The sequence below is a fragment of the Pristiophorus japonicus genome, chromosome 12, assembly GCF_044704955.1.
Source record: "Pristiophorus japonicus isolate sPriJap1 chromosome 12, sPriJap1.hap1, whole genome shotgun sequence".
In the NCBI taxonomy this organism is placed as follows: Eukaryota; Metazoa; Chordata; class Chondrichthyes; family Pristiophoridae; genus Pristiophorus; species Pristiophorus japonicus.
The window spans coordinates 49,928,724-50,000,812 of record NC_091988.1 but is presented as its reverse complement, the minus strand read 5'-3'; the positions used below and the strand labels follow the sequence as shown (position 1 = coordinate 50,000,812).

Sequence of the window (72,089 nt, the reverse complement as noted above, 5' to 3'; positions counted from 1 at the left end):
GGTCCCAGATTTGCAGCAGAGTGGGTCCAGATCCCCAAACACAATTAACCGGATTTACACAAGGGCGAGATGGGGGGAGGCTCTCCTCTGCGCCGCGTCCTGCTCCCAAATGCAAGTGGACATGAAGATGGGAACGGGAGCAACCTCAAATAGGGTTGGTGGGGGGTGCCGGGGGGGGGGGCGGGGGAGATATTGTTTTTTTAAAGCGGATAAGAGTTGCTTCGGGAAGAACTTGCTTTTTGTTTTTGATATATATATATAACCTGGATTTGCATTCAACCGTTACTCCAGAAAACAGGAAAATCAGGGATTTCCTCCCGCCGTATCAGAGCGGGGCAGATGTTCGGAAATCCGTCCGCTTCTCGGCTGACATTGGAAATAATAATGTCAGGGATTGGGAGTTTGCTCCCGCTCTGTCCAGTTGTCACCCCTCGGTCTCCTGGTGTCTGCCAGTCGCTCACATCAGCTTTCTGCTCTCTTCCAATCTGTGCACACCGATCAGCCCAGAGTGTCCCAAACACAGCGACACTTCACGTACCGGCTCCAGAACCGTCCCTTAATATCATTTTACAGGTCGACGAAGAGCGGCTCTTCCCCACCACCCTCCCCAGGCACACACACAAAAATAACATTCAGAAAGCAAACTTTCGGAGCAAAATAATCCCATATGGTGCGGCGGACCTCTCACATTGTATTTAGATCAGTGGTAGCAGGCTGCACTTTCTAACCCCCAGTAATACATTCCATCTTCACTTCCTTAATGAAACCAACAGGAAAACAACTGCGTTTGCACATTTCTGGTCTGCAGCAACTCGCGGCTTAATGAAGCTTTCTACTCCAAACTAAGGACATATTTGCACCCGTTAGCACATTTTCTCTGTTGTCTCTCAGGAAGTAGCCTGGTTATAAACATTACGATCTGTGGGTCATAAAATATTCCCAAGAGGGGTGTCTCTTTTTTGTTGTTGATTGGACTAATCTGGAAAGTTTAATATAGTTTCAGTTGCAACTTCAGTTGTTGGACACAGCACCGGCGATAATGTATTTCCCTTTTCTCCTCTGCACTTTGTCTTTCCCTTCACTGGTATGTTTAATAATTGGCCCGGTTCGCCCTGAGTGGCTTATTCACTGTCTGAGCAATGGGAATCCAGGCAGTACCGTGACAAGACGCCACAATGCTGCTTTTGGTAACTCTCTTGATTTTAAATGATATAAAATTATTAGAATTAGGTGGTATTCAAAATACATCCATATACACCTTCGAAAAAGGTTCATTTCCCTCCTGGCTCAGCATCCCAGTCCATGTTGAATCAGAAAGGTATGTTTTGAATACTTCAGTGGACTCTATATTCACTGTTGTAGAGGATAGTCTATTCCACTTGAGTCCATATTCACTGTTGTAGATGATAGTTTATTCCAACTGAATCAATATTCACTGTGGTAGAGGATAGTCTATTTCACCCAGTTCCCATTCAATATATCAGGTGCCAAGCTATGCCAGCCCAGTCTCTATTCAATGCGTTATGTAGCTATGCCAACACAATCCCCATTCAATGTCCTAGGTAGTTATGCCAACCCAGTATTACATTCAATGGACTAAGTAGTGATGCCAACATTCAATGGACTGGGTAGCTATGCCAACCCAAGCCATATTCAACGTACTAGGTGGCAGTTTTCCATAAGTTAACAATTTTAAGCATGAAGTGCTCTCTTAGTTCCATTTAGATTAAAGTTTGCTTAATTTATAATCATGTTCGTTTGTTATCTTCTCCTGATTTAACACAAATAACTTTTCAGGACCACCAATTTCCTTCATAGTGATTTTTAAATCATGAATTATGTTCCTACATTCCTTTTTTCACCAAGAACAAATTCTCATCATTCTTCACCCTGTCTTTTTTTGTCTTTTTTAATCCTTCTGAACATCTTTTGTCAGCGGCATCTCAGTGGGTAGCACTCTCACATGAGTCAGAAGACTGTGATTTCACGTCTCACTCCAGAGACTTAAGCACAAATTCTAGGCTCCAGTGCAGTACTGAGGGAGTGCTGCACTGTCAGAGGTGCCGTCCTTCGGATGAGATGTTAAACTGAGGCCCCATCTGCCCTCTCAGGTGCATGTAAAAGATCCCATGGCACTATTTCGAAGAAAAGCAGGGAAGTTATCCCCGGTGTCCTGGCCAATATTTATCCTCAGCCAACATCACTAAAACAGATTATCTAGTCATTATTACATAGCTATTTGTGGGACACTGCTGTGTGTAAATTGGCTGCCGCACTTCCTACATTGCAATATTGACTACACTTCAAATGCACTTCGAGTTCCGGAGAAACTTCTTTACCCAGAAAGCGGTTAGAATGTGGAACTCGCTACCACAAGGAGTAGTTGAGGTGAATACCACAGATACAATTAAAGGGAACCTAGATAAGGACACGAGGAAGAAAGTATTGATGGGGTTAGATGAAGAAGGGGCTCGTGTGGAGCATATCTACCAACATGGATCTGCTGGGCCGAATGGCCTGTTTCTGTGCTGTAAATACTTTGTAATACTTAATTGGCAGTGAAGCACTATAGGACACCCGGAGATCATGAAAAGTGCTATACAAATGCAAGTTCTTCTTTCTTCATGTTTTTTCCTGTGCAGTGTCCAGATCAGTATACAAGACTCCAGGTGTCACCTCATTAGTACTTTATAGAGTGTCATTTGAACTTTTTTGTACTTACCAATCTGCTTACACATCCTAACAATCTATTTTCCTTGGTAATGCTGCCCTATTGCAGAACGACGCTAATTGTTTGCCCAGTGGGCACACCCAAATCCTTCTTCCTGCTGAACTCAATGACGTAACTTTAATTGTTTAACTATTTTACACTTTCAGCACCAATATCTTTACTTTTCATTTCTTGCAATCAAGTGTTATTTGCCATTTGTCTGCTTAGTTGCTAAGTAGCTGTGCATCCCTTTGAGTATTATTCATTGTCCTGAAACATCCTGTATTTCTACATAACTGTCTGTCTTTCACAAATCCTTAATCACCATACTTTTGTCATAATAATTAATATACACCATGAAAAATTATTATTAAGACCCTTGATCCGCAAACAGTACTTTCAAAAAAATAGATCACATCCAACAAACTTTATAGGGCCCATTTGCAGAAATACCTTCTGTATTTAGTGCCCCCCACCCGGATGTAATTACTCTTGAATGCGTAATTTTACAAATGTGCTCTCTCAGCGCAGATCTTTGCTCAGCGGAAGCACATGTTGGGAATTCTGATATGCACCCCTGTTGAACAAGCCTCTGCACTGGGAGTACAAAATAGCAAAATGACCCTTTTAATTCCCGAATACTAAAACTAACTAATCTAGAAAATGCTTTCTTCATACTGGAGAGATATTTTATTATGGGTAATATTTTAACATTTCAGTGAATTGTGCGGGTATTTTAAAAATTACGATTTATAAACTTTCAAAATGCAACTCAGCTATCAATAAGTGGATGCAAATAAAGAGTTATTTTTGGAAGTTAACTTGCATGCAAGTTCCAAAAGACATTGAGGGGGTGAAATTGGGTATCGACCTGTTTGGGGCGTTAACTTTTAAACATTTGAAGAATTAGCGCCCGGTGCTAATCATTTCAAACTTTTAAAAAATTCGGCATTGGCGCTCCAAGAGGAAGTGAAGCACTAAATCTGTTGGCGAAATTGAGTGCCACCCCCTGTGGCAGCACCGGGCGAAAACACCGACAGCTGAAGCTTTTTTCGCGGGTTCCTGACCGCAATCGATCAGCCCCTCGTTGAGAAGGTAAGTTTGCTTTCCTTTGCAGATCTTGCAGTGATGGCCCTTCCCTTTAAGGGACAGAAAGAGCCTTTCAACGTGGCAGCGCTGCACGGCCTAGTGTGTAGCACTGCTGAACTCACCACCCTACCTGCTGCTGAGTGGCACTCCAGGATGGAAGTGGAGTGCTTGATTTAGCGCTCCACTTACTTCTTGGAGTGCAAACACCAAATTAGCCTGGCACTAATTCTTCAAACTTTTAAAAGTTAACGCCCCAAATGGGGCGATACACAATTTCACCCCCATTGTCTTTCCAATGACCCTACCCATTCACAAAGATCTAGGCTGACAATCCAGTGCAATGCTGAAGATGTGCTGCACTGTCGGAGGTGCCATCTTTTGGGTGAGACATTAAATCGAGGCCCTGTCTGCTCCCTCAGGTGGACGTAAAAGTTCCCATCGCACTATTTTGAAGAAGAGCAGGGAGTTATCCCTGGTGTCCTGGCCAATATTTATCCCTCAATCAACTTAACAAAAACAGTTTATCTGGTCATTATCACATTGCTTTGTGGGAGATTGCTGTGCGCAAATCGGCTGTCGCGTTTCCTACTTACAACAGTGATTACATTTCAAAAGTACTTAATTGGCTGTAAAGCGCTTTGGGATGTCCAGTGGTCGTGAAAAGTGCTATACAAGTGCAAGTCTTTTTAACAGGCACATCTGTGTTATGGGTACATTTTCAACCTCAGCATAAATTTCAAAATTAACAACTTGATACCTGATATAATTCATTTTTATCACAGGGGAACTTTTAGCTACATTTTCAGTTATCCTAATCTTGGGCCCAAGTTTCCACATGATTTGCGCCTGATTTTTAGGAGCAACTGGTGGAGAACGGACTATCTTAGAATTTGCAATTCTCCACATTTTTTTTTCTGCAGTTCTAGTCAGGTAGAACAGTTCTACTTTGGAACAGAATTTTTTCTTCAAAAGGGGGCGTGTCCGACCACTGACGCCTGATTTGAAAGTTTCCACAGTGAAAACGTACTCCAAACTAAAGTAGAATGGAGCAAGTGAAGATTTTTGTAGAACTGAAAAAACCTGTTTTACACATTAAAAAATCAGGCGCAGGTTACAAATCAGGCGTCCAGAACGAGGTGGGGGGGGAGGGGTGGGAGAAGGGAACTCATTAAATTCTACAATAAATCCTTATTTATACTTATACAAATATTATACAAATAAATCCAACCTGAATAAACATTTATAAGCAAAGAAAAGATTAAATAAACCATCTTCCTACCTGTGTGAAAGTGCTTCAGCCAGGAAGAATGGTGCAGCAAGCCTCACAAAACGAGGGAGCCAACCGAATGCGGGCGGGGGGGGGGGGGGGCGGAGGAGGGAGCCGACCGAACACGGGCCGGGGGGGGGGGGGAGGAGGGAGCCGACCGAACGCGGGCCGGGCGGGGGGGGGGAGGAGGGAGCCGACCGAACGCGGGCCGGGGAGGAGGAGGGAGCCGACCGAATGCGGGCGGGGGGGAGGGGGGGAAGGGAAGGGAGCTGACGAACGCGGGGGGGGGGGGGAGGGAAGGGAGCCAACGAACGCGGGGGGGGGGGGGGGGAGGGAATGGAGCCGTTCCAGACGGCTGGCGGGAAAGAGAGAAGGCTGCAGGAAGCCTCAGAAATTGAGGAGCCATTTCCTGACGGCAAAAGGGGGAGGTCGTCGGGAAATGGCTGCCTCAACTTTCTGAGGCTTCCTGCAGCCTTCTCACTGCTACAAGAAGCCTCTGTGCTGATGGCAATGTACTTTTATTAAAAAATGTTCAAAAACTAAACAGCTACAAAGAACTACAAAGAACTACAAAAATGGTCGAGTGCCAATGTTTTTTTTCACACTGAGCATGCGCGAACGCTCCAACGCGCACGCGCAGCGTTGCCGGCAGGAAAAAAACTAATTTAAATAGTACCCGCCCCCTCCCACTTACAAAATCGGTGCGAGTGTAGGCTCCGCCCCCCTGGGCGCCGCGCCAAACAGACAAGGAGCTGCAGAATGCTCCAGAATCGCTCGTTTTTTTTCCGGCGCCGTTTTAGGCGCGAAAAACGGGCGCCCAGCTCGGAGGGGTGCCCGTTTTTTATCATGTGGAAACTTGGGCCCATAATGTCAGTTTGTATAGTCGATTATGACAAGGATTGATCACTAGTGTTGGATTGTTAGTGTACCTGGTCACATTTGTCTGGCACCTGTAAAGGAGAGTGAAAAATAATCACAATGTTAGAGCCACTAGAGGGCAGCAGAGTATTCACATGATATCAGAGAAGACTAAAACTATTTCAATAAAACAAAACAGATTGTCTCCCCCCCACCCTGAAAATAACTTCACTCTTTAATAATGAGACAGCTGTGCATTACTGAGTGAGATCACATCCGTTAATGGTTGCAATTAAAATTGGCAGAAAAAAAGTTCTCAGCTGTACAATTCTTAAGTGTTTAAACATTCATACAGAGCATTTATTGGGAATTAATAATACCCTTTCCTAACGGCAAGTTGATTTGAAGTTTAATACACAGAACACAACAACACTACTGTTCATTTATGATTAAATCAAATAAAGTCTACTCTGGGATCAGGCGCCGGGGAAGGTGGGGACGATTTGCTCTGGTCAGTACGCCCCCTCCTGCCAGGAGGCCCAATCCATTTTGAGGAGACTGAGCGCCGCTGGCCTGCTGCGAAATCATGTGACCCAGCCGTGCTCTGGGCCAGAGGAAGGTGGGTACTGGGGTGGGTGGTGCCCTGATCTGTGGAGCAGGGGTTGGGGGGATGGGGTAGGGGAAGAGTAGGAGTCAGCAGCCCAGTCTGGTTTTGTGGAGACTGGTGAAGCACTCCTGCTCCTCCCAGCTTCACAAAAATGAAGAGGAATTCACCTCTCAGGTCCCCTTTGGCCCAGCCAGCTGCTAGTGTGGTAGGTGCTGACTCTCTGCATGAGGAAGCTGGGCTAATTCTCCACTGAGGCAGAGATTACATCATATAGCAGATACGTGTCTTTATAGATAAGGCTTGGTCTGTATGATTTCCAGGACTGGTTTTGATAACCCGAGGGGTCGGATAGGAATTTTCCAGTGTATTTTGTTCCCTTATTGACCCTGGGTTATTTCTCTGGCTTTTTACCTTTCCCTTGGCTTCACGAAAGGCAAGTGTCTAGTCCTGATGCTTTGGCCATCATGGTATCTGGGGCAGGCTTGATGGACCAGCTGGTCCTTTCCTGCCCGTCTATCTCGTGGCAACCCCAACCTGCGAGAGAGCACCGTCAACAGGTCGGGGCTGTAAGAGCTGGAGCCAACCTCTGCAGGAAGCAGCGCGAGCCATTCCAGGAGGGCGACGCATTCGAGGAGGGCGACTGGATTGACGTCACCAAAATCCAGGTCGCCGATTGGACCATCCGTGGGGTCGGGGCCCAGGTGCAGGAAGCGAAGCGGCGAACAGCAGAGGAGCGGCGAAAGGTCGGGGCGGAGGAGTGGCGAGAGATCATGGCAGAGGAGCAGTGAGAGATCGGGCTCCAGGAGCGGCGAGAGATCAGGGCCCAGGAGCTGCATGATCGGGGCCCAGGAGAGGCGAGAATTCGTGGCCCAGGAGAGGCGAGGTTGGAGTTGAGAAGCGGCAAGGTTGGAGGTGAGGTCGGAGTCGAGGAGCGGTGGAGTTGGAGTCGAGGTGTGGCAAGGTTGGAGGTGAGGTCGGAGTCGAGGAGCGGTGGAGTTGGAGTCGAGGTGTGGCAAGGTTGGAGGTGAGGTTGGAATTGAGGAGCGGCGAAGTCATGACCCAGAAGTGGCGAGGTCGGAGTTGAGGAGTGGCGGGGTAGTGGCCCTGGAATGGCGAGGTCGGAGTCGAGGAGCCCAGCAGTGAGGCAAAGGCCCAGGAGTGGCACAGCATATAACAACAGCAGGGTCAGGGCCCAGGGAAGGTGCAGCACAGACCAGCCCACACTGCGGTCTATGGACAGTAGGAGTATGTGTGTGTACTAGGTCTGTGCAGCAGAGCTTGGTCTCCAGTCACCTTAGTTAACCCTTGCCACTGGACCAAGACCTAGCTCTGTCAAGCCCGTGTGGTGGCTGGTGTGCAACAGCCACTTCATGTTAAAAGAGTTCACGCACAGGCATCTTCCACCCTTCAACATGTAGTTCGGGACCTAGAATGTCAGGCCCCTCATTGAAACACCTGTGAACTCATTCCTTTTTGGTGTGGAAGCAAGTCATCCTCGACACGAGGGACTGCCTAATACTAATATTACTATCTCGTATGTTTGTACACTGCTCAGAACATGCACGGCTGGTACAGTCCAAAGGTGGCATCTGGGTCCTATTGACGTCATAGGATGCTCATTTAAATATTTCAATCAACTGGCCGCTCAGAGGCCAGCAAAATGGCAACAGAAACTGCGACGGCAATGATGAGACAGTTAGTTCTTGTGCTCCATTTTAAGGGCACTATCGTTCCGTTTCCGACAGTCAGGAGGCCTGAAAATTCCGTCCCTTCTTTTATTTTGATTTACAATTGCTTCGAAATAGAAAACAGAAAATCTTCTTGTTACATGTATGACACCACTGTCGTCATTGGGTTTTCCACTCTTTCCCTCACCTGACATGATAGTCCAGCCATGAAAAAAAAGGTGGAAAATTACAGGCCCGAAAAATGCAGTTGCGGGAAACGCTGGCTACAGTAAGCAGCGGAATTCTTCTCCTGCGTGTCAGCAGTTTTGGTCAATCAGAGCTGAATTGCTCTTTTGGTATCGACAGAATAAATACTGTGCACTTGCTAACATACTGTGTTACATGCCGATTAAATAAGAAATTGCACCCATTGGAGAATTCCTGAACTGTGCAGAACCACCAGGGAATATGTATTTTCCGGGAAAGAAGGTAGAAAAACTTGTGGGATCATATATCTGAGCCGCTCTCTTCCCACCTAGCTCATGAGCAGCACATGTAGAGGTGTGGAAAAGTGGTCCTTGGGGAACCCAACGGGTATGGTAGCATAGTGGTTATGTTACTGGACTAGTAATCCAGAGGACTGGTTTCGAAGAACAATCCAGTTAGTCCCACTCCCCGCTCTTTCCTCATATCCCTGCAATTTTTTCTCCTTCAAGTATTTATCCAATTCTCTTTTGAAGGCTACTATTGAATCGGTATCCACCACCCTATCAGGCAGTGTGTATAAAATATATAAAATGAATGTGTATAAAATATATTAATATTATGGTATAGCACCATCAAACATTCAAACATTGGAAATCTAATTACTTGCGTATTTGTAAAAGAATATTGCATAATACAATGTACAGGTGATATTGATTATTAGTGTATAAAATCACTGTAGAAGCAATGCACTCCATTGTGGGAGTAACTCTGGTCCAAAGGTACACTGCTTTAATGAAGCACAGCTGTATTACTGAGAGGATGCCTTTAGGCCAGGAAGTGCTACACGAGGAGTTGGTCCTAAGCTAGACCCCGTCCTCCAATACTTTCTTTCAGAACCTCCTAAGAATTTCATGTGGGCTCCATTTCATTCTTTACTTCACAACCTCAGACACTATGAAAAGGTATACCGTACAGATTGAATTCTTCTAAGCTAATCTGGCCACAAAGGAAAATCCTATAATTATGCAAGACTGCTTGTTGAAACTTTCCAAGAAAAAAAAAATTAACCATTTTTTTTTTCTTTTTCTGAATTGTGCATTCATCCAAAAGTCAAGGAAACACTTTCCATTTCAGCGCACTTGATATCAACATCAAACACTCCCTGGTTAGGTGTAGCATTGTTATATGTAGATCTGCCTCAATGTGTCTCAACCCCAATCTCAGAAGAAGGCTTCCAACTACATGAGTGGGACATTTTCTTCCTCTCCCACAACGTCACCGAGTGAGATTGCCGATTAATGCTGAGAAGAGATAGTTTTATTGCTATTGGCACATCTCCCCTGAAAAGCAGATTGTGACTTTAAAAAAAATTCATTCATTGGCAAGGCCAGCATTTATTGTCCGTCCCGTTTGAGGGAAGGGAATGAAAGAAATGACGAGAAATGACATAGGGAGTGCACAAAGGGAAAATAACAATGAGCCTGCTTGTAATCTGTGTTATACCTGACCTGGTGGTGTGTATTACAGATTCCAGGCACAGGGCTTGCCAAGGTCCTGTGCTACTGATGGGGCGTTGCATACAGCAAATTAATCAGTGGATGGAAAATCACACCCATGATTTCCCCATAAGTTGCCTGCTGGATGTGAGGTCCCACCAAGGATTGATGTGGTGCAGGGCACATTGACCCAGTGATGGAGAAAGCAGTTAACTTTCCATTCCACTGTACTAACATCTGCTGCTTGATGAGCACAAAATTCACAAAAGAATGGCAAATTCTTTTGATATCTTGGGAACATCAACAAACAGGATTGAGTGGCATATGACCTTCTCCGTAACAATCCAGCAGGTTCTTTAAGACAGCAGAATCCTCGATGTATTGTACCACGGTAACCTTCCTGTTTTCTATTTGTAGAAAAATCTAAACATAAAGAACATTTACAAATAGCAGATGAAGAAACAGACTCAGAAATGTTTCATTTAATCAGACAAAATGCTGACCAGCACTCACGCAGCACGTGGGTTGGTTCTTTCATCCGTGCCCAGTTTAATGAGCACCACCTGTAATTACTTATTTTAAGTGGGCACATACACGAGGTACTGGAGCAGTAAACGATTAAAGATTATAATCTCTGTATAAAATTGGTCACCCTCTTGAGGCTGTTTATTGAGAAGTAATTTCTATTCATTACAGGAATCTCTTCCTCTTCAGTTTTAAAATGAAAGGTTATTTTATTTCAAAACAATTTCTACCCTGCTGGAAACAGATCTCTAGATATTTAACAAACTTTGATTTATGAAATCCGTCACACAACAGAAACCATCCGATACAACACCCTCTCGATAATTGTGGACAGTGACTGACACTCAGTTTGGCTTCATGACTTGCATTGACCGAGTCTAAAACCCGTTCACATCTCACTTAATGGCAACAGAATGTTAAACCCTAAATAGTATTGCTTTCCCTACTTGTAATGTTTAAAAAGGGCACAAATAATTGAATTATAGTTCAATTTCTTGCAATTATATTCAAGGCAGAGATCGATAGATTTTTGAATACTAAGGCAATCAAGGGATTTGGGGATTGTGCGGGAAGGTGGAGTTAAGGTAGAACAGCCATGATCTTATTGAATGGTGGAGCAAGCTCGAAGAGCCGAATGGCCTTCTGCTGCTCCTATTTCTTATATTCTTATGTTCTTAAAGGAGCATGAAGCAGCCTTAGTGCCAGCACACTCAGAGAGTACACATTGGGTAATAGTGGAACACCCAGCTTATTTCACAACTGAGGAAAATCACATAACCTACAGTTATGGGTATTGATATAATGGCCTTTTACAAGGTGGAATTAACAAGACGACCGCTATTACACTGTGTACTCTATTTCTAACAAATATTATAGAAAACACATCATTTTTGTTTTTATTCTGCAACCCATTTGCTCATGCAAACCTTAAAACAGCGTAGGATAGTTTTAGGAGTCACTTAAGGTCTTGTGATCCAGCCCCACCCTTCCCACACAAGCTGTCAGCCTTGGTATGGTGAGATATCAGCTGACTGAGGCAATGTGTATCTTACAAATAAGTTAAAGTTGCACTGTTTTAATGAAAGCACATATTTGTCAGCCAGCTTTTGCCAGGGGAGGAAGAAGAGCCAGGAGAGTTGGGCAATATTTTTGTTCACAATCTCATCTCGTCCAATTATTGCAATATTGTATTTTGTCTTGATTCACATCAACATGTTGTGTGATTGTAATAAATAAAAGAACATTGTTGGCAAGCGCATTTTTTTGAATAGCGCACCCTTTAAAAGGGCTCCAAACATTCAACTTTATTCTTAGTCGCTTAGAATTTTGAAAATATTTCTGGTTCAGAAATGAATGACTGGAGCTGGAGGCCAGATAGACACCACAGGCATTCTGTTATATTCCATCCGGCAGAAGGATGTTCATTGAGGGAACACTGTCAGTGGAGTCTGCTTTTGTCATTCTGACTTCCTCCAGCTGGATTATGACTGTCCTGCCTCAGGCTTCAATTCCATCTCTATGGCATGAGAGTACTGCATCATCAAGACTTTTGTCCAATCATGTACATAACTTCAACCTCACAACAGTGCAGCATGGAGCAGTACTTATAGTGCCTCATCCAAATGAGTAATGTATGGTTCCTGCGATGCACGGTGTTCAAATCCATTTTCATGTTAATTGGTGTGAAATGGAGCTTTCGTGCTCTGGCTGGAGCTGATTGCCAAAAGATGAGAGAATGAATGAAAGAAACATCATAAGATCATAAGAATTAGGAGCAGAAGTAGAACTTACGGCCCCCTCAGGCCTACTTCGACATTCAATAAGATCATGGCTGATCTTCAACCTCAACTCCCCTTTCCTGGCCTATCCCCACATCCCTTAATTCCTCTGGAGTCCAAAAATCTATCTATTTCAGCCTTGAATATACTCAACGTTTTAGCATTCACAGCCCATTGGGGCAGAGAATTCCAAAGATTCACAACCTGCTGAGTGAAGAAATTCCTCCTCATCTCAGTCTTAAAAGGCCAGCACCTTATCCTGAGAATATGCCCACTAGTTCTAGATTCTCCTTCCAGTCAAAACAATCTCTAAGCATTGACCCTGTCAATGCCCCTCAGAATCCTATATGTTTCAATGAGATTGCCTCTCATTCTGCTAAACTCCAGAGAGTATAGGCCCAATCTACTCAATCTCTCCTCATAGGACAACCCACTCATCCCAGGGATCAATCTAGTGACCATTTGTTGCATCGCCTCTAAGGCAAGTATATCTTTCCTTAAATTAGGAGACCAAAACTGTGCACAGTACTCCAGGTGTGGTCTCACCAGAGCCCTGTACTATTGTAGCAAGACTTCCTACTCTTCTACTTCAACGCTCTAGCAACAAAGGCCAATGTACCATTTGCCTTCCTAATTGTTTGCTGTACCTGCAAGTTAACTCTCTGGGCGCAATTTTGCACAAACCCGTTTTTTGGCGTATTGCCAGAGTTACACCCATTTTTCTAGGACAGAACTGCACCAAAAATAAATGTGCCAAGTTTCCCCGCTCTATTTTTCAAAATTGGCGCCATGCAGCCTGTCCTGTAGCTTCGGGTGGCGGAGTCTAATCTCTGCGCTGAAAAAACGATGCCGCCCCTTCTGTGCATGCGCGACGTGATTCCTATGGACGCGCATGCGCAGTACACCTCCCGGTCTGCAATCAGCCATTTTTAAAGAGCTGGTTGCGTGTGAGAACTTTAATTCTCATTGGAAAATTTGGAGCTGCAATACAAGATGCAACTTAACACAAGGACCAAGAATTTCTTACAGGATGAAGTGGAGGCACTGGTAACTGAACACCAGCAGAGGTCACATAATAGTTCCACTAAAAGAAATAAAGAAACGCTGGAACCAACTTGCAGAACATTACTGTGCAATGTGACAACCCTGAGATCTGGAGGCCAGTGCAAAAAGAAGTGGCAGGACCTTGGTCAAGTAGTTAGTGTAAGTAATATTTTCATTTTTCAATGGAATTGCAATTATAAATGTGACCATCTGTATATGTCCCACCCAGCAGAAAGGCACCCTCTCTAAAAAGTTATATTTTAATCTTTACAGAGGAAAGTGGCACACAACAAATGAGAAAGAACTCGAACAGGAGGAGGCCCGGCATATCTGCACCCACTGACGCCCTTGGAAGAGAGGGTCATTGCTTTGATGGGTCCTGCCTGGACAAAAACAACCCACCACTGCACAAGCTGGGCCCACACTCGAGGGAGAGGGTAAGTCCTGCAAATTCCACAGTCTAGCTTTGCTAAATGTTAAGTACTGAGAGGGCTAGCCATCTTCGGTTCATGGGGATATCTCCCTCAGCTACGCTTCGGTTGATGCAATGTGCTATCATTCATCGTGGTCCTTGAAAATAGCCTGCTGCCAGCGCTGTGTGAGCCTACTCATGCCACCCACCCTGCCCCCTCCTCTGCTGCTAACCATTTGTTCTGTTATATTTTGCAGAACTTGAGGCCATCTCTAACGATGCAGAAGAAGATTCAGATGAGCCTGAAGAGGAGAACATCTTCCAATCCCACCTTCCAGACCAAGAGCAAGGGGAGGGGATGGATGTAGCCCCCACTGTTGTATTCACTTAGGAGGAGGTGCAGGTGCCGCCCATTAGCCCCTTCCCTGAGTAGTGGTTTGAGTGTTGGTGGGACATTCCATGGTTTCCCACTGTCCGAGGCTGGGGATTCCAATGAGATGCAGAAAAGCACACCCAGGGCCCCACCGTCTGAGGCCGCGGGTCCCACTGGGATGCTGCGAGCCACACCCAGGGCGAGGAGGGGAAGGAGAGCTCGACAGCACTCTCCTGAAGTGCAGGATCTAACAGATGTGGTTTAGATGATGGCAATGAGTGCGGAGAGCATTGACCTTACGCAATCACTCCTGGACACCATCAGTGGGGTGGGTGATGAGGTAGCGGGACTGTCGGGAGAAGCAACGTCACTCTCACAAGAAATGGGAACGCTGTCTGGGAACATGAGGGAGGGAATATCTCAGTCAGCTGAAACCATGTCAGTGCACATGAGGGAGGGAATGTCGCAGGTAGCTCAAACACTCTCAGTGAACATGAGGAAGGGAATGTTGCAGGTGGTTGAGACACTGATGGCGAACATGAGCGAGGGAATGTTGGAGGTAGTTGAGACACTGTCAGGGCGCATGAGGGAGGGAATTTTGGAATTAGCTGCTGCAATAAGGGAACACTCCCAGACCGCGCCCACTGACAGAATCTACTGCCACTCCCACTCCAATCCCCAGACCAGTCTCTGAAGAGGCCCAAGCCGGGCCGTCCACATTACCACCTGACCCCCCCTCCCCCCCCCCCCCATCAAGAAGTGCGCATTACCCGAGAAAGAATAAGCTTGGTACCAACCCGAGAAACGCTGCGCCACCCCCTGTGGGCAGGGGTGGTGGAGTCACCAAGAACAAGCGCAGCGGGCGGCCTTAGAATGGAGGAGAGATGGGTGCAGCCTTTCTTTGCTGCTGCTATTGTTGTTATTATTGTTACTGTTGTAACTGTTCTCAACTTAAAAGTTTTTTTAAAGTTATGTAAATTTATAAGTTTAAAAATTAGTAAGTGACCGTAAAGTTTTTAAGTGATCTTAGAGTTTGTAAGTGATGTTAAAGTTTGTAAGTGATCTTAAATGAATCCAAAAAAAGCGGCGCGCGCCCAAAAAAAACGGCACAAATCAATGGGGAAAATTGAGTCCCTTGTGTTTCTAAAATCTCTCTGAACACTGACATTTAATCGTTTCCTCAGCATTTAAAAAGTATTCTGCTTTTCTATTCTTCCTACCAAAGTGAATCACCTCACATTTCCCCACATTATACTCCATCTGCCACCTTATTGCCCACTCACTTAATCTGTTTATATCCCTTTGCAGACTCTTTGCATCCTCCTCACATCTTACTTTTCCACCTAGCTTTGTATTGTCAGCAAACATGGATATATTGCACTCAGTCCCTTCATCTAAGTCATTAATATAGATTGTAAATAGCTGAGGCCCCAGCACTGATCTTTGTGGCACCCCACTAAGCCTACCAATCTGAAAATGACCCATTTATCCCTACTCTCTGTTTTCTGTCTGTTAACCAATCCTCTATCCATGCTAATACCTTACCCCCAACCCCATGTGCCCTTGCTTAATAACCTTTTATGTGACACCTTATCAAATGCCTTTTGGAAATCCAAATATACTACATCCACTGGTTTCCCTTTATCTACTCTGCCGTTACATCCTCAAAAAACTCTAATAAATTTGTCAAATGTGATTTATCTTTCATAAAAACATGTTGGGCTCAATTGTCAGCACAGCTTTACATACGCAAATATGAATGTACTGAAGTGACCTGTATAAATTTATGCTCTAGCATCAGCTGTGGCTCAGTGGGTAGCACCCTCTGAGTCAGAAGGTTCTGGGTTCAAGCCCCATTCCAGAGAGACTTGAGCACAAATATCTAGGCTGACGCTCCAGTGCAGTACCAAGGGAGCGGTGCACTGTCGGAGGTGCAGTCCTTCGGCTCTCTCAGGTGGACGTAAAAGATTCCATTGCACTATTTCGAAGAAGAGAGAAGAGTTCTTATTGGTGTCCTGGCCAAAAATTTATCTCTTAATGTCACTAAAACAGATTATCTGGTCATTATCACATTGCTGTTTGTGGGAGCTTGCTGTGCGCAAATTGGCTGCCGCGTTTCCTACATTACAACAGTGACTATACTGCAAGCAGTACTTCAGTGGCTGTAAAGCACTTTGGCGCTATAAAAATGCAATCTCTTTTAAATTAATAAACTACACAAGGAATGGTCACGAACTCCTCTGCTCTTCTTCAAAATAGTGCAATGGAATCTTTTACGTCCACCTGAGAGAGGCGAAGGACTGCACCTCCGACACTAAATTGGCCCTAATGGATGGGAGTTTTCTGCTGACCTGTCACACAGCAGTGAATTAAAGTCTAAATATGGATGACATTACTGGATGTTCTGAGCCTCCCCAGCTCAGTTTCATGCATTCCTTTGCCTTCTGGACTTGAAAAGATAAAAGATAAAAGCAAAAAAGTCGATGTCAAGCAAAGAATGAGAACAAATTAAGTTCTAAAAAGAGATTATCGAGAATGCAGGCCTGGTTTATGCTATTGGAAAATATGTACTTGCACATTACTGAAAAACTGTGGTTTTAAATTGAACAAAACAAGAAAAAAAATCCTGTTTGTATAATTTGGAAATTAAACCACTTGAAGGCAGCCTGATAGAATTACACTCTCACAGTGAGTAAGAGCATCTAACGATGTAGTAATAGTAAGCTGCCAATCACTAGGGGTTAATTAACACACTCGCCTGGAAATTCCGCGGGGATTCTCTAGCAGGAGAATGGCAGAATCCTCAGAAATATGGGGCAAATGGTTAAAACGTGGCTGTCTCCACCATTTCTCAGTGGCTTCACTTTGCGACAGGAGATTAGGAGAATCCCGCTGAAATTCAGGCCATTTACCTTTAGTGTTGCTGTGATGTGGATCCCACTTTGCAGCAATACTAAACATGAAGTGAAAGTGGGTGAAGGGGCAAATCGAAGCGATCTCCAGACCTGACTATCGGGCTCAGTACCCGCTGGTTTCAAATCCCGATTGCAGATCTCAAAATGTAGGCCAAACGCGGCTTTCTATGCTTCAGCTTCCAAAAGGCAAAGTTTAGCGGTGTCAAGAACATTTTCTTCAAATGTCAAAAATCATCCCCCAGTCTGTTGTACCCGCCAAGGATAAAGGTGAAAATAAATGTAAAAGTTAAGAGAATGATGAACTAAATTGTTTTGTTCACGGACATTGTTCCATCACATCACCACCAAGAGAATCCCCACTTGATCAGGTTGGTCCGAGTGCCTGTGTGAATGGAGCCTCCAAACGAGAAGAACATTCAGAATCAATGCTGGAAAATGACTGCATTGATAATGTTGTCATGCTCATCAGATTTTTCTCAGAATTTTTCTTGTCAAATTAATGTGACTTAATCCAAAAATGCCGTACAATAACGGAATCAAAAAACAATTGGCCTAGATATTGGGACAATTTTACCCAAAATTAATTGGAAACCAAGCCGAGATAGCCTCCCTCCTTTCCTCTCTCAGCCTCTGCACCCGAGTGACTTCTCATCCTCGGTGACTTCAACCTCCATCTCAACTCAACTTACCCTTGCTCCTCTGACTTCACTGCCATCCTGTCCTCCCTTAATCTCTCCCTCCATATAAACTCTCCTACCTATATTCACAGCTAACCCCTCGAGTTTGCCATCTCATGTGGCCTCTCTATTCCCTTCTTACCTTCTTAGGTGGTCCCTCATATCGAGGATGACATTCTTCCATGCCAAAAAGGGATGAGTTCACAGGTGTTTCAATGAGGGACCTGATATTCTAGGGCCAAAACTACACAGTGAAGGATGGAGGATGCCTGTGCGTGGATGTTTTTAACGTGTGGTGGCTGTTGCACACCAGCCACCACGCGGGCTTGACAGAGCTAGGTCTTGGTCCAGTGTCAAGGGTTATCCAAGACGACTGGAGACCAGCTTTATATAGCACCTTTCATGACCACTGGATGTCTCAAAGTGCTTTACAGCCAATTAAGTACTTTTGAAGTGTAGTCACTGTTGTAATGTGGGAAACGTAGCAGCCAATTTACAAACAGCAAGCTCCTACAAACAGCAATGTGATAATGACCAGATAATCTGTTTTAATGACATTGAGAGATACATTTTTGGCCAGGACACCAGGGAGAACTCCCCTGCTCTTCTTCGAAATAGTGCAATGGGATCTTTTACGTTCACCTGAGAGAGCCAAAAGACAGCACCTCTGGCAGTGCACCGCTCCCTTGGTACCCTACTGGGTTGTCAGCCTAGATATTTGTGCTCAAGTCTCTCTGGAATGGGACTTGAACCCAGAACCTTCTGACTTAGAGGTGAGGGTGCTTCCCACTGAGCCACAGCAGACACTGCCATGGCAGAGCACAATTTCAAAATTTGCAGATGACACATATCTTGGAAGTATAGTGAACAGTGAGGAGGATAGTGATAGACTTCAAGAGGACATAGACAGGTTGGTGGAACGGTCAGACACATGGCAGGTGAAAATTAATGCAGAAAAGTGTGGTGATGCATTTTGGTAGGAAGAACGAGGAGAGGCTACATAAACTAAAGTGTACAATCCTAAGGGAAGTGCATGAACAGAGAAACCTGGGAGTGTATGTGCACAAACCGTTGAAGGTGGCAGGGCAGGAAGTTATGATGAACCGGTATAAAACACTGGGTAGGCTGCAACTGGAGTATTTTGTCCAGTTCTGGGCACCACACTTTAGGACAGATGTGAATGCCTCAGAAAGGGTGCAGAAAAGATTCCAGGAATGGGGAACTTCAATTACATGGATAGACTGGAGAAGCTAGGATTGTTCTTTAAAGTAGAGAACGTTGAGAAGAGATTTGATAGAGGTGTTCAAAATCACAATGGGTCTAGACAGAGTAGAGAGAGTGAAACTGTTCCAATTGGCGGAAGGGTCGAGAACCAGGGAACACAGATTTAATGTGACTGGCAGAAGAACCGAAGGCGACATCAGGAAAAACATTTTTACACAGCGTGTGGTTAGGATCTGGAATGCACTGCCTGAATGGGTGGCGGAGGCAGATTCAATCATGGCTTTCAAAAGGGAATTGGATAAGTACCTGAAATAACTTTTTTTTGCAGGGCTACAGGGAAAGGACGAGGAAGTGCGACTAGCTGAGGTGCTCTTGCAGAGAGCCAGCTTGGGTTCGATGGGCTAAATGACTTTGTTCTGTGCTGTAACTATTCTATAAGCTGCAGACTGCCTTTAAGAAGTGCAGGCTTGCTTTAGCTGCTTCTAGCCCCCTGCTGAACATGCAGCCACTCAGCAGCACATTTACCGCTGGGCTGCACGCCACACTCATGTTATTCAGCAGGCAGCACAGAACTTGCGAGCTGCCTGCTTTACTTTGAATGGGTGTGGGTTGATACTACATTGCGATCCTCGCGGTGATTTCTGGGGGCAAGCGAATTTCTAACTGAGTAGGTCTAAACTACACACGCAGCCTGTGACCGGTCCATTTCAGGACACAGATGATATAAAAATAAGGCCACATCAGTCCCAAGAGGTTCATAATGACATTGAGCAGCCATCCACTTCACTCACCTCAGGCACTCATGGGGCACACAGAAGAAGCACAAAGTTAGAAGCAGGTAGAAGAGTACTTAGAGGCACCAAGGGGAAGCACTCTGGTAGTTAGAACAGATTATGAACATTTATGTTTTCTTAATGAAGTGCTAATGAATTCCCCACCTGATTCATGCTTCATGTATTACCGATGGTTGTAGTGATATGTGGGTCCTGATTGGTGCAGGTGGACTTTTTTTCACAGGGAGCAGCGGAGACAAGATTAAATTATGACTTGGATGGAAAGGCTTATGAAATCTTATTAACTATTTAAGCGGCCTTGGATATGGATCAGATGAAGTCGTCCCATATAAGGTTGCTCTTTTGGTTTTGCCTAATAAGAGGATTGTCATCATCCTTCTGGAGGAGCATCTTCTTCTTCATGTCCTATTTGGCTGCTTGTCAGGTTGCTGCAGGTGGACCTCTCAGGCTAGAGCGAAATTATGCAGCACAGGACCAAAACTTGGGAGGTAAGTCCAGAAGCATATTACAAGGCCCCGCTGGATCTATCACAGCGTCAGAATCAGGATTTCAGCATGCCAACAATATGCTCAATGATGACTCTTTGCATGCACATGCCTTTTGTAGAATTCCTCGATGGGCCATCAGCCACAATTTAGGATAGTGTGACTAGATCCCAGGATGCAGCTGCTCACTCACTCTTGCTCTGAAAGATGGCAGTTATGCATGACTGCCTTAGAACAGAGGATTCATGGCAGCACCCTAGACACCTGGTACTAACATACTATATTCTTTGTAGGTGGTCACACAGAGCTGGAGATCGTTCCAATCACAGGCAATGCCATCTCTAGTCAATTTCGTGAATACCTCACCACTCACATCCCCCTTCAAGCCCCATTTCCCTCTGCGTCTGCCCCTGGAACAAATTCTCCTCCAAATCACTTACAAAGGCACTCTCAAACTCCCAATTGACTAGTCTTTGGCCCTCCATTAACCACAATACTTCTGCAACTATTGATCTGCTCAATCACACCCTCACCTCCACCTTTGAGATCTTTGTCCCCAGAAAAACCTTTACTCTCTCCCACCCTGCTCATTCCCTCTGGTACGGCTTCTATCTTCGCTCCATTGAGTCCAAGGGCCACAGACTGCAATGTATATGGCGCACAACTGGTTTAGCCATTCATTGTCAGATCTGGTTTCACCACATCAAGCAGCTTTGGGCCTGCTCACCTCTGCCAAAATGGTTCACTACTCTAGGATCATACTTAAGTGGAAAGATAACACCCAGTTTCTTTTTTGCACTACTAGTCATCTCATTAAACCCCTGCCCTCTCCATCTCACCTCCAACAACATGTGCAAGGAGGTCATGGAATTCTTTGTCACTAAGACTGAGACTATCCGTTCAACTGGTTCTGCAGCATCTCTCCTTTCCCCTTGCCCACCAAGCAAAGGTTCAACTCTGCCCTAGCTTTAACTTGCAACATTCTCTAGTTTCTGTCCTATCTATCCTCATCCCATAGTTCAGCTGTGGCTCAGTAGGTAGCACTCTCGCCTCTGCTTCAGAAGGTTGTGGGTTTAAGTCCAACTCCAAGAACTTGAGCACAAAAAAATCCAGGCTGACACTCCAGGGCAGTATTTTGGGAGCAATGCACTGTCAGAGGTGCTGTCTTTTGGATGAGACATTAAACCTAGTGCTCTCTCAAGTGGATGTAAAAGGTCCCATGATACTATTTCAAAGAAGAGCAGTGGAGTTTTCCCTGGTGTTCTGGCCAAGGAGCTGTAAAGGAGCTGTATAAATCCAGGTCTTTCTTGTGCCTTCTCTGAGTTCACCTTGTCCAGGAGACCTACCTCTTGCTCAAGAGGATTTTGGTGCTCTCTCAAACATGGGCATGGATTTAGGAAGTGACAACACATTCAAGGAGTTTGGAGAAGAAAGGGAGGCTGGAGATGGGATGATAGGTTTGCAAGGGCAGGCTTTTTGAGTGGGCGGGAGCAATGATGGAAGATTTGCTATCAGCCATCTAGGCCCTAAGTACAATTCCTTTCCTAAACCTCTTTTTCACTCCAACTCTATCTCCTCCTTTAAGACCTTCCTTAAAACTTACCTCTTTGACCAAGCTTTTGACTTGACCTGTCCTAATATCTCCTTCTTTGGCTCAGTGTCAATTTTTGTCTTATTACGCTCCTGTGAAATGCCTTGGGACGTTTTCCTATGTTAAAGGTGCTATATAAATGAAAGTTGTTGCTGTTATAAAAATTTCCCAAGGGGAATTTTGCTTCACATCAGTTAAATCACATCTCAGTCAATGGAAAGCATTGAGATGGTCTTGAGCTGTTTTCATAAATCTAATTCAGACAATTTCAGACTTTAAATCACACTACGCAGGATGCACCAATGTTAAGGCAAAGCTGCTTCTCATCGACACTAAGTGTGTAGTGTAACAGGTATTCACTTATATGGCAGTAATGGACACAAACTGAAAATATACCACTGCCTGTGCTGAACGACTGAATGTGAAAAGTTGGTGCTTTGCATCATATCATCCCACGAGGTTTACAATTTTATTTTACTGGAATTCATTGAGATGCGCCGCTTCTGGAAAAAAACAGTAAGTTTGTTTGCTTTTTATATTTGATGCAATAAAGCATTTTTATGCAATAAAGTCCTTGTATTTATTCCAGATGTTGCCATTCCAACACCCACTGGTGTAGACTGACGTATTTGCTACAGCAGAATGTTCCGGAATTGGCTGAGGGAAGAGCTATGACTGGACAGAGCAGGGAGCATGTTGATGTTCAGTGAACAATGAGTGAAGCTTGAATTTGCCTCATTCTCCATATTCATTCACATGCTCTTTCATTGAAGGGTGGCTCTGCATTTTCTTCTTCACGGTGTAAGCATCTCTTCAAAGCTATGGCATCATTTTCAAGGAGGATTGTGACCCTGAGGAGAAGTCAGAACCTCTATATTATATTGTTTTAATCCGAGTATATTGATATTAAATCACTGAGAAACACAGCAATCATACACAAGACACCCGAGCAGCAGTGAAACGCTTTAAGAGGACAATCGTGATTAATTATAATCCCCATAAGAATTAGGAGCAGAAGTAGGCCATACGGCCCCTCGAGCTTAAGGGGGTATTAGTATTAGCAGGGAATTGTACTCGCCATGTAGAGAGCAGTTGTGGGATGTTGTACTCTTAAAGGAGCAGTAGTGAGTAAACTATTCTTTAAGGGGGCTGCAATGACTAATTGTACTTGTGTTTAAGAGGGCAAATGTACTCCCCTCTCCGGCAGTAGATCCAAATACCGCCAAAGTTGTTTTTGGATAAAACCACAATGCAATTTAGAAAATCATTTCTACTGAGGGAAAAAAAACATCATAACAAGAAAAAAAATTTCTGGTTTGCGGCAGAAATTCCAACCTTATTGTTCATTCCAAACAGATTTGTGTAATGGCAGGAAGTCATTAGGAAGCACGGTCAAGTTTAAATTTTAGAGATAGTAAGAAGCATTTTTGGTGGCTTTAAGATAGCAAAGCAAACAAAATCCCCCAAATGGGGGAGAATTAAAATGAAATCGCACAGTCACAGTCTAAACAGAGTCTTTTTCGCTTTAGTAGTCACGTCACAGCAGATTTGTTTAATTTTTATTTAAATTATTCTTTGTTTTCAGTTGTACATTCAACATTACAATTATGGAAATCAGTATAATGTTACTAAACTGAGAAAATGTCCTGAGTTTTATTAAGCAATGACTTCTTCCCAAGATCAAAAGGAGATAGAAAGAGGTCACATACGAGTTCTGCTATAATCAAGCCTTGACTGTAAACAGCATCACCGAATAGCTCGAGATCGACCTGCACCTCCAGTGACTTGTCAGTTCATTAAAGGTTTGATCCTATCTCTAGTGTGTAAATTTTCCCCAACTGCACTAAGAAATATGAATGGGAAACAAAAGCTGGAAGTTGTGCTCTCCATTATGGAGATCGGAGTGAGCTCACAGCAGATGGTGCTGTTGTACTGCGCAAAGCCATTTCGCTTACAATTATTCAGAGTGCTGGCACGGACCTGCTACAGTATCAACAAAGTGTCCATGTTTTTAGTTAAATGTGGCTTGGTTTTGCCCTTCTCGATAGCCGGATTAATTTGTCACCAGAAACCAGAACTGGAACGTTGAAGAAGGAATACAGCATTGCAACAAAATTCCTGTTTAAATAAGATCGCAGAATAAGATTTGAAAGCAACATGTTGACTTCCATACAGTACACAATACACAGAGGGAATGGAATTCTATGTCAGGAGAGGCTGGGCCCTTTCATACAAAGCGAGGTTTTCTGAAAACCCTTCTAAAAATTAACTTGTCACCGCATCATTTCTGCATTAAATGATGTTCCCCTTTAAGAGGGCAGTCATGAGTAATTGTAAATTACTCTGTACCTCCCTCATGACAAATATTTTCAAAAGTTGACAAACCTGGAAAAAATAATTTGTAACACATAGCACAAGTGCTTCAATGTGACGGAAAGAAAAGAAAGATTTGCATTTATATAGCACCTTTCACAACCTCAGGACGTCCCAAAATGCTTTCGAGCTAATGAAGACATTTTGAATGTAGTCACTGTTGTAATGTACGAAATACCGTGGAAAGGTAAGACACTGTCCCCATGATTCTTCACAAGCAAATTCCCAGAATTAGCTGGAAAGCCAGGGAAATCAGGAAACAGATCAACAGACTGTGATTTCACAGGCTGGATACTAAGCCCATATGGTCCAAGATCTAAAATTAGTGAAAAAATGTGAAAAGAAGCAATGAAAAAAATGAAATAAAAGTAAATTGATCAAACACAATATCATAAACAAAGTGCAAGACATAATTGTAATTATAATTTAGCAGCATGTTTATTTACAACAGAAACAACAACTTGTATTTATATCATCATCATAGGCGGTCCCTCGAAACGAGGATGACTTGCTTCCACGCCAAAAAAGGATGAGTTCACAGGTGTTTCAATGAAGGACCTAATATTCCAGATCCCGAACTACATCTTGGAGGGTGGAAGATGCCTGTGCGTGGATTTTTTAACGTGTGGTGACCATTGCACACTAGCCACCACACGGGCTTGACAGAGCCAGGTCTTGGTCCAGTGGCAAGGGTTATCCAAGACGACTGGAGACCAGCTCTGCTGCACCGACCTAGTGCGCACACATATCGCAGTGTGGGCTGGCCCGTGCTGCCCCTGGGCCCCTGGGCCCCTGGCCCTGAACTTGCGCCTCCCCTGGGCCCTGATCACGTCCCTCTACAGTCTTTCGCCGCTCCTTCGACCTGACCTCGCCGCTCCTGCTGCATCTGCCCACGCTCCAATCACCGAACTGGACCTTGATGACATCACTCTTTGCTGCCGTCACCCTCCTGCACCAGCTCGTACTGCTCCCTGAAGTAGTCTGCCTCCACACTGCTCCTGGGGTCTCCACACTGCTACTGGGGCCTCCACGCAGCTCCTGGGGCCTCCACACTGCTCCTGAGGCCTCCACACTGCTCCTGAGGCCTCCACACTGCTCCTGGGGCCTCCACACTGCTCCTGAGGCCTCCACACTGCTCCTGTGGCATCTACGCTGCTCCTGAGGCCTCCACGCAGCTCCTGGGGCCTCCACACTGCTCCTGAGGCCTCCACACTGCTCCTGGGGCCTCCACACTGCTCCTGGGGCCTCCACGCTGCTCCTGGGGCCTCCACGCAGCTCCTGAGGCCTCCACACTGCTCCTGGGGCCTCCACGCTGCTCCTGGGGCCTCCACGCTGCTCCTGGGGCCTCCACACTGCTCCTGAGGCCTCCACACTGCTCCTGGGGCATCTACGCTGCTCCTGAGGCCTCCACACTGCTCCTGGGGCCTCCACACTGCTCCTGGGGCCTCCACGCCGCTCCCGGGCCGCCGTACCTCTGCTCCTTTTATGGCTCCGACCTGCCGCTGGTGTTCTCACACAGGTCGGGGCCTCCACACTGTATTTATATTGCACCTTTAACACAATAAAACACCCCAAGGCGCTTTAAAGGAGTGTGAGCAAATCAAATTTGACACCGATCCACATAAGGAGATATTAGGGCAGAAGACCAAAAGCTTGGGCAAAGAGGTAGGTTTTAATGAGGGGCTTAAAAGAGGAAAGAGAGGCGGAAAAGGTTAGGCAGGGAATTACAGAGCTTCGGGCCTTAACAGCTGAAGGCACAGTTGTCATTGGTGGAGCGATTAAAATCGGGGATGGGCAATGTTATGTAGGCAACCCTAGACAACCTGTATCATACCACCACCAGAGGGCATACCTGTCGGAGTCCCAAGGGATCCCAGCATCCTTTGGGAGCACTGTAAATAAGCAAGTCTCCCATGCTGTACCAACATTCTGGAGTTTAATTAAAGGAGCTAAGGTCACACTTACTCATTGTCTACAGTACTCAGTTGCATCACTTTATTATGAGCTTAACAACTGGCGACGAGATAACGAACAATCACGTGAAAATGCAGAGAACTCTTGGTATCCTGGAGAAATTCTCAGAAGGGGTTGATTGGGAGGCCTTCGTGGAGCGACTCGACCAATACTTCATGGCCAACGAGCTGGAAGGGGAAGAGAACGCTGCCAAACGAAGGGCGGTCCTCTTCACCGTCTGTGGGGCAACAATCTACGGCCTCATGAAGAATCTTCTAGCTCCGTTGAAACCAACAACCAAATTGTATGAAGAACTGTATACGCTGGTCAGGGAGCACCTAAATCTGAAAGAAAGCGTTCTGATGGCAAGGTATCCAATTTACACGTGTCAACGGTCTGAAGGCCAGGAAGTGGTGAGCTACGTCGCCGAATTAAGATGCCTTGCAGGACATTGCGAATTCGATGGATTCCTGGAGCAAATGCTAAGAGACTTCTTTGTGCTTGGCATTGGCCATAAGCTTATCCTTCGCAAACTATTGACTGTTGAAACACCGAACCTGAGCAAAGCCATTAAGATAGCCCAGGCATTTATATCCACCAGCGATAACACCAAACAAATTTTGCAGCATAAAGAGGTTTCGGCAAGTACTGTACACAAAGTAACGTCGTTTTCAGGCAGGAATGCGTATGGCAGAATGTACACACCTGCAGCTGCACGACTTCAGATGACCCAGCGTATACCATCAAACGTTAATGCGAGGCAGTTAGCACCTTGTTGGCGCTGCGGAGGTGATCATTGAGCCGATCAATGTCGCTTCAAACACTATGTGTGCAAAGGCTGTGGAACAATGGGACACCTCCAGCAAATGTGCAGACGAGCTGCAAACCCTGAAAACCACCACCTTGCAGAGGAGCATCGAACCATGGCGGATCAGGCTGAACCAAAGACTCGAACCGAGGATGGAGAAGTGTACAGGGTACACACCTTCACCATGAAATGTCCGCCGATCATGCTAAAAGTCGAACTGGACGGAATTCCAGTATCCATGGAATTGGACACGGGTGCGAGTCAGTCTTTCATGAGCAAAAAGGCCTTCGACAGGCTGTGGTGCAACAAGGCACACAGGCCCAAGTTTAGCCCCATTCATACCAAGCTAAGAACTTACACTAAAGAGCTGATCCCTGTTATTGGCAGCGCAGCAATAAACGTCTCCTATGATGCTATGATGGAGCAGTGCACGAACTCCCAGGAGATGGCCCCACACTGTTCGGCAGAAGCTGGCTGGGAAAAATCTGTTGGAACTGGGACGACATCCGAGTACTTTTGTCCGTCGACGATGCCTGATGTGCCCAGGTTCTAAGCAAGTTCCCGTCGTTGTTTGAGCAAGGCATCGGAAGTTTCTCGGGGGCAGATCCACTTGGTTCCCGGTACACGACCCATCCACCACAAGGCACAGGTGGTGTCATAGATGATGTAAGAGGAAGTGGAAATTGAGCTGGACAGACTGCAGTGAGAAGGCATCATCGCGCCGGTGGAGTTCAACGAGTGGGCCAATCCGATTGTTCCGGTTCTCAAAGGAGATGGCACGGTCAGAATTTGTGGGGACTATAAAGTAACGATTAACCGTTTTTCACTATAAGACCAGTACCCACTACCCAAGGCAGATGATCTATTTGCGACCCTGGCTGGAGGAAAGACGTTCACCAAGTTGGACCTGACCTCGGCCCACATGTCGCAGAAGCTGGCAGAATCTTCTAAAGGACTCACCTGCATCAACACGCACAAAGGTCTGTTCATCTACAATAGATGGCCATTTGGGATTCGATCAGCCGTGGCAATTTTCCAAAGGAACATGGAGAGCCTGCTAAAGTCGGTTCCGCGCACCGTAGTTTTCCAGGACGACATATTGGTCACAGGTCGGGACACCAGCGAACACTTGAAGAACCTGGAAGAACCTGGAAGAGTCGGCTAGATCATGTGGGACTCAGGTTGAAACGCTCAAAGTGTGTTTTCCTTGCACCAGAGCTCGAGTTCTTAGGGAGAAGAATCGCAGCAGATGGCATCAGACCCACCGACGCCAAGACGGAAGCCATCAAGAACACGCCGAGACCACAGAACATGACGGAGCTGTGGTCGTTCCTGGGACTCCTCAACTATTTCGGTAATTTCCTACCCTGGTTAAGCACTTTGCTAGAACCCCTACATGTGCTGCTACGCAAGGGAGACGACTGGGTATGGGGGAAATCACAAGAGGCTGCTTTTGAGAAAGCCAGAAATCTGTTATGTTCCAATTGCTTGTTCTGTATAACCCATGTAAACATTTAGTGCTAGCTTGCGATGAGTCTTCGTACGGGGTCGGGTGTGTGTACAACAAGCAAACGAATCGGGAACATTGCAACCGGTCGCCTATGAGTCCAGGAGTTTGTCCAAGGCTGGAAAGGCCTACAGCATGATTGAAAAAGAAGCTCTGGCATGTGTTTACGGGTGAATAAAATGCACCAGTATCTGTTTGGGTTTAAGTTTGAGTTAGAAACTGACCATAAGCCGCTCATATCGCTATTCTCAGAGAGCAAAGGGATTAATACCAATGCCTCTGCTCGCATCCAAAGATGGGCGATCACACTGTCTGCATACAACTATGTAATCCGCCACAGACCAGGCACAGAGAACTGCGCTGAGGCTCTCAGTCGGCTACCATTGCCCACCACCGGGCTGGAAATGGCACAGCCTGAAGATTTGCTCTTGGTGATGGATGCATCTGAAAACGAAAAGTCACCCGTTACGGCCCGCCAGTTCAGGACCTGGACCAGCCAGGATCCTTTACTGTCCCTTGTAAAAAACTGTTCCCTCCATGGGAGCTGGTCCAGCATCCCAGCGGAGATGCATGAAGAGATCAAGCCGTTCCAGGGGCACAAAGACGAAATGTCCATATAGGCGGACTGTCTTTTGTGGGGCAATCGCGTGGCTTTGCCTAAGAAAGGCAGGGAAACGTTCATACACGACCTACACAGTGTACCCATCCAGGCATAGCAATGATGAAAGCCATAGCCAGATCCCATGTGTGGTGGCCCGGCATCGACTCACATTTAAAGCATGTGACCACTCTCAAAAAATCTTCTGAGCACTTAAGAAAAACCAACGCACATTAAAAAATTGGCGCAGAAAGACACCATTGTTTTTGGCAAACTATTGGAGGGAGTCAAGAACACATAAATATGCATCATCAAGCTTAAATTTTTCCAACTGAAAACCAAGAAAATGGAAGTTTCATACAATTCTTTAAGTTTTTTTTTTAAAGTGCCACGCCACCACCGAATGTCTCCAAACCGGGCTCGAGGGTCGGAGCGTCGGCCAGCAGAATCAGTCCCTCGCCCGGACACAGGGACTTGAGGTTCGGCTTGAAAAGAAGCCCGGGGAGGGAGGGTGGTGGGGGGGGGGGGGGGGGGCGGGGGGTGTGTGTGTGGAAGCCGAACGGAAGGGATGAGAACCCTTACACTATGCCACTATGCATCAAATGAAGCCCGGGGGTGGGGGAGTGGGGGTGTTTCCCGATCAAAGCAGACCTGGGTGCGGTCCATACAAGGGAGACAACAAAGAACCTTGTCCTGCTTGCCATTTTGAGCTTCTTGCAAAGGTATAATTTAATCATGGGGGCAATATTGACAATATCATACCTCGTGCAAGCCTTTTGCATGATGGTGCTGCGGAGGAGACAATTGATTCGACGTCATCGCATGAGGAACCTCAGAGCACGAAGGGTGATGGGCAGGAGGCCTTACCCACATCAGGTATGTTGAGTCAGGTGTTCATATCTGCATCTGAGTGAAGAGTAGTTGTAACCGCTTTGTACATGAATGATTTGGACGAGGGGATTAAATGTAGTATCTCCAAATTTGCGGATGACACTAAGTTGGGTGGCAGTGTGAGCTGCGAGGAGGATGCTATGAGGCTGCAGAGTGACTTGGATAGGTTAGGTGAGTGGGCAAATGCATGGCAGATGAAGTATAATGTGGATAAATGTGAGGTTATCCACTTTAGTGGTAAAAACAGAGAGACAGACTATTATCTGAATGGTGACAGATTAGGTAAAGGGGAGGTGCAACGAGACCTGGGTGTCATGGTACATCAGTCATTGAAGGCTGGCATGCAGGTACAGCAGGCGGTTAAGAAAGCAAATGGCATGTTGGCCTTCATAGCGAGGGGATTTGAGTACAGGGGCAGGGAGGTTTTACTACAGTTGTACAGCCACACCTGGAGTATTGTTTTGGTCTCCTAACTTGAGGAAGGACATTCTTGCTATTGAGGGAGTGCAGCGAAGATTCACCAGACTGATTCCCAGGATGGTGGGACTGACATATCAAGAAAGACTGGATCAACTGGGCTTGTATTCACTGGAGTTCAGAAGAATGAGAGGGGATCTCATAAAAATGTTTAAAATTCTGACGGGGTTAGACAGGTTAGATGCAGGAAGAATGTTCCCAATGTTGGGGAACTCCAGAACCAGGGGTCACAGTCTAAGGATAAGGGGTAAGCCATTTAGGACCGAGATGAGGAGAAACTTCTTCACCCAAAGAGTGGTGAACCTGTGGAATTCTCTACCACAGAAAGTTGTTGAGGCCAATTCACTAAATATATTTAAAAAGGAGTTAGATGTAGTGCTTACTACTAGGGGGATCAAGGGGTATGGCGAGAAAGCAGGAATGGGGTACTGAAGTTGAATGTTCAGCCATGAACTCATTGAATGGCGGTGCAGGCTCGAAGGGCCGAATGGCCTACTCCTGCGCCTATTTTCTATGTTTCTATGTTTCTATGTCATTTGCAATTGCACTTTCATTTTATGCATCTGGATCGTTCCAGGCCACAACTGGGGATGTGTGATTCATTTCTCAACATGCAACACATATCTGCATTCGGCAGGTGACTGCTGCACTATATAACCAGAGGAATGACTACATAAAGTTTCCTGTGACCGCCCAGGCAATGCGTGAAAGGGCTGTAGATTTCTCCAGGATTGCTGGCTTCCCAAAGGCACAGGGCTGCATTGATTGTACCCACATCGCCTTGCGAGTACCTTTGGAGGATTCCGAGATGTACAGAAACAGAAAAGGCTTCCACTCCATTAATGTGCAACTCATGTGTGATGACATGCATCGCATCATGTCAGTTGATGCAAGATACCCTGGGAACACCCATGATGCGATCATTCTACATGAGAGCACTATATCTGCCATGTTTCAGCAGCAGCCAGAAGGGCAGAGCTGGCTACTGGGAGACAAAGGGTACGGCCTCGCCACCTGGCTCATGATGCCCATAAGCCTAACCCGGACGGAAGCTGACCGGGAATACAGCATGTTGCACATTGCAACGCGCAGCCTAATAAAGAGGATCATTGGCATCTCGAAACAGCATTTCCGATGCCTGGACCATTCCGGAGGCTACTTGCTATACTCCCCTGAGGTTGTTGGTCAGGTCACTGTTGTGTGCTGCATGCTGCATAACTTAGCCATCATGAAGCAGCAGCAGCTGGTAGTAGAAGACCCATTTGAGGTGACAGCAGCTGATGATGAGGAGGAAGATGCAGATGACGAGGAGGTGGAGGAGGAGGACAAGGAAGCCATGCAACTACCTGAACCCGGAGCACGATGGCGGAGGAGGGCGGGCCGTCATGCCCCTTTAGCGATTGATCGAGCCTTACACTAGCAGCTCATCCGAGAATGCTTTGCTGCCTGAAGGCTCAACAGCAACTATTCCATGCACCATGTTTACTGTTTGGACCTGTTCCGTAATGTTGTGTCGTGTTAATGGATCAAATAATGGAATGATTCTTCTTTATTTCAAAAGTTGTGTTAATAATGGAACAAATAATGGAAATGATTCAGTTATAATTTAAAATATATTTTGTTCAAAAGTTTGGCAAACATTTGTTTGTACTTAACTTTAATAAAAATATTCTTGTATCAAACTTTAAAGATTTCAGTTAAGATCACTTACAAACTTTAACATCACTTACAAACTCTAAGATCACTTAAAAACTTTAAGACCACATACAAACTTTTAAACTTGTAAATTTGCATAACTTACAAAAAACTTTTAATTTGAAAACAGTTACAACAGTAACAACAATAATAATGACAACAACAATAACAGCAGCAGCAAAGAAAGGCTGCACCCATCTCTCCTCCACCCTATTCTAAGACCGCCTGCTGCGGTGGCGCAGCATTTCTCGGGTTGGTACCAAGCTTGTTCTTTCGAACATCTCGGGTAATGCTCACTTCTTGATGGGGGTAGGGGGGCGTGGACAGGCAGTAAGGTGGAAGGCCCGGCTTGGGCCTCTTCAGAGGCTGGTCTAGGGATTGGAGTGGGAATAGCAGTTGATTCTGTCAATGGGCGCGGTATCTGGGCGTGTTCCCTTATTGCAACAGCTAACTCCGACATTCCCTCCCTCATGTGCCCTGACAGTGTGTCAACTACCTGCAACATTCCCTCCCTCATGTTCACTGATAACGCTTCAGCTACTTGCGATATTCGCTCCCACATGTGCACCGACATTGCATCCGCTGCCTGAGACATTCCCTCCCACATGTTCCCGGACAGTGTTCCCATTTCTCATGAGAGTGTTATTACTTCTCCCGACAGTCCAGATATCTCATCACCCACCCCACTGATGGTGTCCAGGAGTGATTGCGTAAGGTCAATGCTCTCTGCATTCAGTGCCATCATCTTAACCACATCTGTTAGATCCTGCACCTCAGGGGAGTGCTGTTGAGCTCTCCTTCCCCTCCTCACCCTGGGTGTGGCTCACTGCATCCCACTGGGACCTGCAGCCTCTGATGGTGGGGCCCTGGGTGTGCCTTGTTGCATCCCACTAGGACCCACAGCCTCGGATGGTGGCGCCCTGGGTGTGCCTCGCTGCACTCCACTGGGACCCGCAGCCTCGGACTGTGGGAAACATGGAATGTCCCAATCCTCATACCACTCAGGAAAGGGGCTGTCACCTCAATGTGTGGCACCTGCACCTCCTCCAGAGTGAGTACAACAGTGAGGGCTTCATCCATCACCTCCCCCTGCCCCTCCGCCTCCCCTTCACTCTCATGCTCTTGGTCTGGAAGATGGGATTGGAAGATGTTCTTAGCTTCAGGCTCGCCCGGGTCTGAATCTTCTTCTGCATTGGCTTCAGCCTCATCAGGGTTGGCCTCACGTTCTGCAAAATATAACAGAACAGACAAATGGTTAGCAGCAGAGGAGGGGGCAGGGTGGTATGAGTAGGCTCACACAGCACAGGCAGCTGGCTGATTTGAACGACCACGATGAATGATAGCACATTGCATCAACCGAAGCGTAGCTGAGGACATCCCCAGGAACCGAAGCATGGCTAGGAAAGTCAGACTATGCAATTTACTGGACTTACCCTCTCCCTCGAGTGTGGGTCCAGCTTGTGCAGTGGTGGGTTGTTTTTGTCCAGGCAGGACCCACCAAAGCAGTGACCCTCTCTTCCAAGGGTGTCAGTGGCTGCAGATTTGCCGGGCCTCCTCCTGTTCGAGTTCTTTCTCGTTTGTTGTGTGCCACTTTCCTCTGCAAAGATGAAAATATAACTTTTTAGAGAGTGTGTCTTTCTGCTGGGTGGGACATCTACAGATGGTCACATTTATAATTGCAATTCCATTGAAAAATGAAAATATTACTTACACTAACTACTTGACCAAGGTCCTGCCACTTCTTTTTGCACTGGGCTCCAGACCTCGGGGTGGTCACCATTGCACAGTAACCTTCTGCAAGTTGGTTCCAGCGTTTCTTTATTTCTTTTAGTGGAACTTTTATGTGACCTCTACTGGTGTTCAGCTACCAGTGCCTCCACTTCATCCTGTAAGAAATTCTTGGTCCTTGAGTCACGTTGCAAATTGTATTGCAGTTCCGATTTTTCCACAGAGAATTAACGTTCTCAGACACAACTGGCTCTTTAAAAATGGCCGAATGCAGACTGGGAGCTGTACTGGGTATGCGCGCCCATAGCAATCACGTCAAAAATGTCCTTTCTTTTGCGCATTCGCAGAAGGGGAGCAGGAGGGTATCATTTTTTCAGCGCAGACATTAGGCTCCACCCCCCGAAGCTACAGGACAGACTGCGCGGCGCCAATTTCAAAAAATAGAACGGGGAAACTTGCTACTTATTTTTTTGCCGTAGTTGGGGCCAAAAAAAACGGGCGTAACTCTGGCAATACGCCAAAAAACAGCTTTGGGGAAAATTGAGCCCATGGACAATGTTAAGTAAAATGGAAGGAATTAGCTAAGTAGACTTTTCAAAATTATATATGTTTGATTTGTAACATAAGTTTAAATGAAGAAGATACCATTATTAAATAATTTGCAATCTGACAGAAATTTCTAAATACAGTCTAAATGAAAATGTGCACTGGTCTTGAAATAGAAGCAAAGTATTGTGCAGGTTGGCTCGGTGCTGGAGCACTTGTTACACACATCTACAGTGATGGGTTCACATCTCACCAAAAGTCAGCACAAAGTCTCGTTACTTGAGTTTCCTTGCTTCCAGTTAACAGTTGGACTGGATTCAGCCATTGGTGCAAAACCCTAACTCAGAGTTGAGAGTCTGTTACATAAGAATATAAGAACTAGGAGCAGGAGTAGGCCATTTGGCCTCTCGAGCCTGCTCTGCCATTCAATAAGATCATGACTGATCTGATCATGGACTCAGCTCCACTTCCCTGCCCGTTCCCCATGTTCTGTTGCACCAACCTCCTTTCAGAGTGTTTCAGGTAGCCTGCAGTTCCACTGATATTTTCTTCTGACTTCTCATTTACAAGCTTCATGGGGAGGGGGGATTATTTGCCTAATAGGGTATATTGAGTATAGTCATGCCATGGTTATGGTGTGGGACAAGTAACCCAGTACATCTCGAGTTCAAGTCCCATGATAAGTTGTGAAATTGAGTTCACTAAAATGGTGAGCTACCACTAGATAAAAAATCACCATGGAAGTTGGTGAATCATTGTAGAAACCCAACTGGCTGACTAGTGCCCTTTAGAGAAGTGAATCACCCCTACCCAGTCGAGCCTACATGTAGCTTTAGTCCACACTACGTGATTGATTCTTAATGCTCACTGAAGTGACATAGCAAGCCACTTCGCTATAGAAAAAAATCTACAAAAACAAAACACATCCTGCAGGTACTTATCTGCTTTAATTATCAGCCAGGGGGGAATATGTTCTTTTATTCCCACCAGAGAGAAATTAAATTATTACCCGACTGTTGCTCAATCTCAATTATCAAGGAATCAGACAGATCACTGGATGATTTGTTAGATAAGCCATATTTTGGATGAGATGTTAAACCGAGGCCCCCTCAACCCTTTCAGGTGGACGTAAACGATCCCAGGGCACTATTTGAAGAAGCGCAAGGGAGTTCTTCTGGTGTCCTGGTCGATATTTATCTCTCAATCAACATCACTAACAAAGATTATCTGGTCATTATCGTATTGCTGTTTGTGGGGGCATGCTGTGCGCAAATTGGCTGCCACGTTTTCTACATTAAAACAGTGACTACATTTCAAAAGTACTTCCATTGACTGAAAAGCAATTTAGGATGTCCAGTGGTCATGAAAGGCGCTGCATACATTTAAGCACCTTGGGACGTTTTAAAGGCGCTATATAAATAAAAGTTATTATTATTTATTATTACATAAATACGTCTTCTTTCTTTTCTGGTTAGGGGCACGGACGCCACACCTGAAACAGGCAGCATGACGTAAATTAAATATTGAAGATCTGGAGTTGGCCTCACGCTGACCTTCACTTTCATTTCCTCCCTTGCTGGTTGCAGGTCAGGTGCTGGGTGTGCTCATGTAACTGGGACATTTTCAGCTGTGAGGCTGTGCCTGAAATCCACAGGGGCAGTCACCAACTGGGACAGTGAGTGACTTTTGGGTCATTAGTTTCAACGTTTGCTGTTGCAACGTGTCCAGAAATGTTGTACTTTTTCCAGATCACCAGAGCTGGAAAGCAGCTTGAGTAAGGCTAGTCAGTGAGTGGAATTTTCCAGCTTGCATTCATCAGGCGTCCTTGACAAACACAGATGATGGGGTTAACACACACACACAGAGCGTGCAGAGCTCAGGGTGTGCAGAGCGCCACCAGCATATGTCAGATTGTAGACTGCAGTGTTCTACAGGAAGTACAGTGAGAGCCAAAGAAAATGAACGGTAAGATTCTCTTTAAAGGCAAAGCGGGGGAAGGGAGAGGAAACTGTCTTCCTGTTTTTCTGTTGCAAAAGGAATTTGGAAGTTGGCAAGGAAGATCGAATGTTTTCGCAATAGGGTAAACTCAAAGCAAACTGTTATAACTTTGAAACCTCCATTTATTCTTTTGCTAAGAGAATTATCCTTTTCTTTAAAACTACCGATGTCTAATCCCTACGATGTTATTCTTTAGAAAATATGTTGTAACCCTTCGTGCTAGAGTGGGCAGCTCAATGCCTCCCATTTAGCTGGTCCTCTGAGGGTAAATATTTTGGTCCCTAAGGTTGGTGGCAAAGAAGTAGAACAGGCGCTAGGAAGCAGAGGATCTGCCTAAGAACCATATGGCTAGATCTCTGACACTTTAGAACTGAGTGTGGTGTTTCAGCAGGCCTTTTTTTGACAGACTTAAAGTGGTTTTGCTGAAAAGGAGCCAACACTTCAGTGCAGTGAAATGAAGCTCATGTGATCTTCCATCTGCTTAGACTGGGATTGAGAAGGGCCTACAGAAAGCAGCTCAAGCAGCAGAGCTCTCAAAGGCTGCAAGATGTTTTAGCCTTTATTTGTTCCAGTTCAGCAGCACATTTTTTGTGCTGTCTTCTGTTGTTCATTTTTCTTCACATCTTTATGAAAGATGATTAGGAAGGCTGAAACGATATTTGTCCCCCATATGCAAGCACTTATCTTTAAGTTGCCACATCCCTTTATGTTTTCCCAACAGCCTTTCAACGGTAACATTTACCACATATCCCTTTGGTGAGCTCCGATTGCTAGGTTCAATGAGAGCAGGGAGTTGACTTGAATATTTAATTAAGACCAATCATGGGAAATCCTGTGATATCAGCCCTAGTCCAAATCTGTTCACCTCTTTTCATTGCTCCATTCCATCACAGAAAATACACGTTCTGGTGTCAATGCTATGACATCTCAGTACCATGAGATGATTATTCACTTTGTAGGAAAAGTAGGGACACATTCAACAAGATAGGATAGGGTGAAGACTTCATTTTGTTTGATACGTGGGCTACTTGAAGGACAGGACTTTTCTGTGCAGACCTAAAAAAATTCTCAGATGACTAGAGCCTGATGGAACCAGAGCTATATAATACTACAGGTATAATGAACTGTCCTGTGTCTACATTGCTTATGACCTTTGAAAACAAATGGCTTGACCTTTTCCTCGGTCAATAACCACAATCATTCCTTATAAAGATGTACTTCTGTTAAAAAAACGAACATCATCAGGATGATCATCAGAGGTCAGCCGCAGAGAATTTTTAACCAAATCCACAGATTTGCAACTTGGAGTAATTAAACCATAGTTTGGATATATATGCTGAACCAGAACAAACATCAATAATATTTTGAAAGCCCAAAAGTGTTTTAATAGAATAAAAGCAGAGCCCAAACATTGAAACAAAACATGTTTACCCTTGGTTTACAGAAGACAAAGAGAGCAGAGGACAAACTTCAACTAAAGCTGGAAGGAAAGGACACTGAGAAAAGTTGAGAGAATTTCAGTTCATAAAGAGGTCTAGCATTAATACAACCTGTTAATTTGAGAACAATTAAGGAGAAATAGAGAAGATAGCCTTGATTTTACTCCATGAGTACGCACTTGTCTGAAGTGTCAGCTGTGGCTCAGTGGGTAGCACGCTTGTCTTTGAATCAGAAGGCTGTGGGTTCAAATCCCATTCCAGGGACTTAAGCACATAAATCTAGGCTGGTATGCCAAGGGAGTGCTGCATTGTTGGTGGTGATGTCTTTTGGATGAGATGATAAATCGAGGTCCCGTCTGCTCTCTCAAGTGGATCTCAAAGATCCCCTGGCAATATTTCGAAGAAGAACAGGGGAGTTATCCCCGGTGTCCTGGCCAATATCCCTCAATCAACATAACAAAAACGGATTATCTGGTCATTATCACATTGCTGTCTGTGGGAGCTTGCTGTGTGCAAATTGTCTGCCATGTTTTCCACATTACAACAGTGACTACACTCCAAAAGTACTTAATTGACGGTAAAGTGTTTTGAGACATCCAATGGTTGTGAGAGGCGATATATAAATGCAAGTCTTTCTTTGATAATGAGAGGGCACAGATTTAAGATGATTGGCAAAAGAACGAGAGGTGACATGAGGAAAAACTTTTTAACGCAATGTGTGGTTATGATTTGGAATGCACTGCCTGATAGGTTGGTGGATACAAATACAATAGTAGCCTTCAAAAGGGAACTGGATAAATACTTGAAGGAGTAAAAATTGCAGGGATATGGGGAAAGAGCGGGGGAGTGGGACTATCTGGATTGCTCTTCGAAAGAGCCAGCTCAGACTTGATGGGCCGATGGCCTCCTCCTATGATTCTATAAGTGTGTCAGAGGGAAATTCTCTAACCTTATCGTATTTTCATTTCCTCAAGTTAATTATATTTGTAGCAGGCTCCCATCATTTCTGTCACTCTCAATTGAGAACTCATTTCTGGGGGAAAGAAATCTGGTGCTGTTGCAGTATTTGGACCATGGCACCAATAGAACATCAGAAAATAAGGGCTTGGAAGAGTAACTGAGAGAAAAATGTGTAAGGGTGTTGCAGCAGGGCTTAAACCTCCTAAGTTCTCAGACTCTTCCAACGAAGGTTTTAATGGCCCAGGGTAGAGAAAAGAGGAAGTAAATCTTTGGGACTGAGGGAAAGAGACCAATGAAATGGATGGTACAGGTCCAGTGAATGATGGTGGCCTTGGTAGTCAGTGTCCCTTCAACCAATCTGCAGGGCAACTCAGGAAGAAGTTCAATGGCCTCACCAAGCTAGCTAATGGAAGAGGAGGCAGTCACACCTTGTACCAATGTAAATTCACATTTCCACCCAACTTTCCCTCTCTGTGTTGACCACCATTTACTACTTACTAGAAATGAGCACAAGGCGTGAGGATAACTTTCATACCCCCTTCTTTCCCCTCGTGTTCCTTGACTCATGGTCTAACAGTTCTAGGCCAATATTTTAAGATTGAAGTGATACAGTATGAGAGAAGTCATGCCAGGGAGATCAGTAGGTATCAGAGCTTGACGGTCCTCAATTATCATTATGCTATCAAGCATATCTGGAGACCACGGCACACTATCTGGCAATGGCTGAGGACACTTGTCTCTGCAGACTCCAAGTCAGCAGCAAGACAGTTGTACCCAACTGCTGTAAGCAGACCATAGCCAACCTGCACCCAAGGATGGCACTGCCAATATCACTCCTCTCAACTTTTCTGTTCCAATCTTCTACCAGACTAGCATAAGGATCATCCAATGCATTGCCTACAGATGTGTCAAACAGGTGACTGATGGATCAGTCAGCATGACTAGCACCTTTAGTCCAGAACCAGGGGTCACAGTCTAAGGATAAGGGGTAAGCCATTTAGGACCAAGATGAGGAGAAACTTCTTCACCCAGAGAGTGGTGAACCTGTGGAATTCTCTACCACAGAAAGTTGTTGAGGCCAATTCACTAAATATATTCAAAAAGGAGTTAGATGAAGTCCTTACTACTAGGGGGATCAAGGGGTATGGCGAGAAAGCAGAAATGGTGTACTGAAGTTGCATGTTCAGCCATAAACTCATTGAATGGCGGTGCAGGCTAGAAGGGCCGAATGGCCTACTACTGCATCTAGTTTCTATGTTTCTATGTTTACCTCCTTTTCCACCAAGTAGCAACAGGAGCATGTCATCACAGTACTGTATTCCCAATACATCTGGCTATCTGGGCATCAGATACCATGCTCCCTTTGTGCCATCACCAATCTCTCCTCGGAGCTGCTGGTTGTGCACCCTATTATGAATGTTCATTCCATGTTATAGATTGGTTTCACCGAGGCCCATCAAGATCAAACAAGAAAATTAAAACTCAAATTAATTAACAAAGTAAAATTTCCATACAATGCAGGACATAGAAACATAGAAACATAGAAACATAGAAAATAGGTGCAGGAGTAGGCCATTCGGCCCTTCTAGCCTGCACCGCCATTCAATGAGTTCATGGCTGAACATTCAACTTCAGTACCCCATTCCTGCTTTCTCGCCATACCCCTTGATCCCCCTAGTAGTAAGGACCTCATCTAACTCCTTTTTGAATATATTTAGTGAATTGGCCTCAACAACTTTCTGTGGTAGAGAATTCCACAGGTTCACCACTCTCTGGGTGAAGAAGTTCCTCCGCATCTCGGTCCTAAATGGCTTACCCCTTATCCTTAGACTGTGACCTCTGGTTCTGGACTTCCCCAACATTGGGAACATTCTTCCTGCATCTAACCTGTCTAACCCCGTCAGAATTTTATATGTTTCTATGAGGTCCCCTCTCATTCTTCTGAACTCCAGTGAATACAAGCCCAGTTGATCCAGTCTTTCTTGATAGGTCAGTCCCGCCATCCCACATGATCATCTGTACAATGACAGCACTTCCAATCTGTAATGCCACTCCACACAGCCTTAAATTGATGAAGTCAGGCAATCCTGCAAATTCTATGTGGGCCTGTTTTAAAAGAATGTCTTACTTCCCAAAGACACTCTTAAATCCTGTAAATCTCACAAAGCTTAACTGGTAAAAGACTTGAAAATTACATGTTAACGTGAAGTCTTCCATCTTTAGTGTTTTTCCCACAAGAATGTTTGCACAAGCTCAATTATGTTTTACTGCAAAAATTCAATCACATTTTACCACAAGGGTTCAATTAATGTTTACTAGCAGAACTCAATCATTTTTACAAAAGAATTCAAACATTTTACTGCGAGAATTCCATCAATCTCAATCAACCCTGAAAATGTCTTAGTTATTCCAGACTCCTGGCTCCAAGGGGTGTGTTTGTGCAATTGCATGTGATGACATCCTTATGTGTTGAACAGGATCCAACACCTACATCCCACATATTAGACCCCCAACTGACATCTAGCAATGTAACCATGCACACTGATACACTTCTTTGAGCCAGCTTTTGGGCAGCGACATGCAAAATGGGGTGGATGAGCTTGGATGGGTCGATTGGCCTTCCTTGTCCATATTTAATGTGTGAAAGGGCACAAGGAAAGTTGGTGTGGGAAGTGACAGAATTCACACTGGTGCGATAGGGGGCTGCTCGTCTGAGGGTGGAGGTAAGGCACCTTGTGAGGCAAAACTGAGTCTGCTTTGCTCTGCAGCAAAACACGCTGAACCTGCCACTAGGGTTACCAACTGTGGTTGAATGTATTCCTGGATGTTTCATCATATGACCTCCCGCCTTTGGTCACCCAACACATCCATCCTCATGATGCAACATCTTCCCACACCGATCGGAAAACAAAGACACTTCATTATCCAATTGGATGATTCTTGACTAAGCCAAACAACCTTTTTTCCCATCTCCAATATTTTTATAACTAATAAACAGAACTGTCCAAAAGAAATTAAAAATCAGTTTTTAAAATCACTACAGTTTTTTTCTCCCAGTGTTGCTCACAGCAATGTCCTGGAGATTAATCTTCAATTCTTGGAGACTCCAGGCCAATCCTGGAAAGTTGGCAATCCGAGTTGACACTGAATAGAAAAATGTTCAATTCTTTAATGAGAAAGCACAAAAATCATGAAGAAATAAGGAATAAAAACACTTTCAAAATCTCTAAATGCTAAGCTTTTGTACTTCTTTCAGTCCAGTTTTACATTTCATATACTTTATCTTCACAACACAATTCACACTGGATCATTATATATATATGGGGGCTAGATTGGTTTGCTTCAGATTGCTACATAACCCAGCCCATAGATGTCCATTATTGACCAGACCAAATCAAGCAACAATAGGACTACAATCCAATGCTGAGGAAAGTCCAGCTTAACATACTTGCCAGAGAGACATCAAGCCCAGAGAAATACATCCTGGACCCAGAGAAGTATTACTAACATTATTTTATTTGGGTATAATTCCACAGATATGACCAATGCCATCCTAAAATTCAATATTAATGATTGCAATAAAATAACTTAATTCTTAATAACCATCAATAAAATATAAATAATCATCAGTCTAACAGTAACTTAATTGTAAGCTTCATAATTCCTTAGCACTCACTATGTTTCTCTTAATTACATTTATAATATAATTACATTCAATGTCCAAGATTACAATTTGGTTTGATTGAGAATTAAAGTCAAAGTAGGTCTCCTGTATCAAGGTTGTCTCCTGGGGATGTAAGCTTAAAAGCATATAATGTTGTCTTTGAGTAGCAGACTCGTTGTGGCATTAGATAGTGCTGCTCTCCTCAGGGATGCTCTGGGGTAATCTCTGAAACATCTCAACAACAACAACTTGTATTTATTGTAATATGTACATAGTTCCGCCCAGTGGACTATTGTGGTATTGCAGCCATTGCTGCTTGCAACAATAAAAAGGGAACTAGTCACCTGATTGGTTCCTGAAGTTATCAGCCATCTTAAAGCCTATGGGCTAGATTTTCCATTATTTTTGCATGCATAATGCCCACTTAATGTCCATTTTAATGCTGAAGTTAGGTGCAATGCCCAGATATCGCCCATTTAGCCACAAAATGGAAACTGATGCCCATTTTTCGGACACTTGTCGCGAGTGTTACTTTCACTATGTATGTAATGCCGGGAAAAAATACCACCCTGTAGTAGAACAAATTAGTCAGGGGGGAAATTAATTTAGTAAAGTTAAAATCTTAGGCAAGTAAGGGTGAAAAAGGCAGAATAGCTGAGCTGCTGAATGACTTATTGAATGCATAATCTTGGAACAGAATGTGTTTTGTTGTTATCAAAGCTAGAACAAAGAAAAGGTTATAAAACTCAGCTGAATGCATCATTAGAACGAGTTGAGGCTGAGGTCTAAAGAAGATAGATCATTCTATCACAGTATAAACCAGATAGTTGGGAAAAATACACTTCAAGGCTAAGTCACATGGGGTGGTAAGAGATTACGGGGAACAAAGGATGGTTGAAAAATACATAGCAACTGATTGAAAACAGTGAGGTTGAGAAGTAACTTATTAGATAAACGGCGCACAGGGGAAGTAACGAAGATTGCTGTCAAAATAATTTTATTAACCAATTAATTATAGTTGTTAGGTGAAAAGTTTGTGATGCGGCAGGGAAACACCAAATGGAAAGCCTCTGCGCGGAACTTCATGATTTTGTATGTATTTTGACTGCAAAAAAACAGTAACCCAAGATTGTTCGGAGAGAACAACTGGTTTGGGTCACCGAGTTATTGAACTCATGTAGAAGATGTTTCTCCCTCGATGGAGTACTTTACAATAAACAATTCTTTTCTCTAAAACAGACTTGTGTTGAGTATCTTTGTAATACTCCCCGACAATTGGCACTGCGAGCAAGGTACAATGGGAAACCGACAGACGGATGTTTACAGGGGCATCACGAGTGAGTATATTTAAACTACCATAATCCGACGTGAGCTGCTACGAAACGTGTCTGTTGCCTGGGGTACCTGAATCTGTGAAAAGTCTGGTGCAAAAGACTTAAATGTGTTGTATATCCGTCACTATTTAAGTCAAAGTAAGGTATCGATGGGATTGTAGACTCTAGGTTCAAGTGAAACCGAGTAGAGGGACAATCAGTATCTTAGAATACAGATAAATCGATAGGGTATCGATGGGATTGCAGGCTCTAGGGTTAGGTGAAACCGATTAGGGGGATAATCAGTATCTAAGAATACAGTTTAAAGCGATTTTTAAAAATTGGGGAAACCATAGATGCTGGGTTTAAGTGAAACCAAGTAGGGGGATGGTTAATAGCTGAGAATATAGTGAAACTGATATGTTAAGTGACGGATGGGATCCTAAAATAGAGCTGGCCAAACAAAAAGAATTAATAAGCTTTGTTGAATGAAAAACTGGTGTGAATGTCTGTCTTTAAATAAAAGTGCTTGTGTGCTTCTTGACTGTGGAATATTTGAGGTGGAAATGAATGAATTTTCATTTGTCTGAAAGCCTGCCTTTTTTTAAAAAGAAAAGAAAAATGGTGTAGCTGTCTGTTTGTTTAGCTCCACCCACTTTTTCAGACAGAGAGTTGAAAGTTTTTAAACATTTGTAGTGTTGTCCTAGATGTGGGAAGTTTTAAGAAAGTTTTAAGAACCTACAATTGAATTACATTTTAAAGTTAGAAACGCAGGTACGGATTTATTTTGATGATAAGTTACGGAGCTAGGAAATGCACAAAGGATAGGTTTGTTTAACAAAAGATAAAACGTCAACAAAAAAAAATGCGTGGTCCCGTTTTTTAAAAAAATTCCGACACGCTCACTTACTTGTCAAAAGAAAACACGTAATCATTCATTAACTGGGTTGAAAGACAAGAAATTTAGTCTAGGAATGAGATAAAGAAAGGAGAAGGGAAATTGTAATGCCTTTAAAAAAGCCTGCGTGGGTCTCTCAAGGCTACGGGCTGGGGGAAGATACGCCCCCGTTTTCCTTTGTGTAAAATCTTATGTTAAATGACATGAAAGCTTCTAGCTCAGTAAAAAGTGTTTTAAATAAAAGGTTGGCAGTACAATATTTAAATTGGGATTTTGAGATATTTCGGGTGATTCTCCTTGATAAACATTTTGGTTGTATTGGAAAATCTCGGGTTTGGAAATCTTTTTAATAAAAGTACACATCTGTGTAACTTTACTTCAACTACTACGTCAGAAGCTGAAGCTTAAAAAGATGTAATTTATGAGTACTGTGTCACAGAATATACCTTGAAGTTACAGAGCAAACGATTTTCTACTTATGCTATTCCTACTTGGATTGGAGATTTTAATGTTCAGCTTCTAAAACTGAAGTTAGGTACATAATTATAAAATAAATACTTTGCATTCTGTGATCTGTGAATTACTTAGAAACAATGGACTCAAATTTCCCCAGGAGTTGCCCCGCTTTTTTTGGAGCAAGTAGCTTTTTTTTGAGTAACTTAAAAATCGCAAATTTCCCCATTTAACTTGCTCCAGTGTAAGTCAGTTAGTTAGATTTTTTTTTAGTTTCTTTTTTTTTCTCCAAAAGGGGGCATGACCAGCCACTTATGCCTATTTTGGCCATGGAAGCAAATTTGGCCAGCTAAAAGTTACTCCAAACTAACTTAGGCTAGTGTATGTGGCCACTTTTGTAGGCACAGAAAAACCTTACCTATGTTAAAGAAATCAGCGTAGGTAGCCATAAATAGGGGAGGAAAGGTGAATTAGAGGATTCTAAAGCACTAAACACTTTCACAGCATCAGCACAACATCAAAACAACTTCAGCACAACATCTTCACGACATCATCAAAAATAAATGAAAGATAAATCAGCTACTGAAAATAGAACAGTCCTGCCTTGCCGACTGCAGAACGCACTGGCTAGCCCTTCGGCTAGAGCTAGCGGCAGCAGGCACGCATGACTGTAGGGGTAAAGGATTTTTTTTTTACAGTTGTTCCTAAATGTGTGGTGATAATGGAACATGATTCAGTTCTAATGCAAAAAATCTTTTATTGGAAAGTTTACAATGCACTTCAACAATAACAACAACAGCAAAGAAAGGTTGCACCCATCTCTCACCCACATATTGGGGAATGTGCACTTCCTCATAGGTGCGTTGATGATGGTGGGTGAAGGGGGCTAGGGGCCTGGCTTGGGTCTCAACAGAGGCTGGTGTGGGGATTGCAGTTGGAGTGGTATTTGATTGTTAGGCCTGTGTGCCCTTATTGCAGCAGCTAGCTCACTCATGGCCTCTGCCATCATTTGCACTCCCTCTGACATGCCCGCCCTCAGTTCCCGTCTCAGTGCTGATATTTCTCCCGACAGTGTCGCAACCTCATCACGCACCCCACTGATGGTGGCCACGAGTGATCGGGTAAGATCATTGGTCTCCTCACCCAATGACATAACCTGATGTACATCTGATGAAAGCTGCATCTCAGGAGAGACTGGTCGGCTTCTCCTTCCCCTTGCCGTGGGTCTGCATAGCGGCACCCTTCCAGTGCGAGGCGCAGGCTGGGACAGTGAGGCCCTGGGTGTTCCAACCTGCATTCCACCACCGCAAAGTGTGAAACCAAGGAATGTCGTGGCAGAGCTCATGGAGGTGTCTGGCAAAGTGATGCCCTGTACCATGGACTGATCCATATCACGATCAGCATTCTCCTGTGAACACAGATCCATGGACCCCTCCTTCCCCTACCGCGGACGCATCTGGATCTTCTTGTTGATCTTCAGGATGTTCAGAATTATCTTCTTGTTCTGCAAAATACAACAGATCAGTCAAATGGTTAGCAGGAAAGGTGGGTGGAATGAGTAGTCTCACGCATAGCAGGCCAGTCAGCAGGTTGATTTGAAGGGTGACAATGCATTTTCATGATTGACCCTCACCCTTGCATGTGGGCTCAGCTTGTGCAGAGCTGATTCTTTTTCTGCAGGTGCGACTCAGCAAGGTAGTGGCCCTCTGTTCTAGTGGTGATAGTTGATGCTGATTTGGCGGTCCTCCTCCTGTTCTAATTCTCTCCCTTTTGTTGTGGGCCAATTTCTTCTGCAAAGATGAAAATATAATTTTTGCCACATGGTGAGCTTCTGATGGATGGGACATATACAGATGATCACAGCAACAATTGCAATTCCATTTAAAATGCAAGGTAATACTTACACTCACTACTTGACCAACATCCTGCCATTCCTTTTTGCACTGGCTTCCACTTCTTGTGGTCTTCACCCCTGCAGAGAATTCTTCTGCAACTAGGTTCCAGTGTCTCCTCATTTCTTTGGGTGGAACTTTTGTAGGACCACTCTTACTGATATCCATATCTCTTCAATGACAGTGACTAGGTTCTCCACCTCCTCATGCAAGAAGTTCTTTGTCATTGTTGCACGCTCTTGCATCATTGGTGTATTGGATTTACACTCAGGTGATCTTGAAAACACACAGTTCTCACCTTTCATGCATCTATGCAGCACTCCTTTCCACTCCCTCAGCCACCTAAAAATCACAATTCACACCTTACTTTCTAATATGATCCACTGCCAATGCTGCTGAGGCACCGAGGATGTTCTCTCTTTAAATGGCAGATTGCCAAGGCTCCTGCCCATTTGCGCATGCGCACACACTTTAACGCGCATGCGCGCATGCACAAACGGTCATGCGTCCCCCTGTCGGCACGCGAGGCCACGCCAGGCCCAAGCCCCACCCCCCTGCCAGCTGCGCTGAACAAGCGTGGCCCAAGCTCCGCCCCCCCCCCCCCCCGCAGGTTTCTCAGCGCCAGCCACGGGACCACAGGGATCCAGGAACGGCCAAATTATCCCAATAAGTTTTCGGCGCGTTTTGTCCCCCACGAAGTCGACGTACCACATTTAACTACGCCGCTCTAAACGGCTGGGGAAATTTGGGGCCTATAAGCATAAATGAGAAGTCCAATATTTTAAAAAAACCCAGTATATTTGACATTTTTAATCCAAAAATAAATACAAATATTACAAAAGGGGTGCAGAAATTAGGATGGGAACAGTGAAGAGTTAATTTTGTTGTGAAGGTTTCAAGTACCACTGATTAAGAAAAGGCGCAACAAAACACTCAGATACATTTAAAATAAAATGTTAAATTTGATCTCTTTTGAAAAAAAGAAATAAAACTAAAAGGTTTGGAAACAACCTAGAAATGCCATTTGGGGAAGACGAGGATTTGACACCTCAGGAGGTGAGGCCATCAAACATGACGGCCGGATAAAACGACTATTAAATGCTGCTAGTAAACCCTCTAAAGCAGCTGTAATCAAGGTAAAAGCCCACCAGAGAGTGGCAGACGAGGTTCAGTGGGGAAATGAAGCTGCTGACAATGCTGCCCGAGAGGCGGCTGAAGTAGAAGTAGAACCAGTTTTCAGCTTTACTACAGAAGACATAAACATAGTAAAGTTACATACAGATGTAAGTGATAGAGAAAAGAAAGAATGGAAAAGAAAGGGAGGAATACTAGGTACAGATTCAGTATGGAGGAAGGACAGAAAGGTGCTGGCCCCTTCCTGTATCAGGAAAATGCTCATGGAACTGCATCACGGCATCAACCATGCCGGGCGCGGGGCCATGATAAATAGAGACTGGTGGTGGCCAGGTATGGGGCGGGACATTGCAAAGTATTGTCAGCAATGTATCACATGCGCAAAGCACAACCCAGGAAGGGCTGTAAAAATAAAGATGGCTCACCAACCATGGCACCGGGGGGTCATGGGAAAACATACAGATAGATTTCTCGAAGACGAAAGTACTGTTTGGTAATTATAGATTTATTTACTCGGTGGGTGGAAGCCTTCACAACTCGGAATTGCACAGCCACCACCGTAGCACGGATCCTAGCAGAGGAGGTAATTCCCCACTGGGGGATACCCACCCAAATTGACTCGGATCAAGGAACTCATTTCACGGGTTAAGTAATGAAAGAAACTTGTAGAATATTCGGTATTAAGCAAAAGTTTCACATCCCATATTACCCCCAAAGTTCAGGGATGGTAGAAAGAATAAATTGGACCCTTAATACCACCTTGAGCAAGGCAATACAGGAAACAGGGCAGGCATGGACTGAACTCCTACCAACAATAGTAATGAGGCGGCGTGCCACCCCAAACAGAACCATGGGATTAACCCTGTATGAATCAATGACCAGACGCGCAATAAAGTTACCCAAGGGGATAGTTACAGGAAGGGCAGAATTAGGACCAGTACGAGATAGAATCAGGAAGTATGTGATGGAATTGAGTGAGCAGTTGAAAGGTATGCGACAGGAGGTCCAAGAAAGACAGAGCGAGGAGGACGAAGGGACAAATACCTCAGCAAAAATCCCCGAGGTGGGGGCTAAGGTAATGGTTAAGGAAGTGGCAGATATACCAGGATACGCATCCAGGTGGAGCGGACCGTATGAGATGGTAATCAGTGGTGACACGTGTGCATCATAAAATGAAGCTGGAAGCTCTAGGGAGCCCAGAAGCAAATACCCACACAGGAGGGTACAACAGCTACGTAAAGCAGCTCTTTGGGGGCGGCATCCAAGTGTCAGGAGCCTTTATCTTGAAGCCACAAGATAAGTGGGTAACAAAATGTTACCTGAATATTGTAAACCAGGGGAATTAAGCTCGGGAAAGCGCATGGTAGTTAAACCTGGAACAGAAGTAATTGTACATTATCTGGACCCAGAGAGGGACACAGTCTTAGAACAGTTCTTGTTGAAAGCAATAGAGTGGGTCATGTATCAGGAAGAGAGAAAGTGTTCAGGTCCAGCAGCGATGATTAATTGGCAAAAAACCTATTGTCATAAGCCCAGGACTAACAACACTACCACCAATTACTTGCCCCCTCCTTACTGAAGGCCCGCCCGGTGGGTTGGTGACGTGATCGGAGGGAATTTTGTTATTTGATAATGTGCAGCATGAAATGTTACCTGTGAGCATTGATAGAGAATTCAAGCTCTGCAACCTGGCTGCAATTTTGAGAAAACACAGACCACATTGCATTAAGTCATCAATCAACTTGACATTTTAGGACCTTGGGTTGCGAGCCAATTAAAGGTTAAAAGACTATCAATTGAGCCAATAAGGTCAAAGAAGGCGAGTTTTTTTCTGTAAATTGAACCAGGTATAAAAACAACCATTTTGGCCATGTGGTCTCAGAAAGACAAAGGCCTGGCTTAAAGCCAGAAGCTTGTTGCTGCTGCCAGAATAAAGTTACATTAAAACTACAACCGGAGTTCGTATTTCATTGGGAATTAAGAGATCTAACAATTTTGGCGTCATGAACACGATCGCTGAGGGAAGAAACTAAATTTTGGACATCGGATCTACATACTGAGGTAAGGACTCCTCTTTATAAAAGTCCTCGGTCAAAAGTCTAAATTCGCCTCTCCTTCTACGCAATTCCGAAAGCCTCCGGTTTGCGAACCCTCCGGTTGGTAGTCAGCTCGAGGTCCCATAGATGTCTAACTTCGGCGGTGTGTTAGTTAATTAATCACCGACCCACTGATCGCTGGAAAGTCTACGACTCGAGACCCCAGTAAAGAAATCAGTATTATGGCAGCAGGAGATAAGAGCAAAGAATTGCCTACAACTGTTAAAGGCGGGCGGGCACCACCTGAGGTTTCGATAGATGAAATCCTCCAACAGTTGAAAGAATACATAGAGCAACAATTCAACTTATCTAAAACCTGTATTAAGATCGAACAAAAGTACGGAACCTCCAAAGGACAATGGTCCTTGGATGAGATTAAAAGGATCTAGGGAGAAACGACCCGTATGAAAAATAAAGAGCGAACTAGATGGTCCCTAGCCGTTATGGGACAGATCCGAAAGCGGAATGAAATTATAATGCGTTCCCAACATGATCGAGAACTGACCAGTACAAAGGACCAATTGCAAGCTGTTTGTGCACAGCTGCGACAGAAAAGACTTGAACTTGAAAAGTCGGAAGCGGAAGTTAAAGATCTTAAAGGTGAAATTAAAGAATGGAAAACATCATTAGGTCAAGAGACAGTAATAGGAAAAGGAAAATGTATTGGTCAATTCTCAGGGTACCCATATTTGGAAAAATTAAAAGCGCAAGCCCGAGGACACGACCGAGGAATAGATACGGATTCTGAGACCTCTGACTGACGATACAGGGTCGGAGGATGAAGAATTAGGGGTGCGCTTTGCCCCGTTTAAAAAAAGACGAGTTGTAGTCAAATCAGAAGAGACTGCGGATGAGGGCGGAACCAAAAAAACGAGGAAAAGGGTGTATGCAGAATACTTATTTCATGATCCGGCAGACCCAGAGAAAATTGATAAATGGTCCAAGGAATTGCCCAATCCAAAGAAAGGGGGAGTAAAAACGTGGGACCAATTGGACCGCTTAAGAAATATATATCAACTTCATCCCTGGGACAGAGTGCAAATTTTGACCATAATGGTGCCAAAAACACAGGGAAGAAAATTGCACGACAAGGTAGAAGAAGCTTTGGGGCAGGATGAGCAGGAATTAAACGCAGGATGGGAGGCGATTAAACACTGGCTGCAAGCCTTCAGTCCAGTCAAGACAGACTGGGGAAAAATTGCAGCCTGCCAACAGAAAGGAACAGAGGAGGTCCTGGAGTATGACGAGCGGTTTAGATGCACGTGGCTAGAACATTTGGGTATGAATAATACAGATGAGGAAATGGATGAACAAGTGTTTGGACCCCTGAAAGCAGCTTTCGTGGCAGGTCTAAAGCCAGAACTGTCCAAAATGCTTAAGGTAGTGTTACCGGACTGGGAAGGTAGAGGAACTACCTTTGCAGCATTGGTGGATCGATGTAACCAATTAGATCGGGGTATGGGAGCTAAAGTCCGAGCTGTACAGGCTATGGGATGGAAATCCCAGGATTTCGATAAACAGTTATTCGGAAAATTACCCGGAAAATGTCATTATTGTGGGAAAGAAGGTCACTGGGCCAAGACGTGCAAGGCAAAACAGCAAGGTCGCAGCCGGGGAAGAGGACGCAGCCAGGGATACAATTCAGACAACAAACCAGGCTTGTCACAAGATACCGACCTCATAGTAGCATTTAAACGCCTGACAATACAACAACAGAAGGAGTTACTTGGAATAGCAAAAAACGATTAGAGCCCGTCCTGGTCCCCCTCCTCGCACTAATACAACAGAGGGGAGATGGGATATATATAACTGTGAGGGTGGGCGATAAGGATGTGGACTGTCTTTTAGACACAGGGGCGGAATTAACATGCTTACCCCTACAATATGGAGACTTTTTGCCGTTGGATGGTAGGACACATACAGCCTATGGAGTTGGGGGCCATAAAATGGAAATTAAAAGGACAACACCGGTACTTATAGGGCTGGGTCCACATGAACTAACCACGCCGGTCTGGATAGGCCCAGTAGATCAACCCCTTTTGGGAATGGACGTTCTAATCCAAGTAGATTCATCGTTGCATTTTGAGGATGGTCGGGTGACATGGTCAATTAGAACTTTGAAGAAAGAAGAATTGAAGGAACACCCGATATGGGCTAAAGATAAGAACGATTGTGGCCTACTCCAGATGGAGCCTGCGTCATTTACTGGGACCAAGCCTCCATGCACTAAACAGTATCCCATCAGTCCAACTGCCATTGCGGGAATCTTACCGGTTATTCAGCAATTGGAGAAACAAGGGGTGCTTATTAAAACGCATAGCTCCTCCAATAGCCCCGTGTGGCTGGTACAGAAATCTAATGAGACTTGCCGTTTGACTGTCGATTATAGGAAAGCTAACCAGTGTATTGATCAAAAAGCTCCTTTGGTCGCAGATCCCTCCACTATTTTTAATGCCCACAAACCGGAACATAAATATTTCTCGGTTATAGATATGGCCAACGGATTTTGGTCGGCGCCTCTGGCACCGGAGGTTCGACAGTGGTTTGCTTTCACGGTCCAAGGACAACAGTATACTTGGACCCAGTTACCGCAGGGTTTCCACAACAGCCCTACGGTATTCCACATGGCTTTACAAAGCCATTTGTGAGAATTACCTCACCTGTCATCCACAGTCATCCAATATGTAGACGATATCCTGCTAGCTTCAAACACGGAAGAACAGCATGAACAAGATTTACGAGCTTTGCTGGACCACCTTTGGCTGAAAGGACATAAAGCCAGCATCGACAAAGCACAAATATCCCAAGAAGAGGTTGTATACCTGGGACAAAAGATTTCACAAGGAAAGAGAGAACTTACCCAGGATAGAACTGCAGCCATTCGGGATGCTAAAAAACCCACCACTATTCAGGAACTAAAGTCTTTTTTGGGATTGTGTAACTTTAACAGAAATTGGATTGACTCCTTCACACAGCTTACTCAGCCATTGAATGATATCTTAAAGGGGAAACGTGCCTCTAAAGAAGCCATCACCCTCACGAAGGAATAGTAAGAGGCCTTCCTGAGTTTGAAAAAGGCTTTGTTGCCTAAGGGCCATGGAAGCTACATGTCGAGCGGTAATGATCACTGCGGGTCTAATCCTCGACCAAAAGCTGATTGTCAAGTGTCCCCACACCGTACATACTTTGCTGTCTATGAATAGAATGTCTCAGGTGACGGCAGCTAGATGGACCCACTGGACAGCAGTTTTGGAAGCTCCTAATCTCCATATCATCTAGGCCAGCCCGGTTAATCCCACAACTATGCTCCCGCTGTCAGAATCGAGGGAGCAAGAGGGGGGAAAATGTGAAGAGCATGACTGCGTGGAGATTTTAAAAGAAACAGAAGAAGCAGCCTTAGCAGCAGAGGAGCCTCTGCACAACCCAGACCTCATCCTGTTTACAGATGGTTCCTCCTTTGTTGACAATGGTACCAGAAAAGCAGGATGGGCAGTTACAACCTTATATGAGGTAGTGGCAAAAGGATGTTTACCCTCAGGAACATCAGCACAACAGGCCAAGTTACGGGCCCTGTCAGAAGCATGTCGAATAGCAGAAGGACAGACAGCTAATGTCTACATAGATTCGCGTTATGCTTTTGGAGTCGCTCACGACTTTGGTCTATTATGGCGGAAAAGAGGATTCCTCACTGCTGCTGGTACACCTATCCGAAATGGAAAAGAAGTCCGAGACTTACTCGAGGCCATACAATTACCTCAGGAAGTGTCCATCCTGAAGTGTAAGTCCCATACCAAGGAAAATACCACGGAAGCACAGGGAAATGCCCCAGCCAACCAGGCAGCTAAAGATGCCGCCTCACAGGGCATTCCCCCAGAAGAACCAACACAGATGTGCAGATTGAAAGCACTTAGGACTCTGACACGAGACCTTCAAACAATGCAAGGCGAGTGTTCCCGAGAGGAAAAATGGACATGGATTGAGGCAGGAAGTAAGCTATGTGAAGATGGAGTCTGGAGACAAAGAGTTACTGACAAGCCAGTCGCGCCACAAGCGCTTATGCCTTTTTTAGCCCAACAGATCCACTCGTGGGGACACTTAGCCTCACAACAGATGACAGCACGGTTCCAAAAAAGCTGGTGGGGTCAAGGATTTAAAAAACATGCCCAGCTTTTAGCAGACCGCTGTGTGGTTTGCCAGAAAAATAATTCTGGACCCATCACGGTAATGCCCCAACTGAGGCCCCCTGCCCATGTCGGACCATTCCAGCATCTGCAGGTTGATTATATATCTCTTCCTTCATGTCAAGGATACACTAACACTCTTGTCATGGTCGACAGATTCTCTAGATGGGTAGAAGCTGTCCCAACTAAAAGAGCCACAGCCAATCACACTGCAAAGGTCTTGTGTAAGGATTACATTCCCCGATGGGGAGTCCCGAGTAGCATTGACTCAGATCAGGGAACACACTTCACAGGTGCTGTCTGCCAAGAAGTCTGTAGGTTACTGAACATTACGTGGGATTTACACTGTCCTTATCATCCACAATCATCAGGACAAGTAGAGCGAATGAATCGAACTCTGAAACAACAGCTTGCCAAATATCACCAAGAAGAAATACCATGGCCCCAGGCACTACCAATAGTGCTATGTAGCATTAGGGCAACCCCGAACAGAACTACAGGTCTAAGCCCATTTGAAATTATAACAGGAAGACCCATGTCGCTGCCAGGAACTATCGATTTACAGAAAGCTGATGTTCACTTAATGAGTGACACTTTGTTATCATACTGTCAGAACCTAACCAATGCTATTAGTTCTGTTTCCCGACAGGTATCGGCAGCTTGGGGTAATCCACCCGAAGGAGGACACGACATCATCCTGGGAGTCTGAGTGTATGTGAAAAAGTTGCATAAAGAACCTTTTGGTGCCAAGTGGGTGGGACCTTATCAAGTGTTATTGACCACCCAGGGAGCTGCTAAGTCCAAGGAAAGAAAGCCTGGATCCATGCTTCACACGTTAAACAAGCACCCATAACTGAAGCTGAAATCTAATAAGGACAATTACTTTTTGCCAAAATGTATAAATTTACTGTATTACTGATTGTAGGTATTCTAGGCATTTGCCTACTTCTTACTAGCCGACCCTCTGTACCAAAGGGAAATGGTAGAGTACCAAGGGAATTACATGTGAATACCTTTTTATATATGTCATACATTTGTGCCAAACAAGTTAACATTTCTAGTTGTTGGGTGTGTTCGTACATTCCTATTCACTCAAAGGGAGGGATTCACTTGAGGCCAGTTCCCTTGAATATCTCGGAAATGGCTGAGTGGATAATTAATCAAAACAAAACAGACAAGGCGTTTCAGGATACGGAAAACTAAGCACGTAAATGGAAGTCAGCAGGTTACAATCTGACTACCTTTGAAGGGGGATACCAACCATGCTACAATAATTCCAAACGGCTCCCATTTTTTGTTATCACTAATACAATGGGAATAGGAAGACCAGGGGAATTGGTCTGTCTGATTAGAAACATCAAAGGAGGCCAAAATATGGGATATAGTAACTGCTCCCGGAATTATAATATAATCAAGCCACGGAACCGTCCAAACTGGGCCGATGTGGGAGTTTTTAACGCAACAGGGATTCTGAATAAAACAGATGGAAAAGCCTGGACAGGCCCCGGAGTGTTGCTGACAAAGAAACAGCTTACCTTCATTGCCTATTGGGTGTGTGGCCACAAGGCCTACCCTTGGCTGCCCCAGAATTGGACGGGATCCTGCTATTCAGCCTACATTGTGCCATATATGTATCATATAAAGTCACTGTCGGAACATTTACACCGTCCTAAGAGAGCTATCACAGAAACAGAGAGATTCTTTGCCATTCTGATCCCCAGGTATGGGACCGCCAGACTGGCAAGGGAATCCATTAACATGGCATCTGTTGTGGAACGGGTAGCCAATGATACCTCAGAGGCCCTAGTTAAAATCAATGCAGAAATGGTAGCAATCCGCACAGTAGCCCTACAGAATAGACTGGCCCTTGACTACATCCTGGCTGAAAAGGGAGGTACTTGCACCCTACTTGGAACTGAGTGTTGCACATATATCCCAGATAGCTTCGAAGAAATTACCCACTTAACGGAGCATATCCAAAAGGAGGTAGAAAAACTTAAGCAACCCCCATCATCCACTTTTGTGGAGCGGAGCCACTGAATGGCTAGGTTCAATAGGACCGTCATTGGTGGAAGGTTTAATTCTATTTGTTGTAATTGTTTTACTTTTATATTGTTTGTTTATGTTGATTAAATGTTGTTGCAACCAGGCGGCTGTAGCTGCTGTCCCGCATGTGAGACACCTTGCAGGTCCCAGCAGACCGTCTGTACGTGGCACAGGAATATGTTATGCTTAAGGGAAGATTGTTTACTGGTTGAATTAAGATATTGATTTGGATTAAATTGGAATAAGGTTAATTAACCTACTAAAACCAGACTTCCATTGTGGCCACGATGGAACTCGGGTTGGTGTAAATTTGTGTGGAAGCTACGAGTCCGGACATGTGGTGAAACACATCAACAAATTTTAGAAGGAAACTCTATTAACATGTATGAAATTATTTTGTAGAATGTTTAACCAGTGATACCTGATGTTTTATGATTCAGTTTGTGAAAGAATCAAAGGGGGGATTGATAGAGAATTCAAGCTCTGCAGCCTGGCTGCAGTTTTGAGAAAACACAGACCACATTGCATTAAGTCATCAGTCAACTTGACATTTTAGGACCTTGGGTAGCGAGCCAATTAAAGATTAAAAGACTATCAATTGAGCCAATAAGGTCAAAGAAGGCGAGTTCTTTTCTGTAAATTGAACCAGGTATAAAAATAGCAATTTTGGCTATGTGGTCTCAGAAGGACTAAGGCCTGGCTTAAAGCCAGAAGCTTGTTGCTGCTGCCAGAATAAAGTTACAGTAAAACTACAACCGGAGTTCGTATTTCATTGGGAATTAAGAGATCTAACAAGCATAAATTTAACAGACTTATACCTGCCAGAAAAGTTTAGCCCCAAGACTAAAGCGCTGTACACATGCTTGCTAGACATAATCCTGAGAAAAGCTAGTGACGCATCAGGAGTAAGGGAGTATCGCAAGCAGCTGAGACACAAAGGAGGAAGACAGAAGAAATCTATAGGGAATGATGTATTAACAGGAGTAAGTACAGGACTTCTCTAGTAGATGCACTAGAAATACAGGCGATCCAAGCAGGGGTAGATAGTTTGAGGGGAACGACGGAGGTACTAATGAGGAAACAGGCTGGGATAGGGATAAAATCTTCAGAGTTAGGATCTAAAACATCCAAAATACTGCTAGAGGGTATATCCGTATTGGAAGGCCATGCACGAACAATTAATGAGCTAAATAAACAGGAACGAGAGGACGATGCCAAGGACAGGAAAAAAGACACATGTCATGCCTATGGGAGATGGATGATCGGTCAGGTGAGACACAATATAGATCAGATACAAACTGGGTGAGTTCCAGATTGGATAAATAGCACCCAGTTGAAAGAAATGGCACAGCACACTGGGCCATTAGATGCCTGCACACAGAAAGGAATGACTAGGGTGTATGCGGTCACGGGAGGATGTAAGGGGAAACAAACCCCTATGGTGGGGATAATACTAGTGATCCCCATAACAAACCAAGGCTCATACCCATATCTCCAATATGAAGTTGAAAACATAAGGATAATACGAGGGGAAGAGTACATCCGCCATTAACCGATGGACCAGTATGTGATCAAAAAGAATGGAAAGATAAGGGGAATATCTTTATCCGGGTGCCGGAGAGAAGGAAGCCTATACATATGCCCTCACCAAACAGTAGTAGTGAGGTTGGGGATGGCATCAAACAAGAAATTAGGGATGCGTGCAATAAAAGTACAGCAGTTATCATGGGCGACTTTAATCGACATATAAATTGGGCTCACCAAGCTGGTAGCAATGCGGTGGAGGAGGATTTCCTGGAGTATATTAGGGATGGCTTTCTCGACCAATATGTCGAGGAACCAACTAGAGAGCTGACCATCCTAGACTGGGTGATGTGTAATGAGAAAGGACTAATTAGCAATCTTGTTGTTCGAGGCCCCCTGGGGAAGAGTGACCATAATATGGTAGAATTCTTTATTAAGATGGAGAGTGACAGAGACTAGGGTCCTGAACTTAAGGAAAGGTAACTTCAATGGTATGAGACGTGAATTGGCTAGGATAGACTGGCAAATGATACTTAAAGGGTTGACAGTGCATAGGCAATGGCAGACATTTAAAGATTACATGGATGAACTTCAACAATTGTACATCACTGTCTGGAGTAAAAATAAAACGGGGAAGGTAGCTCAACCGTGGCTAACAAGGGAAATTAGGGATAGTGCTAAATCCAAGGAAGAGACATATAAATTGGCCAGAAAAAGCAGCAAATCTGAGGACTGGGAGAAATTTAGAATTCAGCAGAGGAGGACAAAGAGTCTAATTAGGAGGGGGAAAATAGAGTATGAGAGGAAGCTTGCAGGGAACATAAAAACTGACTGCAAAAGCTTCTATAGATATGTGAAGAGAAAAAGATTAGTGAAGACCAACGTAGGTCCCTTGCAGTCAGAATCAGGTGAATTTATAATGGGGAACAAAGAAATGGCAGACCAATTGAACAAATACTTTGGATCTGTCTTCACTGAGTAAGACACAAATAATCTTCCAGAAATACTAGGGGTTCGAGGATCTAGCGAAAAGAAGGAACTGAAGGAAATCCTTATTAGTCAGGAAATTGTGTTAGGGAAATTGATGGGATTGAGGGCCGATAAATCCCCAGGGCCTGATAGGCTGCATTCCAGAGTACTTAAGGAAGTGGCCCTGGAAATAGTGGATGCATTGGTGATCATTTTCCAACATTCTATTGACTCTGGATCAGTTCCTATGGACTGGAGGGTAGCTAATATAACACTACTTTTTTAAAAAGGAAGGAGAGAGAAAACGGAATTATAGACCGGTTAGCCTGACATCGGTGGTGGGGAAAATGTTGGAATCAATTATTAAAGATGAAATAGCAACGCATTTGGAAAGCAGTGACAGGATCGCTCCAAGTCAGCATGGATTTATGAAAGGGAAATCATGCTTGACAAATCTTCTAGAATTTTTGAGGATGTGGTGTATCTGGACTTTCAAAAGGCTTTTGACAAGGTCCCACACAAGAGATTAGTGTGCAAAATTAAAGCACATGGTATTGGGGGTAATGTATTAATGTGGATAGAGAACTGGTTGGCAGACAGGAAGCAGAGAGTCGGAATAAATGGGTCCTTTTCAGAATGGCAGGCAGTGACCAGTGGGGTGCTGCAGGGTTCAGTGCTGGGACTCCAGCTATTTACAATATAAATAAATGATTTAGATGAAGGAATTGAATGTAATATCTCCAAGTTTGCAGATGACACGAAGCTGGGTGGCAGTGTGAGCTGTGAGAAGGATGCTAAGAGGCTGCAGAGTGACTTGGACAGGTTAGGTGAGTGGGCAAATGCATGGCAGATGCAGTATAATGTGGATAAATGTGAGGTTATCCACTTTGGTGGCAAAAAGAGGAAGACAGAATATTATCTGAATGGTGGCAGATTAGGAAAAGGGGAGGTGCAACGAGACCTGGATGTCATGGTACATCAGTCATTGAAGGTTGGCATGCAGGTACAGCAGGCAGTAATGAAGAGAGAGGATTTGAGTATAGGAGCAGGGAGGTCTTACTGCAGTTGTACAGAGCCTTGGTGAGGCCACACTTGGAATATTGTGTTCAGTTTTGGTTTCCTAATCTGAGGAAGGATGTTCTTGCTATTGAGGGAGTACAGCGAAGGTTCACCAGACTGATTCCCAGGATGGCAGGACTGACATATGAGGAAGGACTGGATCAGCGAGGCTTATACTCACTGGAATTTAGAAGAATGAGAGGGGATCTCATAGAAACTTATAAAAGTCTGACAGGACTGGACAGGTTAGATGCAGGAAGAATGTTCCCGATGTTGGGGAAGTCCAGAACCAGGGGTCACAGTCTAAAGATAAGTGGTAAGCCATATAGGACCGAGATGAGGAGAAACTTTTTCACTCAGATAGTTGTGAATCTGTGGAATTCTCTGCCACAGAAAGTCGTTGGACATATTCAAAAGGGAGTTAGATGTGACCCTTACGGCTAAAGGGATCAGGGGGTATGGAGAGAAGGCAGGGGTGGGGTACTGAGGTTGCATGATCAGCTATGATTATATTGAATGGTGGTGCAAGCTCGAAGGGCTGAATGACTTGCTCCTGCACCTATTTTCTATGTTTCTATGTTTCTATACCTAAGCAAAGGTGCGAGGAGGCCAAACCATACATTCGTCGCAAGGACAGACTGTCTATTCAAGCAGATTGCATATTGTGGGGAAATCGCGTTGTGATGCCCAAGAAAGGGAGAGAGAAGTTCATGCGTGAGTTACCCAGCACATATCCTGGTCTAGTGATGATGAAGACCATTGGCAGGTCCCATGTATGGTGGCCAGGAATTGATTCTGAGCTGGAAGCATGCATGCAACTGTGCAACACTTGCATGCAATTCAGCAAAGCACCAGCGGAATCGCTGCTGAGTCTGTGGTCATGGCCATCTAACCTTGTAGATTTTGCAGGTCCCTTCCTGGGCAAGATGTTTTTAGTGGTGGTGGATGCTTATTCGAAGTGGATAGAATGCATAATCATGTCATCCAGCACGTGGTCTGCCTGACATAGTGGTGAGTGACAATGGGTCATGCTTCACCAGTCAGGAGTTTCAGGAGTTTGTGAAACTTAATGGTATAAAACATGTAAGGTCAGCACCGTTCAAGCCTGCGTCCAATGGGCAAGCTGAACGTGCAGTACAAATTATCAAGCAAAGCATGAGGAGAGTAACCCAAGGGTCACTGCAGACCCGCTTGTCCTGTGTACTGCTGAGTTACAGGACAAGACCCCACACACTCACAGGGGTCTCGCCTGCTGAACTCATGATGAAAAGAGTTCTTAAGACCAAGTTATCTCTGGTACACCTGGAGTTAAATTATCATGTTGAATACAGAAGACAAAGTCAACAAGGGTACCACGATCACACAACTGTGTCACGTGAGATTTCTGTTAATGATCCTGTACATGTGTTGAACTATGGTCAGGGTCCCAAATGGATCGCTGGTACGGTCATGGCCAAGGAGGGCAACAGAGTATTCGTTATTAAGCTCGAGAATGGGAAAACTTGCAGGAAACACATGGATCAGACAAAGCTGAGGCACACAGACAAGCCAGAACAGTCGGACGAAGAAACCATCGACAACCAACCAACCTACCAGCAGTCTTCAGAGGACTCAAGGGTCATCAGTGAACCTGGAATTTCCATCACGGACCTATTCAATAAAAATGGATGTGTAATTCCTGACATGGCCACTGCCACCCCCAACAAGTCAGTCATCCAGCCACCAGCCACAACAGACCCCGCAAATTCACCCAAGGCTGGAATCGAACTGAGATGATCAACCCGGGAGCGCAAAGCACCAGACCGTCTCAACCTGTGAAAGACTGTGATAAGATCTCAGAGGGAGATATTGTCATGTATGTACGTTCTGTTTGTAGCCACCAGATGGCACATGGTGCTGCTCAGGTATAAAAGGCCAGCTATTTTGAGAGTTAGGCACTTTGGGCCTAAATACAGCAGAGCCAAGGTTGTACCTTGCTTAGTTAAACACTACTTAGTTGAACCTTTATTGCATACATAACACTGATCAAGTGTGGTCAGTGCTTCAATGCTGGGGATGCTTAAGCTACCCGGCCTCTTGATAACCGACAAGTTTAAAGCTATAAGTTCAAAGCCTGCAGAGCCCACTGCCCATCCTCCAGTGTGACTTTGTTCTTTGTTCTCACTGAGTTCTTCAACTGCTGGATCTCTGAAGAAATGTGATTTCCATCACACACGAACAGTTGTTCTAGGAACTACACTGTTTGACTCATCCGCTGTGGCTTTGCTCTACTTTCAATCTCATTAAGTCTTTGCTGCTGAATTCTTTTGTCAGATTCGTTTTCTCTGGACATCTTGGCGTCGAAATTGCTCTGTTCTGCACTTCCTATTAGCATCTCCAGGGGGCACCTCGCCGGCAAAACTGTTTTACCGACTCCCGTGAAATTGTGCACATAATGCACTATCGGGTCCTGCTCTCATCTGCTAAAATTGCTCACTATTCAGAATCATTAACGAATGTAAAGATAAATCCCGGCTTCTACTCTCCACTGCTAACCACCTTTTTAGACCCCTCTCCCCAGTCTCCACTCTCACCTCCGAAAATAAGTGCGAGGAGCTCATGGACTTCTTTGTCTCTAAGAATGAAACCTCAGGTACTGTTCCCCTCTCCCTCAAATCTGTCATCACCACCTCTCTCCTCAAAAAACCAACCCCTGATCCTTGCAAACTATCACCCCATCTCCAAACTCCCTTTCCTCTCCAAAATCCTTGAACGTGTTGTCACCTCCCAAATCCGCGCCCATCTTTTCCACAATTCCATGTTTGAATCCCTCCAATCCAGTTTTCCCGCCTGCCACAGTACCAAAATGGCCCTTATCAAAGTCACAAATGACATCCTTTGTGACTGTGACAAAGGCAAACTATCCCTCTTCGTCCTTCTTGACTTGTCTGCAACCTTTGACACGATTGACCACTCTGCCCTTCTCCAACACCTCTCCACTGTCATCCAGCTGGGTGGGATTGCACTCGCCTGGTTCCATTCTTATCTGTCTAATCGTAGCCAGAGAATCACCTGCAATGGCCTAGCGTCCCACATCTTTACCTCTGGTGTTCCCCAAGGATCTATCCTCGGCACCCTCCTGTCTCTCATCTACATGTTCATCCTCAGGAAACACAACGTCAGTTTCCACATGCACGCTGATGATACCAAACTCTACCTACTACCAGTTCTCTCAACCTCTTCATGGTTTCTAATTTGTCAGACTGATTGGCCGACATCCAGATCTGGATGAGCAGAAATTTTCTCCAATTAAATACTGGGAAGACCGAAGCCATTGTTTACGGTCCCCGCCACAAACTCCGTTCCCCTAGCCACTGACTCCACCCCTCTCCCCAACTTCAGTCTGAAGCTGAACTAGACTGTTCCCAACCTTGGTGTCATACTTGACCCTGAAATGAGCTTCCGACCATATATCCACGGCATAACTAAGACCGCTTATTTCCACCTCCGTAACATCACCCGTCTCTGCCCTTGCCTCAGCTCATCCGCTGCTGGAACCCTCATCCATGTCTTTGTTACCTCTAGACTTGACTATTCCAACGCACTCTTGGCTGGCCTCCCATATTTTATGCTACGTAAACTTGAGGTGATCCAAAACTCGGCTGCTCGTGTCCTAACTCGCACCGAATCATCACCCCTGTGCTCGTTAACCTATATTGGCTCCCAGTTAAACAATGCCTCGATTTCAAAATTCTCATTCTTGTTTTCAAATCCCTCCATGGCCTCACCTCTGCCTATCTCTGTAATATCCTTCAGCCCCACAACCTCCCGAGATACCTGCTCTCCTCTAATTCTGCTCTCTTGAGCATTCCTGATTATAGTCGCTCAACCATTGGTGGTCATGCCTTCTGTTACCTAGGCCCTAAGCTCTGGAATTCCCTGCCTAAACCTCTCCGCCTCTCTACCTCTCTAAATCCTTTAAGACGCTTCTTAATACCTACCCCTGTGACCAAACATGCCCTAATTTCTCCATATGTGGCTCAGTGTCAAATGTTTTGTCTCATAATCCTCCTGTGAAGCTTTTTGGAACGTTTCACTACATTAAAAACACTATATAAATGTTATGCTTTTGGTATGACCTCACAAACACACATTTTACACTGTTGTGCAGATTGCCCAAAAATGGGCGTTATTTCCGGCATGGGAGGTAAAAATGGTTTTTCAGATCGTCGGCTTGTCACCCATTTTCAAAGTCCCTAGTCTCCATTTTAAAAATCGGGCATTACCGCGAGCGATCTGAAATGGGCGTTAGCGTTAAATCTCTCTGACCTTCTGCCGTAAAGTGTCGCCGTCCTTAGCAACGGCATGGCAATGCTCGATTCCCGCGATTCAGGAGGTCAAGGGTCATCATTACATGTGCATAAGAGGAGACAGAGAGGGAGGGAGCTGAGAGGGAGTAAAGGCATGTGTGGTTGTAGTGTGGTTGCTTTGAGAGGAAGGAGGGAGAGTTTCAAGCTTTATAGCAAATTGTGCCAAAAAACTTAGCTGTTACCAGCTAGATATTTTCCTGAATTTGGTGCCTATAATGGAGGGAGTGGAGGAGACGACACAGCACGCTGTGGAGACTAATGCTGGTGAGAGTAGTGAATTGGGAGAGGAGCACATTGGAAGACGCAAAAGAGCGAGGAGTTTCTCGGACGAGGCTAATGCCTCCCTCATGCAGGAGGTCGAGTCATGGTGGGGTAATTTGACACAGGGAGGGCGTGGGAAGCCCACCCCAAAGGCCTACCAGAGAATATGGGCCGAGATAGCAGAGGTGGTCTCGTCGGCGACCAACGAGGTGCGTGAGGGCAACCAATGCCGCAAACGATGGAATGACCTTGTTGGATCTGCAAGAGTAAATATTACATTTATTTACATGTACTTATGTATTTATATCATTTGATTTGTAAGAGTCATGAGTGGCTATCATCAGATGTGAGGAGTTTCACTTTTACCGGGAATGCTGTACTCAAAGCCTGCGGTCATGGTGCACGTCTTTAGGTAAAGAATGATAATTATCATAATAATCATGATTACAACTGTCGGTTATGTGTTGTATCAGTCTCTGTGACAGTACCTAGCAATGATATCACGCAATGATCTCATGCCATGTCGTCCTGTTACCTTTTACAGAAGAAGCTATCAACGACTAGGTTTGAACAGAGGCGACCGGGTGGGGGGCCACCAGTCATCAGCGACCTCACTGACATGGAGGAGTGGGTGCTCGCATGTGGGGAGCAACCCCCGGATGGCCATGCAGGCAGCTGCAGACCCTGAAGTGAGGCCACGTGAGTAAATTATACACCATTGCGTGATGTGAAGTCAATAGATGCCGCACCCACTTATATCCAAACAATAATATATGATAGATGATTTCTAAAAGTGTCCTATAAATAATGCTGGCCTCATGAGAATCATTGCAATGCACAATGTGTTGCTGGTCATGAAATGTGATGTCTGTGATGATGTTGATAGCAGTGGTGCTTTTGTTGTGCATATGCTGTGTGCAGCGCTAGACTCACCTTGTGACCCTAGCACCCCCTTCTCCTTCAATAACTTCATTTGTGTTTTGCAGCTCAGTCAGCAGTGCGTCCCAAGGCAAGACCACAGAGGCCAGAAGGTGGGGGCGCGGGGCCGGACCCGCCGGACGATCCTCCATCTGGTGCTGAGGAGCTCCGATTCTCGCCCGTCAATCAGCTGGGTCTGTTCTCCACAGATAAGAGTGCCGACTTTGAGGAGTCTGCATCGCCAGGCTTCAGAAGGCATTCCACCCCAAGGCCATCTAGTGCTCCTTCCCACCTAGTGGGCATTCCCACCTCCACTCTGGTGGTACCGGGCCCAAGCACCTCGCCACAGGTGTCCCCAGGATGGCGCCGACCCCGCGGAGGTTTCGTGGACGCGGCAGGTCTGCTCCACGAGCGCCAGATGAGAGCGGAGAAATGGTACAGTTGTCCAGGAGGTCTGTAGACATAGGTGACCAGATCCTACATGCATTGAGGGGCATATCCCGACAGCTGGCCAGCATCTCCGGCACCATGACGGAGTACGTTCTGTGGATGGCGGACGCCCTGGAGGTGATAGCCAGGAACACCCGTGGCACAGGCCTTCCGGTGATCCCGGAGTGCGGCACTCCACCCCTAGTGCCAATGACACATGAGAGGCAGGAGCAAGATCCTGCTTCTGGATCCGAGAATGTTCTCACCTCGGTACCCCCCCGCACCGGTCGACCACCGGCTCTGCCTTCATCCCCCCCAATGAGGCACTGCTTGAGGAGCACCTCGGCCAGGCGGCGTGGAGCGAGGAGGGGAAGGGGTAGGGGTGGGGAGAAGAAGGGGGGGTGGGGAAGGAAAGTGAGGTGCATGTCTGCAGGTGATGGCTGTGTTATATCTCCATCTCGGTGTATGTAATTTGTTGTAATGTATGGGGGGAGGGGGCCACCCTGTTGGTTTGCATTTGTATTCTGTGTTGCTGGACATGTTGACCATTTGATTGATGTCAATGTTCGAAAAAGTAGGGTGGGGTGTTTTTGCCTGTGATACTTATGATTTCAGACCAATGGTCTTATTAAAAGTTTTTTTATTCAACATAACCTTTTTGCGCATTGTCTCAGATAGTTGGATTGTTACACACTGGTGATTCCTTAACATGAAAGGGTATAATTACACTTAGCTTGAATTAACTTAAACTTTAACTGGCACCAAGGTGATGCCCACCATTGATGTCTGAGCTGCACACACAGCAGTGTGTAATGCTTTGTCAATAACAGTAAAGTTTTTTCAGGCAAATCGCTCATTTATGAGCTGCTGACGTAAGAGTCTTGCAGCTATGTAGCCACCACGGGCCTTTTCCTGCGGTCTGGAGGGAGGCGTGGGCATGGTTGCATAGTCAGCCTGATTGTCTGGCCCAAGGTCAGCGTCCAGTCCCTCGTCCTCCTCTTCCTCTCTCTCCTGAGGTGGAGCATCAGTCCCTTCTGGCAATTCTTGTCCCCTCCTGATAGCCAAGTTGTGCAGCATGGAACACACGACCACAGATTGAGCTTCCTGCTCAGGGTTGTATTGTAGCTCCCCTCCTGAGTGATCCAGGCATCTAAAGCGCTGCTTAAGCACACTAATTGTTTTCTGGACCTCATTGTGTGTGGCTCTGTGGCTCTCGTATCACTTCTCGGCCTCGGTGTGGGTGTCACGCAGGGGGGGGGGGGGGGTCATCAGCCAGGTGGCTAGGCTATATTGTTTGTCACCAAGCATCCAGCATTGACCTTGTGGCTGACTGGTAAACATGTCAGAGACAGCGCTCTCATGCAGGATGTGAGCCTCAACAAAGCTGCCCGGATATTTGGCATTCACTGCCATAATTATCTGGTTGTGGTCAACAACTAGTCGGACCTTCAGGGAGTGAAATCCTTTTCTGTTGCGAAAAACCTCTGGGTCCTGAGAAGGTGCCCGCATGACAATGTGGGTACACTGTATTGCTCCCTGCACCTTGGGGAACTTAGCAATGCTGCAGAATGCTCCAGCCCTGTCAGTCTGAGCCTCCATGGTCATCGGGAAGCTGATAAAGTCCACCCTACGTGGGTACAGGGCCTCCATGACCTGTCTAATGCAGCAATGTGAGGGATGCTGAGACAGAGGGAAATGTCGACCACGGAGGCCTGAAAGGAACCAAATGCGTAGAGCGACAGTGTCCCGGTGACCTTGACCTTGATGGACAGTGATATCTTGAAGGTGCTGGCAGGCTGCAGATCTGCCCTGATGAGCTGGTATATTTCACTGATAACTACTTTGTGGAAGCGCAGCCTCTGAAGGCAGGAGTTCTCGGTTAAGTCGAGGTAAGACTGCTTCTCCTTGTAAGTGCAGCGTGTGTATCGTCTGGACCTCCTCCTCAGTCTGGCATGTCTTAGATTGGGCACATAATGCTGTGGATTAGACGTTGTGCCATTTGCACACTGCAGCATCTGCGTTGTAATCGATGCAGACTGAGAAATGACTGGCCCCATTCCAATAAAAGTATAATGCCAATTGTTCACAAGCAATAAATTTCCACACTAAAAGATACCTACAGTAAAACCCAAGATGTCTGTTCACATGGTCACATCACCTGAGAAGAACTCCAGAGTCAATCCAAACTCCCCCGAAGTTGAAGCAGTCATTTCAATGAAGTGACATGCGATTTGCAAAATGGTGTCCACACCACTGTGATTAGTTCAGAACAGTTCAACTTTTTCAGAGCGGTGTTTTTGGCGGGCGATATTGTGGGCGAGATGTGTGTGAGGTGCTGAAAGTGAAGCTGGGTGATATACTAGGCTCTAGTTTTGGCAAATATGATCTTTACGACAAAAAAAAGTGGGCAGTCAGTATTATTGAATCTCAGTGTTAATTACGTGCTGAAAGTAATGCTGGAGAATATTATAGGCATTGGGTTCGCCCATTCTGATGATTCCGCACCAAAAAAGTGGGCGGGCGTGTCGTGGAGTATTACAAAGATACTCAACACAATTCTGTTTTGGAGAAAAGAATTGTTTATTATAAAGTACTCCATCGAGGGAGAAACAGCTTCTACACAAGTTCAATAACTCGGTGACTCAAACCAGCTGTTCTCTCCGAACAATCTTAGGTTACTGTTTTTATACAGTCAAAATACATACAAAATCATGAAGTTGCGCGCGGAGGTTTTCCATTTGTTGTTTCCATGCCGCGTCACAAACTTTTCGCCTAACAACTATAATTAATTGATTAATAAAATTATATTGACAGCAAGCTTTGTTACCTCCCCTGTGTGCCGTTTATCTGATAAGTTACCTCTTAGCCTCACTGCTTTCAATCAGTTGATACATATTTTTCAACTGTCCTTTGTTTCCCGTAATCTCTTACCACCCCATATGACCTAGCCTTGGAGTGTATTTTTCCCAACTGGTTTATACTGTGATAGAATGATCTATCTACTTTTGACCTCAACCTCAACTTGTTCTAATGATGCATTCGGCTGGGTTTTATAACCTCTTTGTTTTAGCTTTGATAACAGCAAAACACATTCTGTTCCAAGATTATGGGTTCAATAAGTCGTTCAGCAGTTAGAGCTCAGCTATTCTACCAAGAACATATGTATGCCTTTTTCAGCCTTTCTTGCCTAAGATTTTGACTTTACTAAATTAATTTTCCCCCTGACTAATTTGTTCTCCTACAATCCCCCATTTGATCAGGTGGTTACTCCAAACACCCACCATGAACAATAATTTTCCTTTCCCTTATCTTGATTCGTGTGTCTCCCGCCCCAGTTTTGTTGATCAGGCGATAGGATTGGGACACTCACGACTCATATCAGGCACTCGTGCCATTGCTGTGGTTGGTCCCCCTTAGGTGGCCCTCGCAAAGACTTTCTGTGTTCTTGATTAATGGCCCTAGCCAAGGTTTTTATTCTGCGTCTCTTGTATCTGCCTGCACATTCTGCCAAGAGTTTGACCTGATCCCTAGCTTGTAGCTTTGCTCGGGTATACCTCTTCTGTCTATTGCACTTGTTACATAGCATCACCAACCAACTCAAGACTATTACTATCTGTACTGCCACTGGGGTATGTGAAAGGATCCTTATCCACGGATGTATTTCAACGTTCATAATCTCAAGTACCAAGGCGGGTTTTTCAGGTTATCCTTTATTTCACTGTCCAGTTCTTTGCTTTTATTCTTTAGCTCATAATTTCTTAATGGTCCTTTGAGCTCAGTTAAATCAAGTAACAGGAGAATTGGTGGTGCTTGCTCTTCCATGTAATCGTCAATATTTTGCTTAATCTCATCGCTTCTTCCCACTGCCACTGACACTCTGGGAGTAAAGCAAAAGTTAGGCATTTTAATGTTACAAGTCAAGCCTCTGTAATCGTAAGTTCCCAGGCTAGTTACCACACAGTTTTGATCGCCTAGATGGGTCGGAGAGGAATTTTCCAGATTTTTTCCCCAAATTGGCCTGGGTTTTTTTAACTGGTTTGTTGCCTCTCCCAGGAGATCACATGGTTTCGGGTGGGGTGGAGTGTATATATTGTGATACACAAGGTATCAGGATTGTGTGGGTCAGGCTCGATGGACTGGATGGTCTTTACCTGTCATTGTTCTTCATCCTTGATAGGCGTAATGTGTGGGTTTGGTTCGGGCAGGGCTTATTCCAATGACACATCCTTCCGTAGTATTATCAAACCCGCAGTTATCCTTGCTCCCGTCTCCAATAGAAACATAGAAATATAGAAATTAGGTGCAGGAGCAGGCCATTCGGCCCTTCACTGCCATTCAATAAGATCATGGCTGATCATTCAACCTCAGTACCCCTTTCCTGCTTTCTCTCCCTACCCCTTGATCCCTTTGGCCATAAGGGTCATATCTAACTCCCTTTTGAATATATCTAATGAACTGGCCTCAACAACTCTCTGCGGTAGGGAATTCCACAGGTTAACCACTCTCTGAGTGAAGAAGTTTCTCCTTAGCTCAGTCCCAAATGGCTTACCCCTTATTCTTAGATTGTGACCCCAGTTCTGGAACTCCACAGCAACGGGAACATTCTTCCTGCCTCTAACCTAACCAATCCCATCAGAATTTTATATGTTTCTATGAGATCCCCTCTCATTCTTCTAAACTCCAGTGGATACAAGCCCAGCAGTGGGGAAAATGTTGGAATCAATTATTAAAGATGTAATAACAGTGCATTTGGAAAGCAGTGACAGGATCGGTCCAAATCAACATGAATTTATGAAAGGGAAATCATGCTTGACAAATCTGGAATTTTTTGAGGATGTAACTAGTAGAGTGGACAAGGGAGAACCAGTGGATGTGGTGTATTTGGACTTTCAAAAGACTTTTGACAAGGTCTCACACAAGAGATTGGTGTGCAAAATTAAAGCACATGGTATTGGGGGTAATGTACTGACATGGATAGAGAACTGGTTGGCAGACAGGAAGCCCATTTACCTAAGCTGTCCAAGTCCCCCTGCAGCCTCTTAGCATCCTCCTCGCAGCGCGCACTGCGACCCAGCTTAGTGACATCTGCAAACTTGGAGATATTACATTCAATTTCTTCGTCTAAATCATTAATGTTTATTGTAAATAGCTGGGGTCCCAGCACTGAACCCTGCAGTACCCCACTAGTCACTGCCTGCCATTCTGAAAAGTACACGTTTATTCCCAATCTTTGCTTCCTGTCTGGCAACCAGTTCTCTATCCACATCAATGCATTACCCCCAATACTATGTGCCTTAATTTTGCACACTAATCTCTTGTGTGGGACCTTGTCGAAAGCCGTTTGAAAGTCCAAATACACCACATCCACTGGTTCTCCCTTATCCACTCTACTAGTTACATCTTCAAAAAACTCAAGTTTGTCAAGCATGATTTCCCTTTCATAAATCCATGCTGATTTGGACTGATCCTATCACTGCTTTCCAAATGCGCTGCTATTACATCTTTAATAATTGATTCCAGCATTTTCCCCATCACCGATGACAGGCTAACAGGTCTATAATTCCCTGTTTTCTCTCTCCCTCCTTTTTGAAAAAGTGGGATTACATTAGCTATCTTCCAATCCATAGGAATGGAACATAGAGGGAGCAGCATCGCGAGAGGTGGTCGGCGACAGAGCGGGACTATAAAGGGCGGCGGCTGAGAGCGAGCAGCGGCAGAAAGGGAGCAGCTACCTGCAGCTGCAGAAGAGGCAGGAAGTAAACAAAGAAGTAAAAAGTAATTGAAGTGTGACATCACAGCCAAGAGGGTAAGTGATTGGCTGGTTGATTGGTGAGTAGTTTTTCTTTTTTCTTTATCTTTTTTCTTTTTCTTATCAGTAGGAAACCTTTGTCATTGTTGCCAAATTAAGTAAATTAAATAATTTAAGGGTTAAATCATGCCAGTTGAGCACAGCACCGTGCCATGCTCCTCCTGTGCTATCTGGGAAATTAGGGATGCTTCCAGTGTTCCTGACTACTATATATGCAGGAAGTGTGAATGTTGCAGCTCCTGACAAACCGCATTGCGGAACTGGAGGTGTGGGTGGATTCACTCTGCAGCATCCGCGATGCTGAGGATGTCATGGATAGCACGTTGAGAGAGTTGGTCACACCGCAGGCAAAGGGTACAAAGGCAGATAGGGAATGGGTGACCATCAGGCAGAGCAGTAGTA

The 72,089-nt window shown here is 44.9% G+C and overlaps 1 protein-coding gene and 1 long non-coding RNA gene across 6 annotated transcripts in view; one reads left to right on the top strand and one right to left on the bottom strand.

Annotated features, from left to right (window-relative positions):
- Positions 1 to 592, bottom strand: part of stab1 (stabilin 1) — a 271,384-nt gene extending 270,792 nt beyond the window's left edge. For all 5 annotated transcript variants that reach the window (XM_070895414.1, XM_070895415.1, XM_070895416.1 and 2 more), the window contains exon 1: positions 1 to 592. This exon is cut by the window's left edge and continues 175 nt beyond it. The gene's annotated coding sequence lies outside the window, so the exon portion shown is untranslated.
- A 35,629-nt stretch (positions 593 to 36,221) lies between these two features.
- On the top strand, positions 36,222 to 55,048 carry LOC139276764 (uncharacterized). The gene is made up of 3 exons (XR_011595990.1): positions 36,222 to 36,260; positions 43,596 to 43,693; positions 54,973 to 55,048. It is a non-coding gene; the product is annotated as an uncharacterized lncRNA (long non-coding RNA).
- The last annotated feature ends 17,041 nt before the right edge of the window (positions 55,049 to 72,089 follow it).